The 72,089-nt window shown below is 42.2% G+C and overlaps 4 protein-coding genes and 1 long non-coding RNA gene across 12 annotated transcripts in view; 4 read left to right on the forward strand and 1 right to left on the reverse strand.

The window, feature by feature from the left end:
- The first annotated feature begins 6,109 nt into the window (after positions 1–6,109).
- Positions 6,110–7,199, forward strand: LOC112588637 (uncharacterized). The gene is made up of 3 exons (XR_003112971.1): positions 6,110–6,379; positions 6,851–6,959; positions 7,038–7,199. It is a non-coding gene; the product is annotated as an uncharacterized LOC112588637 (long non-coding RNA).
- A 776-nt stretch (positions 7,200–7,975) lies between these two features.
- On the forward strand, positions 7,976–37,247 carry LOC105182076 (required for meiotic nuclear division protein 1 homolog). Its single transcript, XM_019840868.2, has 5 exons — positions 7,976–8,792; positions 12,736–12,850; positions 36,053–36,272; positions 36,536–36,893; positions 36,958–37,247. Exons 1-5 carry the CDS (start codon positions 8,484–8,486, stop codon positions 37,120–37,122), a joined length of 1,167 nt encoding a protein of 388 aa, XP_019696427.1. The 5' UTR covers positions 7,976–8,483; the 3' UTR covers positions 37,123–37,247.
- LOC105182075 (glutathione synthetase) lies at positions 27,105–35,989 on the forward strand. Its single transcript, XM_019840867.2, has 3 exons — positions 27,105–27,937; positions 28,186–28,592; positions 35,295–35,989. Exons 1-3 carry the CDS (start codon positions 27,288–27,290, stop codon positions 35,717–35,719), a joined length of 1,482 nt encoding a protein of 493 aa, XP_019696426.1. The 5' UTR covers positions 27,105–27,287; the 3' UTR covers positions 35,720–35,989.
- LOC105182074 (Seryl-tRNA synthetase-like insect mitochondrial protein) lies at positions 37,179–39,993 on the reverse strand. The gene is made up of 2 exons (XM_011139222.3): positions 39,578–39,993; positions 37,179–39,174 (listed from the first exon to the last, which is right to left on the reverse strand). Exon 2 carries the CDS (start codon positions 38,854–38,856, stop codon positions 37,396–37,398), a length of 1,461 nt encoding a protein of 486 aa, XP_011137524.1. The 5' UTR covers positions 38,857–39,174; positions 39,578–39,993; the 3' UTR covers positions 37,179–37,395.
- Positions 39,994–42,058: 2,065 nt separating this feature from the next.
- Positions 42,059–72,089, forward strand: part of Bap170 (Brahma associated protein 170kD) — a 79,675-nt gene continuing 49,644 nt past the window's right edge. For 2 of the 8 annotated variants that reach the window (XM_025299274.1, XM_025299277.1), the window contains exons 1-2: positions 42,060–42,544; positions 43,657–43,750. In XM_025299274.1, the coding sequence (XP_025155059.1) occupies positions 42,453–42,544; positions 43,657–43,750 (186 nt within the window). In that variant the 5' untranslated portion in view covers positions 42,060–42,452. Of the gene's footprint in view, positions 42,545–43,656; positions 43,751–72,089 lie in introns of all 8 variants that reach the window. The other 6 variants (XM_025299276.1, XM_025299280.1, XM_025299275.1 and 3 more) reach the window with 4 other exon arrangements.

Consider the following 72,089-nt stretch of genomic DNA (forward strand, 5'->3'; position numbering starts at 1 on the left):
AGTTTTTGAAGGTTTGACTGTTGAAAACACGGACTACCAAGTAAATTAAATATTTTCAATTAGTTAATAATTGTTTTGTAATTTATATTCGTTTTTTGTCTATATATTTATGTATTTTGAAGAAGCTAATATTATGTTAAACGTTCAATTTCTTAATAGATTTTAGAGACATCTCTTGAAAAATTAGATGCTTGGGAGCAACATGTCCTTGGTGGTACTATTAAAGAGGAAAATTTTTTAACGAGACAAACTGCTGAAGGTCTTCGCGTGACGATAAAATCAACATTAAATATAATAAAATATTTAACGACAAATGCTGGTTTTCCCTCTGTTTTAACAGGCCGCTTGAATCAAGATTCACTCGAGGTTTGATAACAAAGCTCATATTTCAGTAAACATAATGTTACATATAACATATATATGTTAGTTAAAATTTCCTACTTAACATGTAAATGTTATATAACACACATGTTACATAATAGCTACATTGTTGAGTAGGAAATTTTAATTAACATGTACGTTGCATGTAACATCGTATTTGCTGGGATGTGTCTCCAGATAACAGAATGACATCTAAAGACGTCTTAATGATGTATTATTGACATTAAAGGCGTCATTAATAAATTATTAATGTCACTTGATGTCATTTTGTTGACTGGATATATATATATATGCCTATATATGCAAACATTTAATTATGAAGGACACACATATATATATATATATATACCCAATCCTAACATTATTTACATACTTAGAACATCTTTGGATCGTCCCTAGGAAAACTTTGCACTGTTAGAACACACATACATAATACATACATAAAAAACATTAGATCATCTTAAAATATTGATTATAAAATCAATCCATCAATTCACTTTTTTGAACATATGTTTCTTGAATGTGTTTTCGTTTCATATGTTTAAAATATTTTCAGATATTAATGTGTGTATGTGTGTATATGTGTATTTGTGTGTATATAGTCTATGATATATTTAAAAATATATACAATACATTTTAGAACTGTGACAAAAAATATTTAATTTTTTGTAATAGCTTTGAACGTTTATTATAGGAAATATTTAAAACATTATTTTTATTACAAGTTAGTATTAATATGTTTCTATATATTGTTACATAGAGATTTTTTGGTTCAATAAGACAAGCAGCAGGATCTAATGACCATCCTAGGATCCCTACCTTTCTCCAACTATATAAAATTTTGAGTACTTCAAGCATCCTTGAGCCCCCGTGTTATGGAAATTGTTCTATTACAGATAGTACATTTTACAGATTACAGATAGACAAAACCTATAATTTCTATATCTGATATAAAACAGTTATATGAAAAACCAGATAAATCCTTAACAAAATTAAAAGACAAGTTGGATCATGCTGTTGAATACAGCGAATGGATTCTTGATGATATAATAATAGATCATGACTATCATCTACCTGAAATAACTGATTGTATCGTTTATTGTACAACGAGATATTTATGTAATTATATTTTAAAATTTACAAAGTGTGATATATGTAAGAACGCTATTGATCCCATAGCATGTAGCCTTTTTCCTGCGGCGCTGTTAACAAATATCAAAACTGATGGTCGTCTAACACATCCAAATTTAAACATGTTTAAATTTATAATTTACTTAGAAAGCTTATTTTCAAAATATTGTCTTCGTGCTGATATATATGAGACCATTATAGATAATATTTACATAGAAAATTTGTCTTTTCCATGTAAAGAACATGGTGATGCTATTTTAGCAAAAATAATCGAATTTTACATCTGTATGCGTATGAGGCAATACTGCCATAAAATTAATAGTGAGAAAAAAATCAAAGTCAAAATATTAAAAAACTGCGAAATATTATAAAAATTAAATAAAAAATATCCTAAAACAACAAAAATACTTTATTATTTACGTACCTACCTTATTTTATACTATCTATTTTATTTTGTGTTATACATTTTGATTATATAATTATAAAGAAATATATATATATATTTTTATTAATTTATATATATATATATATTATTATGGATCAAACATCTACAGTAAGAATTCGTAACATATACATGTAAATTTGTATTATGCTATTGTGAAAAGAGCGAATGGACTTTCAATAAGTTATAAAGTATTATTATCTACCTGAAGTTACAGATTGTATTGTCTATCATATAACAGTATATTTATGTAACTACATATTAAAATTTAGAAAGTGTAACATATGTAGGAACGCATTTACTGGTCCTATATCATATAGCCTTTTTCCTTTAACATTACACATACAGGGTGTTATAAAAGTCCCGGAAGAGCAGAATAACTCGAAAAATATGAGTCCTAGAAAAAATGCGAAGTACTGGGTTTTTATGATTTTTCCTGGCTATCTGACGGTGATCTTGGATTTGACCTTGACAATGACCTTGAAGGTCATTTCAAGGTCAGGTCAATTTTTTTAAATGGACTCCATACTTTTGATCCCAAAAATGAAAAGAGCGGAAAATCTTACGTTCGGATATGATCTTGAACACTGCCAAATTTGACCTCTAAAGGTCACATAAAGGTCTAAGCTTGTTTTAGGCTGAAAATGTGAATATCTTCGAAAATGCACCTGCTAGGGAGCAATGTTACGCATAAGAATAAGAATGTAGAGGTCAACGAGGGACATTCAGCCGTGACCTTATCCTTATTCTCAAGGTCATGAGTTAAGATTATTATTAACACTATGCCGTCCGGCGACACCACAGTGGTGTCGTGCGCGAACTAGCGGTCAACGGCCGGCGACACCACAGTGGTGTCGTGCGCGTCCGATTTCACGATTTTTTATTGAAAGTGTCTGATTCGTGGATAAAAGACCATGTACCTGTTTCTGAGCAAAACTTGGAGGTTGCCACTACATCGCGTACGTCTCATCATGATCCGGTTGACAGACTTTCCGGTCACATAAAGCAACACCAACTGATACTTATTTCCGAAACGAATAAACGAAAACGAAGAAACTGCCATGTATGTTCCAAGAACAAAAAAAGAAGAGCAACAAACTTAATGTGCAAGTCTTGTGGAGTTGCGTTACATCTTGGAGACTGTTTTGCTGCATATCATATGAAAGAGAAATACTAAGTACCAAAGAAAATGCAAATAAACTAATATATAAAACAAACAAATTTTGTATTTATTTACGTATGTATATCTTCGAAATTTCATGAAAGTAGGGGAACAGGGTTGAGAACTTATGAGAACTAACGATGAGATTAGTAAAACTTAACAATTTATAATCTTCCGATAATGTCAAGAACGGCCGGCGACAAGTCAAGTAATCCGAATTAGCGCTGCCGGCGCCAAGCGAATAAATTTTTACGAGACGTGCGGACGGCAAAGTGTTAAGGTCAAACCGGACTTTTTTAGAACTGAAAATCCATACTTTTGACCTAAAAGTGTCAAGATTGAAAAATTTTACGTTCGGATATGACGTTTTCAACCTTGACCTTGTTTTCAAAATTATGCATTTTACTTTATTTCACTGATCGTGAAGTCTACTGAAAGTAAAGCGTCTCGGAACCCGACCACTGAAGGCAAGGTGTCTCAAACTCGGCTACTTAAGGCAAGGTGTCTCAAACCCGACCACTGAAGGCAAGGTGTCTCAAACCCGACCACTGAAGGCAAGGTTCACTTAGTCCCGGCCACCGAAGGCAAAGCATCTTGTAACTCGGCCTGAGATTACAAGAGATGTTCAAAATGTTCCCCATTCACCGTTTGACAGTGTGCTAAACGGACGTACAAATTGTCAGTCGCACTCCTCATCATTTCTGGAGGTATTGCAGCACATTCATCTATGATCCGTTGTTGAAGCTCATCTAGATTACGAGGTTTAGTGAAATAAACTTTATTTTTTATGTAGCCCCAAAGAAAGGAATCAAGTGGTGCAATGTCGTGCGATCTCGGTGGCTATTCTATTGTTCCTCTTCTACCTATTCATCGATTAGAGAAAGTATCGTTTAAATAGTTCCGAACGATGGGTCCATAATGTGGCGGTGCCCCATCTTGCTGGAAACAAATATCATCACAATTATCACCAACAATCTCCTGTATTGATGGAACAATTTGGTCTGTTAGAAGCTGCAGGTAGGTTTCTGAGTTCAAATTGTCATTTATAAAAAAAGGCCCAACCACTTGATTATTATAAAGACCTGCCCAAACATTCAATTTTTGAGGTCGCTGCGTATGTGCTTCAAGCATCCAATGAGGATTTTCGTTGTCCCAATATTTAAAATTATGACGGTTTACCTTACCAGTAATTTCAAAAGACGCTTCGTCTGAAAAAACGATATTATGCAAAAAGTTCGGTTGCTGATCAATTCTTTGCATCATAACTTCTGAAAATTGCACCCTGCGGTAAAAATCATCCTTATTCAACTCATGGTGGAGACCAAGGTGAATTTTGTAGGGGTGGAACTTAATGGTCTTTAGATTTTTGCAAATTGACAATACACTCATTTGAAGCTGTTGAGATGCTTTTCTAATTGACAATCTGGGATTTTCAACAAATGATTGGGCTATTTCAAATTGTCGCTCTTCTGTCGTTTGGGACCTTGGCCTTCCAAATTTTTGGCGGTTTTTATTACTCCCAGTTTCTACAAATTGTCTGATGGTGCAAGATACAGTCGATATTGAAATACCTTCGCCTTCATTACGAAAGTTTTCATTGAACAGCAATTTCACTTCACTGTATGACATTTGTCTATCCCCCCATCCTCTCATCATCAATAACGAAACTCTCTCATGCTCTGTAAGAGAAGCCATTTGAAATTGAAAACAACAAATTTGCAAAAATTTGGTTTCTTTACCTTTAAATAAAAATAATAAGTAATGTAACATTGATCGTTAATAATAATATGATAATAATTCAAAACGGACTAGAATGACATCAAAACTTGTTAAATCGATGAAAACTCAAAAACAATCTACTATCTATTTGACACTGATAGAATCGAGACAAATAAAAACCTTGAAGCATACACTTTATCGATGGCGAATAAATTTTTCGGGTACTGATCCTGGGACTTTCGAGCTCGCTAAAACCGAATCCAACGTCGGATTTTGCAAATTCAAGATGGCCGATTCAAAATAGCGGCCGATGTTTAAGAATAACAAAAATTGGATCTCGTTTAAGGAGTTTTTGAAGTCGTTTCTGAAATCTAATCCGACGTTGGATTTTACAAATTCAAGATGACCGATCCAAAATGGCGCCCGATTTAAGGAATTACCAACAATCGGAGTGTGACCTCGTACGTAACGTAAAATCTCACTCTTCACATTATGGGGGGGTAAAAGTATGTGTTTCCAGCCTAAAAAAATTAATTGACCTTGATGTGACTGGCACATAACCTTAAGAACAAGGTCAAGGTTGAAAACGTCATATCCGAACGTAAAATTTTTCAATCTTGACACTTTTAGGTCAAAAGTATGGATTTTCAGTTCTAAAAAAGTCCGGTTTGACCTTAATAATAATCTTAACTCATGACCTTGAGAATAAGGGCAAGGTCACGGCTGAATGTCCCTCGTTGACCTCTACATTCTTATTCTTATGCGTAACATTGCTCTCTAGCAGGTGCATTTTCGAAGATATTCGTGTTTTCAGCCTAAAACAAGCTTAGACCTTTATGTGACCTTCAGAGGTCAAATTTGGCACTGTTCATGGTAATATCCGAACGTAAGATTTTCCGCTCTTTTCGTTTCTGGGGTCAAAAGTATAGGGTCCCATTTAAAAAAATTGACCTGACCTTGGAATGACCTTCAAGGTCATTGTCAAGGTCAAATCCAAGGTCACCGTCAGATAGCCAGGAAAAAATCATAAAAACCCAGTACTTCGCATTTTTTCTAGGACTCATATTTTTCGAGTTATTCTGCTCTTCCGGAACTTTTATAACACCCTGTATATGCTAACCGTGTTGACTGTTGCCAGCGCCGCGACTTCAATAAGTGAACACTTGAAACTACGAGAAACGGGGACTGACTTACACACGGCACAACCACCAATTAGATTTAGGCACAGTTTACCTCCTCGCACCGTCCCGCAATGGTTATCCCTCCGCAATACTATGCTCTGTCCAGGGCGTGCAAACTCTTATGGAGCGAAAATGATTAGCGTTAGCAGCGCTCTCTGAGATGGGACATGTGAGAAATCGGAACTAATTTGTGGCCGTCATATTGCTACAGTTGCGTTCGCTTTAATGCTTTAGTGCTTTAAGCCTTCAATAAGAAAAAAAAAAGTGTTACGAAGAAGAGGTGTTAGGAGGAAGAAGCATGAGAAGAAGCAGGTGCGAGAAGGAAAAACTTTTAGTATTACTGCCAGTAACGACAACCAAAGTGTAAGTTTTGTTTTTATATATTGTATTATATTTATATATAAATATTATGCATTAGTATAATTGTCCACTTTTTACTAACAGAGACTAACAAGTAAAAAATAAAAGTAAGCTTTGCAATATGCTAACATAATAAGAGCAAGTTTGATAAAGATTGTAGAAATTCTTAGCGATGCATGCCTGCATGAAGTTTGTGCTTAGTTTCTGCTGTTAATCTGCTGCTAAAAATTTTGATACACTTTGTGAACGAGCTATTTCAGCAGATTGATGACTGAAAACAAGAAGAATATGTTATGACTATCCTTGAACGTAATGTCAAATCATGTTATATTAGCTGGTTGCTTTTTGAACATGAGCTGCATGCAGGCATAGATAGCTAAAATTTCTTCATGGAATCTACTCTATATATATATATATATATAATTTATGGAGATATTTATGTACTCTCTCTCTGTCTCTCTCTCTCTCTTGCAGAAGGACTACAAGAAGACTTCAACAAGGGAAGAAAAAACAAGAAGAAACAGTTACTCAAGAACCACCAAAATCTTTTCCCTGTTAGCGACAAACAACTTGTTTTATTTGAGTATGCATGATACTGTAATATTGTATACTGATGATGCAAATATCTGTTTAACTAAATACAGGTTTATTTTTTTTATAGGTCTCATAACAGCGGGATCAAGATGATACGAGTATGTTGTGTACCAGGATGTTCGACAGGGAAGACAGCACCATCGCATAAATTCCCACGAAATGCTGAACGTAGGCTACAATGGTTCAAGAATTTGAAAATGGAGCCAGTGGAGGGACCTGAGGAGAAAAAGTTATGAGTATGCCACAACCATTTTAGGGACAGCGATAATATACAATTTTATTACAAATTTCTTTTAATATTATAAAATTTAGTATTATTAACAAATTATTGTCCTTATATTTATGTTTAAGGTATTAATATTTTCTTTATGTATACATATTTATATTTTTTTCGTCAAATATATACATTTCACAGAATACACATTATTTTCTGCATTTTTACTTCGCACTAATATTCCTCGTATTTCTTATATATCTACACGCGCATACGTGTTAATATGTGTGCATAGCTATACATACACACACATTGACACATGATGCCATATTGAATTTTAGTACCACCGAAAAAATGTCCCATTTCAGAGAGCGCCACAAACGTTGGACGCTAAATATACACGGGAGTTTAACGGCCCTATGGTGCGATTCTGTAACTCGTTATTGGAGTTAACGACACTTTCGTTATCGTTGCGCAGCTTTTGTATACCGTAGAAAAGCTGCGCAACAATAACGAAACTGTCGTTAACTCCAATAACGAGTTACAGAATCGCACCACTGGTCTGCACCATCGTACACTTTGAAGAACTCTGTCTGCACTGCAGTTGCTCGCGAATATTGGCGCCGTATTTCAAAATTCACTGCCAGTACTGAAAATGTATAGTTTGTGTCACAACGCAAACTATGACTGCGTTCCGTTTCAGGCATTATGCGCGCATTTTCTACAGTATACGTAACATGAACTATATATAAATGCGCGCATATGCGTGAAACGGAACGCGGCCTATAACTTTCCAGTGAGAATTCAGAGAGTTTTGGAACACGGCCAGTTAAAATTCATTTTTTCTGCTTCAATTCAGTTCGCTTCCGATGTGATTGATCAGAACGTGATTTGCACATCATAGACACGAGGTATCGGCTGAATACAAGACTCGCTGAAAAGAAGTACTCTCAACAGAGTAGCGTATAACCTATCACTCGTCCGAGTGACATAACCTCTGTGCGTGCAAGGAACTCCAGGTGGAAGGGTGGAACGTGCGTGCGAACAACGTGTTTACAGGTGGAAATAGCTTTCCAGTGACCGCGAATAGAAGTGATTTGAATTCGCCGAACGATGCTAGCGGTTGATCACGTTACGAGATGACAATTAGTTACATGTGTGCCGCGGACATTAAGAACTGCTCCGGTGACGTTTATCTCGCGATTGGACGTTTGTGCGAGTACGTTTGCAAACGTGAAGGGGAATAACACGTAGTCGGCAAGAAGTACACACGTATGATTGACAATAATCCTCGATAAAATGAGTCTCGCGATGATCCAGAGATTCGCTCTGTCGTGCGGGAAGCGCGCGATCGACACCAACGCGTGCCGGAGAATCGCATCGAGCTGGCATCTGACGCGCAGGAAGCCGCCGCCGGAGCACGTGAGGTTACTCGCGCGTCACACGTATACGATTCACACGAGGCTCCATCACAGTACTCTATCGCTTTATGTGAACAAATTGAAGCAGAATGCGGACGTGGACGATATACCCACGTTGCAAATCAAGAAGAGACCACCCAGGAAGAACAAAGCTGTGATAAGTGATGAGAATACGCCGAAGATCAACGTAAGTTCGCGGAGGAAACGCGAGAGAGGAATACTCGAGCGTGTTTGAGTTGAGTAAAAACTCATTGTAACAAACGGAAAATTATGTTTAAAATATTGTTTGAAATGAGGCGAAGCAACTTTCTCCAGTCGTCAACAGCGAGAGCCGCAAGAGCAGCCTGAAACCGAGTAACGACAGCGTTGTAAACAAACATCTTTATTATATATTTACGGCTAGAATCAACCTTGGATCTAGGAAATCCGGAAGACTTGTTTTTGTTGACAAACCTACGAAAAATAGCTCAAGGATCAGCTCTTGCTAGCCGGCTTACGGTGGGTCTGTTCTTTTTTGAAGAATTTTTTAATTAGTGTAATAAATTGGAAAATAAGAGAGAAAAATACTTCGGTCCAACTTACTGCACTAGTTCAGAAGTCCTTCGAAAAGGAACGGACCTAGTAGACTGCTTTTGTCGCGCTTCGTGCACTCGAGGTCAATCTTCGAGGTTCCGCTTGCTCGCATACCGCACACAATTGACATTGCATTTCATCGTAAATGCAAAAACATTTCAAGGCGCTCGTTCCCGTGGCCATGCGCCTCGCCGGTGTTTCGCGGTCGCGCAACAAAGAACAAGGACAATGAGCGATTTTTCACACGTCCGGAATGTCGCGAGCAGACGCGCGCGTTAAGGCTAATTTATACGGTGTTGCTTTTATTCGCTTTGAACAAACTTCTTAATTCGCCAGAAGTTGCTAGTAGAAACTTCCTCTAGACGCTCGATTTTTATTCGCCAGCGTCCAAAATTTAGAATTCGCTGGCAAAGTTTTCACTGTATAGACAGAACTGACATCAGCTCCGATTTCTCTGATCTTCACATATGTTATCAAGGACATGTTTCAGAGTAACCTTCTGCAAGTTTTAGCTGGCGGTTTTATAAAAGAATTACGAACAAAAGAAGTTTGAGGAAATAAGCATACCTGTGTGCGACAGTCCGTGGTATTGTGAGTCTTCAACACTAGAAAGACCGAGGCAGCGAATTTGGCTCCTCGCGAAGTCCAAATTGCTACAACTTTTTTCAACTTTACCTCCACGTGATATCTTTTTGTGACTTTTCTTCATTTTTCATGTTCATAATTTTGATGAAAAAACTTTTCATTTATATAAGATGGTTGAATTTTTATTTAATTATCTACCTAGAAGGACCGTTGAAGCCAATTCGGCTCCCTTATATCTGATATTGCATTCTCATATGTTTCACGGGTTTATTACAAGTTTTATGACTTTAAATAGATAAATAAATATTTTTATGTGTATATCTATTTGTTCGTTTGAAAAACGAGTACATATATACACATAGATATGCATATATAGTATCTCGCCATTGGCCCGTTCATACTTTTTATAATATTTTAGATTTTACGGCTATAAATGCATGGATTATATACAAGGAAGTTATGTGTAAAAAAATATCAAAAAGAATCTTTTTACAAAATCTCGCGGAAGAGTTGAGTACTCCATATATTGCCCAAAGACGAAAGTCTCAAAATTTTGATTCAACCAGAAAAAAACTGAATCCGACGATGCTTGAGGCAAACGACCATTTTGTCAAATAAAAACTGCAAAAAAAAGCCATAAAGCTGGAAAATGTTTGTGTAAAAAATTTGTGTGGTAAATGTACAAAGAAAATTATGTACAAAGAAAATTATGTACAAATGCGTTTCCTATAGTACATAACGGCTTTATCTTTCATGTTTAATCTTTCACCAAAAACTAAAAAAAGACTAAAAAGACTAAAAGAATTCAATATAATATAACTAACAGTTTTTTTTTGTTCAATAAATTAGTGATACTGTTAAAATGTTAAATTTTATAATTACCTACACGTTTCGTGTCTTTCTATTTGTTATTTACAAAAAAATATGTTTAGCTCCTATGGTTCTTCTAGAGGAATCGTCAAATCCGGTCCTTTTAGTGTTAACACCGTGCAATAAATATAATCTTAGGAAGATGAACAAATATTAACAATTGCTCATTGGTTATTTCAAAGTTATTGGAAAAGGAAGTTTTATAAATAGAATATATTTTTCTGACACAATGTACATTAAAAAATATCAAAGTGTAGTGAATATTAAAAATATAAACAGGAGAGGTGAAAAAAGTTCTCTTAAGATCTATTACCTAGCCTAACTTATTATATTTTTGCATATAGTTAGGTGCTATGGATTTTAAGGGGATTTTTTCAATAGCACCCAACAATATACAGGGTGTTCAAAAGTCCCGGATCAGCAAGATATCTCGAAAACCAAACATTATAGAAAAAAATTTTCGAACAAAAGTTGTATGGTTTCAAGGGGGACATAAAACAACTATATCAGTTTGTTTAGAGATTAATTATTTTGACGATTTTGAAATTTTCAAAAGTCAGGACGCTATTGTAACAATATATTCTTGAGACCAAATAAAGTAAAAAAGTCTAGTACCACTTTTTCTTCCGATGCAATAAGTTAGATTAGATTAAGATTTTTGTGAGAACGGGTTGCGGAAGAGGAGCGGACCTCCTCTACCGCTCATATGTATTGTATTTCAGAATAACCTGCAAATTTTAGGTGGCGACCACCCTTTATGAAAGAGTTATAAACAAGGCGAAAGGTTTAAGAAATATACTCTACTTGCTGCTCACAAAGTTGTTTATTTTCTCAAACTTCTTTTGTTCGTAACTCTTTTATAAAAGGTGATCGCCACTTAAAACTTGCAAGAAGTTATTCTGGAATATATCCTTTTTTTTTGTCACGCAGGGGAAATCCATCATGGATACCCCCTCCCCTTGGGGGGGAGGGGGTTATGTCGGACTCTTACCGACTAAAACCCCTGCGGGACTCCTGTCGGACCGTAAGGAGGGGAGTCGGGGGAACTACTCCCGTATTCCCTCCCCAAACTCCCGTATTCCCTCCCCAATCTGGAATATATCCTCGATAACATATATGAAGATCAGAGAAATCGGAGTTGATACCATTTCTGCATATTTACTAAAATTTCTTCTAGACACTGGAATTTTACTCGCTAGTTCGAAAATTTAAAAAATGCAACGTCTACTGATCGCTGTGGCAAAATTGGACGTGCTCAACTTTGACCATTAGACGCCTCGTCTTTTAGATTGTAAACGCTAGCGCAGAGCTCGGCAAACTTTGCAACTTTCGGCCGATTTTCGGAAGCTACGCCTTCTATCTACCCTTACCGCGCGGCGGATCCAGCAACTGACGGTCGCGGCTCGCGACCTCAGGACCGTTGAAATCATAAGGCGCATCTATGTGGTTTAAAAAATAAAACGCAATAACGTCGGCAATAGTACCTCATGGGTGACGAGGAAACCTATCATGTTACCTTCTAATTATAAAAATATAAGAAAAAAAAATATATATATACTTATATAAGTATATATTTGTACATATTTGTACGAAATATTATACATATAGTCGTATTGATACATTTATTTTTCAGCCTTTGAGGTGTGTTAAAGGAGCGCGTTGTCAACGTTAACACGTTATTCTATCTTTATCGCTCATTACATGTACAAGGATTGAATGACGCCTTAGCGTTGATCGATGCGCTCCTCGAACGCATCTTTAGGCACCACATAGATGCGCCTTATGATCTCAACGGTCTTGAGATCGCGAGGCGCGACCGTCAGTTGCTGGATCCGCCGCGCGGTAAGAGGAGATAGAAGGCGTAGCGCTTCCGAAAATTGGCCGAAAGTTGTAAAGTTTGCCAAGCTCTGCGCTAGCGGATAAAAATCGAGCGTCCAGAAGTTTTCATCAACGAATTTGAAATTTCAAATACTAACGAATAAAAACCTATTGTCTAGAAGTTTTTGCCAGCGAATTCGCTGGCAAATTAAGAAGCATGCTCAAGACGAATGAAAGCAGCATCGTGTAAACTACCCTATACAAAGAGAAATTTCTTTCATCAGACATGGGACGTGAAAGCTCTGGCGACCGCGGAGGAATACAATTTGGAAGCTTTAACCAACGGCCTGTTGAGCCAACAATTATATATTCCCAGCAAAATATCCACGTCCAATAACTGTAAGTATTCGTTGATTCGGCGGAAATGCGAGAGGAAAACGTATTCGGCACGTATGCCGCCCCGACGCCGGTGCCTCAAACAGGCTTGGCATGTTTTAAAATTTTTGTTTAAAACATGTTTTAAAATGTTTTGAAAAAATTTTAAACATGTTTTAAAATGTTTTAAAAAAGTTTTAAACATTTTAAACACTCGAGAGATTTAAACATATGTTTTTTTAACATGTGCTTTTTTTCTCTTCATATGTTTAATATAGATTTTGGAAAATTATTGAATTACATTATTGTACGATTAAAGTTTTCTTATTAAACCACTGACTACACTCTAAACCGTATCAAAAGTCAAATATTCAAAATATACTAAAAATTAAAAAATATACGTTCAAAATGTGTTTAAAAGATATTTTCCATATTTTAAACTTTATTTTGAATATATTTTTCACATTTTTCATATTTTAAATAAGACTTTTTGCGCTTATTTGAAAACATATTTAAAACCTAAAAATAGTTTTAAGGAAAAAAACATGATGTTTTGTTTTTTTTTTTTTTATTTTAAACATAATTTTTATCAATCTTGGTGGAGCCACTCGAGCAAGTGACTCGAGTTTCTTCAGCAGATCCGTCGCAGTTCTCGCAGCATAAGCACGAGCGCACTCGAACATCATGGGGATGCGTTCGCTTTGGACGCTTAAAATCCTTGCATAATGATAGGTAACAAACAATAAGAACAGGAAACAAAAATAAGGAATAAGAAAGTATCGCTACCGATGTGTTTCCATGCACAATAATGTGATGACAAAAACCAACCAATCGGAACTTTCAAATCTTTCAAATCTTGTTGACTGCTTCGTAGTGTTCATAGTTGATCTAAGCAAACATAATGCAAAAGTAACATAGTCAAGTTTTAAAACAGACACGTAAGACGATCTTTGTTTGATCTTGAGAGTCTCTTTCAAAATCATGATAAGGTCACTACACAAATTTTTTCGATAAAATTGCAAGATTTTATAATAGTAATTGATTTATGTCATAATTCGGTATGAAAAAAGTAAGTATTACTTACCTACAATAAATACACACACACACACACACACATCTTGAAATATAAGAATATTCTATATCAAAGATAATAAAATACTCAATAGCAAAATCTCTAGGGTAGTGTGGAAAGTTGCTATTGGATATTCTATTATCTACTTATATTTCAAGATGTGTGTGTGGGTATTTACTTATTTTTTCATATAGAATTATGACAGTTACTATTATAAATTACAGTTACTATTATAAAATCTTGCAATTTTATCGAAAAATTTCTATCGTGACTTTATTATGATTTTGAAAGAGACTCTCAAGGTGATACAAAGATCGTCGTCTTACGTGGCTTTTGAAACAATTTTTGTTTCAAAAGTTTCTCCTAAAAATCTTTGTTTGCAAGATATGGCACCATACCTTCTTTATACCTTTTTAACTTGCATTCTCATAAATGTTCTCCACAATATTGAGAAACTTTTTTTTCACATTTTATCTTTTTTTGGGCTTCTATATCAAATTTCAAAAAATAATCGGCTTATAACTTGGTAAAGGTTACTTGTCAGTCATCGTGAAAACGACTGGCAAAGCAAATCTGAGCACGTGCCGGCGCGGCAGCGTGGTGCGAAACGTCACCCCCTACCACAACACACTAGCTGCCTTATCTTGCTCGCAAATCTTCACTCATAGGTAAGGTCATAGGTAAGAAGAGTCGATTTATATTCGATCCACTCATGTATTTTAACCTTTGGAGGACTGGAAACCAATTTATTGGCTTTTAACTGCTTTTGCCTTTGGAGGCCCGAAAACCAATTTATCAGGTTTTAACTTACTATTATAGCATATTCTAATTTATTAATATTCTACTTTTATATTTCATATTCGCTTATACGTTATACTTTGTATTGTACCAGTTTCGATTTGTAAACAGGATCGAGCAAACGCTCTCTGTGTGTGATATGACTGTCGAGCCGATAATACTTATTGTTATATTTGTTGTTATTCATTTGCGGTGAAGGCGATGCACTTATTTGCGTTATACCGTGCTTCAAACTGTACCACACTAAGAAAAATTACTAAATGTATTGTAAAAGCATTAGTCCTCTTATTTTTTCAATTACTTTTTTTTATATTTTCGACAAAGTATACATTTACTGCGAAATAAATTGTTGTATATAAATACATATGATGCATTTTGATTGCCTTCTACTTCATAAATTGCGGTATAAAAATTTTTATACATGTTATTTGTCAAACTTTTTCTCTAAAATGATGTTAAGCAATTATTCTAATAATATCTAATAACATTAAGTTGAAAAACTAAATAAAAAAGAATCCTGATTTTTTTTCCGGACCCGAAGCCAATATATTGACGCGAAAATGACGCCATCTTTTTCGTCATTCAACCCAATGATGTTAATAATAAAGTTCTAATATTTAAAATGAAAAAATCGAAGAAAACAACTGCGGTCCTCTAAAGGTTAAAGCTTTTGTTGAACAAAGTAAGTCACACCACATACATACATAAAGAGTATTTTGAAACAATCATGCTACAAATATAAAACGGATTAAAACAAACGAAAAAGTTCCATACCATTTTGCGATATTCACAATAATTATCAATTAATTATATAAAAGTCAGATAAATGAGCATGTGTCGAAGTGGTAGGAGAGGAGCATTTGAGCCGTTCTCAGATTATACCATGTCCCATTTGTTCGAGCAACTGTTGCCGGCGTGTAGCAAAGGGAAAACGTTGCACATGTGCTTACCTCGCCGCTCTTACGTCTGGCTGCACCATGTGAGCTTAAACTCACATTGATATAGCCGCAATAAATATTCGCAATTGCAATTATGAAACGGCGGAAATAGCTCATATTGAAACTGTAAAAAGTTTTCCATTAAAAAAAAATATCGAAAAATCTTTCGATTTTTTTTTCATTACAGGACTTATCGACCTTTGAAAATTTCAAAATCAACAAATTAACAAAAGTCAGGACACTATTGTAACAATATATTCTTGAGACCAAATAGAGTAAAAAAATTTCATACCACTTTTTTCCGACAAATAGCGAGATATCGTAAGTTAAATATTGAAAAAGCTATCAAGTTTCTTCTCAAATATCTCAAAAAATATTAGGCAAATAAAAAAATGTTACACACAAAAGTTGTTCATATTAATTGATAGAAAAAGATGATATAATAAAAATTAGAATTTCTATTTAAGAAAAATAATGATCGGTGAATATCTCGAAAATGATGCCATGTGTAAACAAAATGATATAGCTATTTTATGTCCTCTTTGAAATCATACAACTTTTGTCTGAAACGTTTCTTAGTCTCTTTCATATTTTTCGAAATTTTTGCTAAGCTCATTTAAAATGGGGCACCCTGTATAACAGTTATATCGTTAAGTGGAAAATTATAATATTGATGGCATGTTACTTGGTGTTTACGTTTTCTGTTTTGCAGATATCTTTAGCTGCAAAACAACAATTACAGCACCTGGTATTCTGCTTGAGTTAACTCTCCACTTATATGTTTCCGAAATAAGATTATTTCGTGGCAAGGAAAAGCTATAATTTCCAAACCCAAATGGGAACTTAGATTAACTTATAGACTTCTGCTTAACGGAAACCTATCGTAAATTTGTGGTTGATTTTTTATGTTCTTTTGTCGTAAGTATTTTATTAAAGAATTAAAGAAATGCGCGAAATATTTAAATATAATTATGATGTTTTACGTTCTTTGTAATTATACGATAGAAAAATATACTCACTCTTTAATAACTTCACAATAAATTACGACACGCCGTAATCATATCTAGTGATCAGTTTTATGTCAAGTACCCTAAGAGCACGATTGACAACGATCTTCTTTTTTACAACGAGTTTCTTTTCATAATTATACGATAGAGAACTTTGAGTTTCTCTTATCGTTAATGTTACACTAGTTACATCAGATTTCTAATAGCTTTCCCAGAATATAAAAGAAAATGATTCAATAAATGTAGATCCCATATAGGATTCTATGCCTTTTTTTCTTTCGATTCTTTTATCATAAAACAATTTTAATATGAGCTATTTTTGCTGTCTTATAAAATGACTTTATAATTGTAATCGCGAACAATGAGGTAATTTTATGAGACAGCAGAAATAGTTCATATTAAAAAATTCTGCGATGAAAAAGATCGAAAGACCTCGATAAAAAAGATCAAAAGATCTTTCGATTTTTTTTTTCACAGAACTTTTTACAGTTTCAGTATGAATTATTTCTACTGTTTCATAAAATGACTTCATAATTGTAATCGTGAATATTTTGCGATTATATCAATGCGAACTTAGATGCGATGCGGCGAGATGTACAGGGTGATCCAACTAGAGATGCAAGATTTGTTTTGTAAATGAAAAAACGAAATTACCTGTAAATTATCATTTTTATTACATCAATGTGTTCGTTAGGAATAGGAATTACGTATGAGAAACAACATCATATAAATGACCGCCTCTACTTTTTTACAAATTACTACTTATTTAATAAAGTTTTCAATAATTTTTTGCAACATAAAAGGTTAAATTTCGTCAATTTTTCATCGAATATTCTCCTTGAAGCACTCCGCAGTTTCAAGATTGTCAGTGTAAATTTGCTTCTTTAAATAATTCCAAAAATCCAAAATTCCAAAAAGAGTCCAAATGCGTCAAGTCGCAAGATCTTGAGCCAGTTGACGTCACCATTCCGCGAGATAACGCGAACCAGGAAAGAACAATAAGTAAAAAGTGCCGATTTTGGCCCATCGTGGGGAACGAACAAAACACATCATTTTTATAAGATTTTGACCTGCTGAACACGATGCCGTTATTAGTTTTTCTGTAAACACCGGGGAACATATCCGAATCCGAGGATTTATCATCCAATAATCGAATGGCCCGGGAAACCTTTGCGCAAACTTTGAAGCTATTGCAAACTCTGTATTAGCTAAATTAGCTGAAGACAGTTTAGATTTTCGATTTAGAAATATTTTAATAATGCCCTACCTTTTGTTAACTTATCGACTTTTGGAAATTTTAAAATTATCAAATCAACAAAAGTTAAGGCGCTATTGTAAGCTAAAAAGTCTAGTACCATTTTTTCTTCCGACAAACAGCGAGATATCGTAAGTTAAATACTGAAAAAGTTATCGAGTTCTTCTCAATATCTCAAAATATCTCAAAAAATATTAAGTAAATAAAAAAATATTTCAGACAAAAGTTATTAAAATTAATTGGTAGAAAAAGATGATATAATAAAAAATTGAGGTTTCCACTTAAAAAAAGTAATGATCAGTGAATATCTCGAAAGTGGCGCCATCTATAAACAAAATAATATAGTTATTATATGTCCCTTTTAAAACCATACAACTTTTGTCTGAAACATTTTTCCCTAAAGTGCGTTCACAAAAAAATCGAGTGGTACGAATGATCTGTGACATCGTGTATATTCTTTGTTAGCAAATTTTATATAAAAAGGGGATACGTTCAACTGTTAAATAGAAAATATTTCTAAATCGAAAATCTAAACTGTTTTCAGCTAATTTAGCTAATACACGAATTTGCAATAGCTTCAAGTTTACGCAAAGGCTTCCCGGGCCATTCGATTATTAGATGATAAATCCTCGGATATGTTCAAATCCTCGGATTTGAACATGTTCCCCGAGGTTTAGAGGAAAACTAACAACGGCATTCAGCAGGTCAAAATCCTATATAGAAATGATGTGTTTTGTTCGTTCCCCAAGATGGGCCAAAATCGCCACTTTTTACTCATTGTTTTTTCTCATGCAACAACTGCATGGTTGCACGAGCTGTGTGATATGGCGCGCCATCTTGTTGAAGTCTTTTGTTAAAATTCTTGGCGTAGTGCTATACGAAAGGTTAGTTTGCTGCGCATGACGTCGGATTGACATTTGCGGAGCATTTTCCACATTTTCATCAGCGACCGCAATATTTTATATCGAACAAGCATCACAGCGTCGTACAAGCTCAGGTTTATCACAAATTAAACCTTCGTTCTCAAATTTCTTAATTAACTTGCGGATTGTGTTGTCAGATGGGAAATACTTTCTTAAAAAAAAAAAATCGCAAAGTTTACATTTTGTTTGAGTTATTGAACGTTGATTTTCATGAAAACATTACGATACGCACGCGCTGCTGTACCATATATCGCTCCGTTTTGATATTTCCTAACCTCTAAAACATAGCAGACGAAGAATCGCGATGCTGCACATAACGAAAACGGCATCAAATTTAAATCATGCACCACTTTTGGATCACCTTGTAAGGGCAGCAGATGTGAGCATAAGTAGTGACGCCGCGTTGTCTGCCCCTTCGTCGGCAACAGTTGCTTGATCAACTGAGCCGCGCTACAGAATGGCTCAAACGCTCCTGCTCTGCCATCTCGGTACGTGCTCATTTATCCGACTTCTATTATTACTAACTTGATAATTATTGCGAATTATTACTAACTTAATAATTATTGCAAAACGGTATGGGATTTTTTTGTTCGCCTTAACCTCTTAATCCTTTGAAGCATGGTGGGGTCCTACGATCCCACCTTTTCTTTCTTCATTTTTAATTATTCAAACTATCTTTTTAATATTTTCGTTCGAATTTTTTTCACTTTTAAGATATGTTAGGTATTGATATACGTGCTAAAAATGTGAAATGTCAATTCTTTTTAATTTAAGTATCCTGTAAATAAAGAAATCACATAAAATTATATATTTTTCAGTAAAAATTCATTTAACGGTGATTTATAAAAACAGTTGTAACGAAACTTGTTCATTTTATGTTTTTAAAGTCGCCGATTACGAATCTGGGATCAGAATATCAAAATTAAAAATGGCGAATCCAATATGGTGGACAAAAATGTTCAAAATCCTTCGATTTTTACAGAAATAGGTACATGAAGATTTTTTGGATCGCTGATCACGAATTTGTTATCAAATTTCCAAAATTAAAGTCCATAATATCATATCAAAGTTAGCCATTTGGAATCGCCATTTTGAATTTTAAAATTTTGACTCCAGATTCGTAATCAGCGATCCAGAAAACCTCTATATACATAATTAGTTTCTTTTATTATTGCATAGAAAAATTCGTGCTAGAAAAAGGTTAACTGGGCATGACAAAATATTTCGTCGCACTAGAAATACAACTTTAATGGACACATAATGACATTCTTCACCATGCAGATTCAAAAACACTAACGTGAGACGTTCTTTTTTGGTGCCAAACCCATCTAGATTAACAGAAAGACATTTTGCCGATTATATTCCCTGCATTCAAGGGCAAATATAATCAGAAGATGCACTTTGTACTATTCAAAAGGTTTGAAGAAAGAATAGAGAGAGTTTAGTATCCCGATTGTAATGTTACTTTTTGTATGCCTCGATGCTTCGAGGAATATCATACAGCAAAATAATTTTATATAATTTAGATCCAAGTGCCAGATTGTATATTTGCTATGATTGTATATTTCCTAAAATATTTTTTCAATTGTTTTTCTTTTTTTTTCTTTAAACGTAATACAATCACATGCCATTGCAAAGAAAAAATTCCTTATTATGAAATGAGTTATTTTTACGTGAAATATTTTACGTGAACATAAATTAATTTCCCTGTTAAAAGGTTAATCTGTTCTGCTCTCCCACGAACTGTGGCACAATTGTTCTGGGACACCCTATATGTGTGTTCTTCTCTCAAACCTTTTGAATAGCACAAAGTGCATCTTCTGATTACATTTGCTCTTGAATAGTTGCTGGGAATATAATCGGCAACATGTCTTTCTATTATCTACAAAAGATCTAATCTAGATGGCTTTAGTATCAAAGAAGAACGTCCCGTGTTATCGTTTTTAAAGCTCCATGAGACGAAAAATGTCGTCATGCCTATTAAAGTTATATTTCTGATATGACGAAATATTTTGTCATGTCTAGTTAAGAAGTTAAGGCGAACAAAACAGTATATTTATTTATTTATATAGGCTGTCCTATTTTAAATGTCCCAGGCAAATATATATCCCAGAAAAATATGGAAGATACGAGAAAATGTTTCAGACAAAAGTTGTATGGTTTCAAGGGGACATAAAACGACTACATCATTTTGTTTACAGATGGCGTCACTTTCGATATATCCACTGATCATTACTTTTCTTAAATGGAAACCCCAATTTTTTATTATATCGTCTTTTACTACCAATTAATTCTAACAACTTTTGCTTGAAACATATCGACCTTTAGAAATTTCAAAATCGTCAAATTAATAAAAGTCAGAGCGCTATTGTAACAATACATTCATGAAACCAAATAGAGTAAAAAGGTCTAGTACCACTTTTTCTTCTGACGAATAACAAGATATCGTGAGTTAAATATCGTGAGAAAAAGCTATCAAGTTTTCCTTAAATATCTCAAAAATATTAGGCAAATAAAAAAACGTCTCAGACAAAAGTTGTTCAAATTAATTGGTAGGAAAAGATATGATAAAAAATTCGGGTTTCCATTTAAGAAGAATAATGATCAATTATAATATCTCGAAAGTGGTGCCATCTGTAAACAAACTAATATAGTTACTTTATATCCCCCTTGAAACCATACAACTTTTGTCAAATACATTTTTCTGTTAAATGCTTAATTTCCAGGAGATATAAGTCTGTAACTCTTTAACTGACTCATCCGGTATATAAATATAACCTAAACAATCTGAACGCGTGTGATTGATTAGCAACAGGCAATAGGCATAGAATTCCCAAAACGTGACAAAAATTCTCTGTCTATTGTCAGTGTTACGATCCATTCTGCATTGGTACAGAGTTTTTTTATATGTGTTGAAATTCCTTGTTCCTATTCCGTATTTCTGCTCCCTGTTCGTATTGTCTACTGCCTAACATTGTGCAAGGATTCCAGCAAGATGGCAGCGAAAGTGTAAGCATTTGCGGCGTGTAATGTTATGACTCACCATCGTTGAGGAGAGAACGTAATATTTATTATTAAGTTGGAATATTGAACGGATTCAAAGTCAAGTGACATAATCGAAAGATTTTATTCTATTACGGGGGACTGAACAAAAACTGTCGACGTTAGGCTCCAGAATTTTTCATGTTACATCGAAGTGATATATAAACTTTATGGGATGGTAAAAAATTCTTATCGTTTAGGTTTTGGTATAAGGTTTATTTAGGGTAAAAATTCCCGGACGGTTATGGGTATCTTCGCCATGGTATATCTTTTATTTATTTGAGTGTATGGTCTATTCTCTGGGGTCGAATTATGATAAGGTAAAAAATAAGGGTTTTGAATGAAAAAAATTTACAATGTCATTAGAGAATTCGATATAGGTCCAAATATTCTAAAAAAGAAAAACGCATTACGTTACGGCACGTAACAAGAATGCTGATTTTACAATAAATGTCGTAAGTCGTAAAAATGACTAATCGCAGTTGATTATTATAAAAATAATCAGCCATGATTGATCACTTCTTACAGCTTATCGTAGGACCGGCATAAGCGTTTAAAACAAAAAGTAATCGCAGTATAAACAGAAAATTGGTATCTCATGTGAAAGAGATGCTTCTGAGAGACGGAAGAATCGTATATTTTATAATTATTACTATAGACGAAGCAAAACGCTCAAAAAATGGTATACTAGTATATACCAGTTTATTATTCTAATAAACAATTATAATTTATACCAATGATGTTTAATTCTGAAATATATTGCGAATGCACAGAAATATTTCCAACTATCGAAAATAATGTTCATACTTGTAAATAATTACATAAAAAAGCAATATACGCCTCTGAAGTTGATCTTCTTTGTATGTATGGGAATGATCTCTCCCGCCATACCAATACCATAGCCATGTAATCATGCTATGGTATTTTTTTTATGGAATGTTTACTTAAAAATAAAATTGTTTTTAATGTTAATACTGATCCATATGACAAAGTAATTAATTTATCACCCGCCATATTGATACGCTTACAGTCACTTACAATTGCTAAAGCGAATGCTTAGGGTGACGTCCCATGACACATCATTTCCGTGTAACCAATCAGAAGCGTTATGCGTTTTCGGATACATGTTCTGAATGCTAAATTTATTGAATCAGATACACCTTTTCACGAATTTCTTCAAAAAAGGAGAGATTCATGATTGAGACTGGCCTTGATCATGGAAGGATTATCTGTAAGTATAATAATTTATTATAATACACAGTCTGTCCCAGATACGATGAGACTGGTTCCATCAAAGTTCTTAGCGCAGCGATATCTATGAGTGAATGATGGTAGGTGAATGTTCTATCCTTCATCTACTTAACCTCAAAATTTGAGCGAATTCGGTTGATATTTCACTGTGGTTTGACATTTTATGTAAAGTCACTTTGTGTACGTCGGTCGAAAAACCAACTTTTAAGTTGGGTAAAAGTGGTCCAGAAACGTACGAAACGCTAAAAAATGTGTACGGAGATGAATGCATGTCCCGTGCACAGGTTTTCCGTTGGTTTGGCCGATTCCATGACGATCGTGAGGACCTTGCAGACGATGACCGAGCAACGCCGCCAAAAACCACTCACAATGAAGAAAACATCGAGAAAGTCAAAGAAATTCTTCGAAGCGACCGCTGTATGTCTGCCCAGATATTATCTGGGAGTTCTACAACGATTGTGGGCCAGAATTCGACGAGTTCGACCGGAATATCGAGAGCCAGGCAGTTGGTTTTTGTTGCACGATAATGCACCATCGCACAAAGCCATCATGGTACGTGAATTCTTGACCAAAAAAGGCATCATTGTTATCGATCATCCACCGTATTCACCTGATTTGGCTCCGTGCGACTTCTGGCTATTTTTCAAACTGAAATTGCCGATGAAAGGAAATCGTTTCGATACCATCCCGGTCATCCAAAAAACTTTGACCACCATACTAAAGGCCATTCCAGCCGATGAATATAAAAAATGTTTCGAAAAATTTGTTGAACGTTTCCAGCGCTGTATTGACTCAGAAGGAGACTATTTTGAATAAACAAGAATAAAAAATCAAAATAATAAACGCTTTGTATTTTTTTTTAGACCAGTCTCATTGGATCTGGGACAGACTGTGTATGTGTGAAGTATTCTATTGATTATAAAATTATGCTTTAAGAAAATATTACAAATTTATAAATTTCTTATCGTTGTAGGAATATAATTCTTTAATAAGGTTATCGCTTGCGCCATGTCGGTTACGATTTACCATCATAAATATTGAGTGAATCCAATACGAGGGTAGTTTGATAAGTCAATGACTTTTTTAATAAAAGATATTTTTTTCGGCAAATAAGCGTTTTATTTCTCAACGTAGTCTCCTTTTAGCTCGATACATTTAGTCCACCGTTTTTCCAATTTTTTTATTCCTTCCAAATAATAGGTTTTCTCAAGGCCCTCAAAATAGGCGTTTGTTTCAGTGATGACCTCTTCATTCGACCCAAATCTCTTACCGCCCAGCCATTTCTTCAGGTTTGGAAACAGGAAATAGTCGCAGGGGGCTAAATCTGGTGAATATGCTGCATGGGGTAGCAGTTCGTAGCCCAATTTATGGATTTTTGCCACGGTGACTACACACGTGTGCACCCGTGCATTGTCCTGATGGAACAGCACTTTTTTCTTCGCCAAATGCGGTCGTTTTTGCTTCAAATCAATATCGAAGTCCAAAAGCTCTGAATAATATTCGCCGGTGATCGTTTTACTCTTTTCAAGGTAATCGATGTGAATGATACCGCGTGCATCCCAAAAAACTGTGGCCATGACCTTGTTGGCCGACAGACCCACCTTGGCTTTCTTTGGTGCACGTTCACCCGAAGAAATCCACTGTCTTGATTGTTCCTTGGTCTCTGGTGTGGTGTGATGGATCCATGTTTCGTCTACGGTAACGAAACGGCGCAAAAACTCGTTCGGATTGCGGCTGAACATCGCCAAACACTCCTTTGAAATGGTCACACGGTTGCGCTTATGGTCGAGTGTGAGCAATCGCAGCACCCATCGCACGGATAGCTTTTTCATGTCCAAATATTCATGTAAAATGTGATGTACCCGCTCAGTTGAGATGCCTACAGCCTCAACCACTTCACGCACTTTCATTCTCCGATCGTCCAATATCATTCCATGGATTTTATCGACGATTTCTGGCGTGACGACCTCTTTTGGGCGACCTGAACGTTCGGCGTCACTTGTGCTGGTACGACCACAACGGAACTCAGTAAACCGCTTCTTAACCATTGAAATTGATGGTGCAGAGTCCCCATAGTATTTATCAAGCTTTGTCTTGGTTTCGGTGATGGTTTTTTTATGCAAAAAATAATGCTTAATCAGCACACGAAATTCACTTTTTTCCATTTTCGTTAAAATTCACGAGGTTGTCTGCTTTCAATGGCTGTCAAACACTAACTAAATGGCGCAGCTTGCCCAAACTTGTACAGTAGTCTATTAATAGATGGCAGTTGACGGGAGCAGTGTTGCATTTAAAGTTATTGCGCGGAAAATTCAAAAAGTCATTGACTTATCAAACTGCCCTCGTATCTTCTTTTATGCACTGGTCGTTTTTCACGATTATGTATTAAAAAGTATGGAGCCACTATTTTTCTTAATTTTATACTTGTAATACTCTGCGATTAATCTCTTTACGAGCAAACATTTTATAACTATGTAACATATATAATAAACATTTATCAGACTACGTTTTCTTAATTTTCAAACAATGTACAATATGTGTTCCAATTCAGCACACCTACACTTTATGTTACGTATTTGTACGTATATTAAGATTGTACGTGTGCTACATTACGCAAAATTTAATTTCCTTGTGTCCCATGATGCGTATTACAAATTAGCATTAACCGATTAACAGCGACATTATCATTTCTGTTGGAATATCTCAATAGAATAAATAGATACAGGTTAAGGTTGGTACGCAGCTTACTTTTTACGCTTCGCGGGACACAATAATTTAAATTCCGCTGTGTAACGCTTCTGATTGGTTACGCGGAAAATATAAGCCATGGGCACCACCCTTACCTTAAGCATTCGCATATCAAAGTGAACGGGTGAAAACAGTCCTTATAAGGAAACATAGGGAACTCGGAAATTCAAAAAATTATGAAACTGTGTGGAAGTAAAATAGTTTATCCATAATGCAAAATTATTTTTTGTTTGTGCGGAATTCCAGTCTGGGGGGGTGAAACCACTCTTCGAAGAAAAAATTATTTTCATTTCTAGCGTATATCTTTTAAAATACGAAGCATATGCAGAAATGGTTTATATGAAAGTTATAGTGCATTTCATATTCTCTACAACTGTGTATTCAGATTTTGCAAAATTGAAAAATTTTTGAAACCCCCCTCCTCCGTCCGGGTTCAATTTTGCAAAATCTGAATACACAGTTGCAAAGAATATGAAATACACTACAACTTTCATATGAACCATTTTTGCATATGTCTCGTATTTCAAAAGATATACGTTAAAAATGAAAATGGTTTCTCTTCGAAGGGCGATTTCACCTTCTCAGACTGGAATTTCGCACGAACAAAACAATAGTTTTGCATTGCGCATGAACTACTTTACTTCCACACAAGAATTTCTTAAATCAGTTTCGGAATTTTTTAAATTTTCGGCTTCCCTATCTTTCCTTGTTAGAAACGTGAGAGTTCAAAGCGAATGCACCCCCGGGTATATGCCGTCTTAAGACGACGCCGATTGGTCGACTCCGCCGGCTCGTCAGCTGATCGCGCGTATAAAGAGCGTCGACACCGCTCGCCGTCGCCACTCGTCCGCCGGTGAAGCTGTGCTTCCGTTTTCTGCGTTTCGTTCGCGTTCGGGGAGCGCACGCACGCGACGAGTCGTTCCTTCGTCGAGCATCGTCGCGGCGAGTCCTCGCTCGGCGAGATCGATCCGAGACGTCACTCTGATAACGATATTATCCCGCGAGGTCAACGTATGCGAGGCTCGCAAGTGCCTCATTCGAGAATAAATTCGCGCGACCGAACGCCACCGCGACTATCCTGATCAGTTATCTCGAGACTCGTGCCGAGTTTAATTTTTATGAATGTTTGTTTACGAAATCGCGTGCGCACGGGATTCTTGTTAACTGATACGACGATAAGTAGTCCCTCGTCTTCTTCGATTATCTCGTGCATACAATAACACGCTTCACTTTGAGCAGTCTGACAGTGCAAGGAGAAGAGCGCGGTCAAAGAGGTGCACACAGGCGATCGTCGCGCGTTTTTGTGCAGCAGGAAGTGTGAACGCGAACTTGCGGAGGAACTTGTGAGCTCCCGAGAAGAAGTGAGCGAAGCTCGACTGACGCGAGAGTCCAACTCGGAGGAAAAAAGAAAGACACTCTAAGGGAGAATGCACGGGGACAATGAAGCAACGATGAAGCTGCCGATCGCGCTGGATTTACCGAGGAAAGAACTGGACGAGTTGATCGATAAAGCGAAGGATTGGGCGCTCATGAACGGCTTGTGCTTCCGCTCCAAGAGCGACTTCAACCGGGACCTCCTGCAGTTCGCGCCGTACGCGCTCATGCCGTCGCCGTTCCCGCGAGAGGAGTTCCAGAACGCCTGCGACATTCAGATCATCCTGAACACTCTCGTACACAGAGTCGCGCACGACTACGACTTCCTGAAAGAGACCTTGCAGGAGACCGTCAAGGTCGACGACTTCACCAGAAACCTGTTCGACATCTACGAGACTGTCCACCGAGAAGGCGCCGCGCAGAAGTTGTCACTCGCCATTCTGCGCTCGGACCTCATGCTGGACACCAGTTGCCCGAAGAAGGACGCCAAGAAGCTCAAGCCCCACTGCTGCTGGAAGCAAGTGGAGATCAATACGATCGCCTCCGGCTTCGGCTGGTTGGGCCCGGCGACCACGCGGCTGCACCGCTTCGTCCTGCAGGAGCTCGGCTACCAGGACGAGCTAAGGAATCTGCCGGAGAACAATGCGTTGGAGACATTGTGCTCGGGCATGATCGAGGCATGGAGCTTGTACGGCGAGTCCAAGTACGTATGTTCACTGGTGTCTTGAGATAAGCGTCACGTGTCCTCACGGTGTCTGGCAAGTTCTTCTCGGAGAGAGGAAGAAGCTCGCCCGACTCACGAGTGAGAAAATCCACTCGATGCGATTACGTCTTGTTGTATTTGCTCGAGGCATTATTACGGTGGTCTCGCGACCACCGTCGCTGTTAGATGAGCCGCGTGCTTTGAGCGCAAGCGGTCTCTTGTAACCGGGAATGCACGATGCTTCGCAGGGCGATCATCTTGTTCGTCATCGAGGACATCACGTATAACATCTGCGACCAGCGTTTCCACGAGTTCGAGATACGCAGGCAAAACCCGCGAGTGAGCGTGATCCGCAGGAATCTGACGGAACTGGCGGCGACTGCGAGACTGGGTGCCAACATGGAGCTCTTAGTGGACGACCACGTTGTGTCCGTGGTCTATTACAGATGCGGCTACGAGCCTGGTCAGTACCACAGCCAAAAAGAATGGGACGCGAGACTGTTGATCGAGAGATCGCTGGCGATCAAGTGCCCAAGCATTCAGTACCACTTAGCCGGCACGAAGAAGGTCCAGCAAACTCTGGCGAAGCCCGGCATGGTCGCGCGCTTCTTGAAGGATGAGAAGACGGCGGCGAAGGTCAAGGAGATATTCACCGGTGCGCAGCTAATTTATATTCCTCTGTGCATTCATGTACACACACAAACGCAACAAATATTTCTGGCAAATATTACAACAAATATTAACGAACGTCGTATAATTTTACAAGTTGTAATCATAAGGATGTATAATTATCAATTATATATGATTTTAAATGAGCCCATTTTAAATGAGTCAGGCAAAAATCTTGAAAAATATGAAAGATACTAAGAAACGTTTCAGATCAAATAGTTTCAAAGGGGATATAAAACAACTATGTCTATTTTGTTTGCAGGTGGTGCCACTTTCGAGATATTCACTGATCATTACTTTTCTCAAATGGAAATCCCAATTTTCTATTATATCATTTTTTTCTACCAATTAATTTGAACAATTTTTATCTGAAACATTTTTTACTTGCCTAATATTTTTTGAGATATTTAAGGAAAATTTGATAATATTTTCTTACGATTTCTCTTATTTAACTTACGATATCTCGCTAACTGTTTGTCGGAAGAAAAAGTGGTATTAGACTTTTTTACTGTTTTACTTAGTCTCAAGAATATATTATTACAATAGCGCCCTGACTTTTGTTAATTTGATTTTGAAATTTCCAAAGGTCGATAAATTAACAAAAGTTAGGGCACTTATTGCAACGATATATTCTTGAAACTAAATAGAGTAAAAAAGTCTAGTACTATTTTCTTTCGATAAATACTTAACGAGATATCATAAGTTAAATATTGAAAAAGTTAGCAAATTTTTCTTCAATATCTCAAAAAATATTAAATGAATAAGAAAAAATTGTTTGAGATGAAAGTTCAAGTTAATTAGTAAAAAAAAAGATATTTATAATCAAAAAATTGGAATGTCCATTTAAGAAAAGTCATGATCAGTGAGTACTTCGAAACTAGCGCCATCTGTAAACAAAATAATATAGTTGTTTTATATCCCCTTTGAAACCATACAATTTTTGTCCCAACGTTTGAAACGTTAAAACGTTTCTTAATATCTTTTATATTTTTCGAGATTTTTGCCTGGCTTATTTAAAATGGGACACCCTGTATATTATGAATGAACGTTTTTATTATTATAATTTGTAAAATTACACGGTTACTTATAATTGTTAATATTTGACGCGCTTGTGTGTATATGTGCAATTATAACATAACTTATTATAACATACGTGCAATTATACATATGTGCAATTATAACATACCAAATTATAACATACATTCAGGATGGCCCACGTAAAGTATGACAACCCGAAAATTCTAAAAATATTTATCGTATCAAAAAAATTGTTCACGACAAAGTTTCATGTATTCGAGAGGTCCTTTAACAATATAAAGAAAAGTCCGCCCTCGCTATCTCTTGAAAGGGGTGGGGGTAACTTTGTAATTCCAAATGGGACCTATAAAATATTAGATATTTGGATTCTACAGGAAGAAACAAGTAAACCTTATCTGGAACATTTCTTTAAGAAATACTTCTATCAGAAGTTATAAATATTTAAACTTTACAGTGAAATATATTCAAACGAAAGTGATAAAACCGTAAATTAAATAATAAACTTCACATTTTTTACTTAAATATCTGTTGACTGTTGACCACTTACATTTAAACACTTATTAATTCTTTTTACAAAATTTTGTCTAACCCTAAACAATATTTCTGGGATCACGCTAGCGCAAGATTCACATATTCTTCATTTCAAATCTTCTTTTTATCATAAGTGATTGAAACATAATTTCTTTTTTCATATATCCCCATGAAAAATAGTACTGACTAAATATAAATAAACTTGTATTTATTTTCCGATGAATATATATGAAAGAAATTGTTCTCTACTACTCTTCCAATAAAACGAAGACTTTGATATTAATAGGAAAAACATAAACATATACGACTTCACACGTAGTATACGTACACGCATCAGCGTTGCCATCCATTTTCATCCATGGAGTGTCGAATGTTCCAGATAAAGTTTACTTGTTACTTCCCGTAGAATCCAAGTATACATTTTATAGGAGGTCCCATTTGAAATTATGAAGTTACCTTGCATCCCCTTCAAAGGCGGATAATTTTATTTATATAGTTATGTCATGAATAATTTTTTAATACGACAAATATTTTTAGAATTTTTGGGTTATCACACTTTACATGAGCCACCCTGTATATACATACATACATGTATTTGTAATCATGATAGCGTTCTAACTTAGGGGGCATCCATTAATCACGTGAGGTTTAAGGGGGTAGAGGAGAGTCATTGAAAACACGAATGATCACGACGGGGAAGGGGAGGCGATACGAAATATTACATGTATTTTTTCGCAAAAGCTAATTCTTCGATACCATCTAACGTTTACGACGCGACTATTTATTGATTAGCTGCACGAGATGTCTGATTGGTCGGCTGGAGTGCATATACAGGGTGTTTCAGACTACCCGGGTCACCCGATTTTTTCGTAAACGCGACATTTTAGAGAAAAATGTTTCAGACAAAAGTTGTAGAGCTTCAGAGGATCTATTTACTGATGCTATAAATTTGACCTTGGGATGACCTTGAAGAGCCCAGTCAAGATCAACATAAAAATCTTAAATGGAAATTCCAATTTTTTATTACACCGTCTTCTTCCACCAATTAATTTGAACAACTTTTGTCTGAAACATTTTTTTATTTGCCTAATATTTTTTGAGATATTTAAGAATAACTCGGTAACTTTTTCAATATTTAACTTATGATATCTCGCTAACTGTTTGTCGGGATAAAAAAATGGTACTAGACTTTTCTATTCTACTTGATCTCAAGAATATATTGGTACAATAATGCTCTATTTTTTGTTAATTTATTGATCTTTCGAAATTTCAAAATCATCAAATTAACAAAAGTCAGAGCGCTATTGTAACAATATATTCTTGAGACCAAATAGAATAGAAAAGTCTAGTATCATTTTTTTATCCCGACAAACAGTTAGCGAGATATCGTAAGTTAAATATTGAAAAAGTTACTAAGCTATCTTTAAATATCTCAAAAAATATTAGGCAAATAAAAAAATATTTCAGACAAAAGTTGTTCAAATTAATTGGTGGAAGAAGACGGTGTAATAAAAAATTGGAGTTTCCATTTAAGATTTTTATCGTTGATCTTGACTGGGCTTTTCAAGGTCATCCCGAGGTCAAATTTATAGCATCAGTAAATGGATTCTTTGAAGCCCTACAACTTTTGTCTGAAACATTTTTCTCTAGAATGTCGCGTTTACGAAAAAATTGGGTGACCCGGGTGGTCTGAAATTGTATACAGTCGTGGACTAAATTAAGTGGACAGGTATCATAAATAACAAAAGGTTAAATTAATTTAACTAATAATGTCAAAAAATCAAACTTGTATTGCTTATTTAAATTAACGAAATATAATTTGACAAAATATAAAGAAAAACCACTTGTAACAAATAATATATTAGAATTTTGATTGATTAATGACAATAACATAAAACTACACATGGTCAAAATTAAATGGATACTTTATACAAAGTAAGTATTAATACTTTGTATTGTAGTCTTTTGCTTTTATTATTGCTTGTAAACGTCGTGGCATACTTTCAACAAGTTTTTCCAGATAATGTTTGTCTCTGAAATTTTAGTTGCAATTCATTTAAAAACTTTTATTATTGCTCTTTTATTATTGCGTTTTTCTAATGGAATCTCTGCATCCAGTAAACTCCATAAATTTTCGATTGGGTTTAAGTTCCGGACTTTGTGAAGGCCATTCAAGAACTTCTATTTTACAATTCCGGAGAAATTGTTTCGTTTTCTTTGCTGTGTGCTTCGGATCATTGTCTTGCTGAAACATCCATTCCCTATCGAGATCCATTTTTAGAATTGATTCTTCTATGTTTTCATTTAAAATGTCAATATATTTATCAGCATTCATGATTCCAATCTATAACTACTAAATTTCCAATACCACGAAAAATAAGCCCATATCATTATTGATATATTACACCTCCTCCATACTTGACTGTTAGTACAACATATTACTTCTTTAAAGCTTCATTCGGTTTTCTCCACACGTGTGCTCTCTTTTCTTTTATTCAATAATTCAAATTTACTTTCATCGTACCATATTATTAATTTCCAAAATGATAATGGCTCATTTACATATTTTTTGCATTTTTTTGCAAAAGCTAAATGTTTCTTTTTATGCACTTTATTAATGTATGGTTTACGTCTACTTACACAACTCTGTAAACTCACCTCTTTTAATCTTCGTCTCAGTTTTTGAAGATATGTTTAATTGTAGTTATACAACAATGTTTCGTGACGTTGTCGATTACGGGTTACGTTGAGCTTCTCTCATAATTCTTCTGTCATCATATGCACTTGTGTTACGTCTCCGTCCCCGATTATGTACATTTTTGACAGTATTATGTTGTAAATATTTTGTATAAATTTTATGAACTGCGCTTTTCGAAACTTTATATTTTTCGACTATTTTACGATAACTTAGCTTATTTTTGCAGTTTGAAATAATTAGATTTCGCAGATGAACGGAAAACTCTTTTCTTTGCTTAGACATGTCTGTTTATTAACTTTGATTGTACTGGTACAAGGACCAGTGTACACTCAGGACGCAATAATATCATATATTAAGTAAAGCTCAATGTTTGTTTATATTGTTCCACTTTGAATACAAAATGTCCTGTTTGTCCACTTAATTTTGTCCAAGGTCTAAATGACTTTTGTTAATTTGATGATTTTGAAATTTCCAAAGCTCGATAAGTTAACAAAAGGTAAAGCATTATTGTAACAATATATTTTTGAGAGGAAATAGAGTAAAAAAATTTAGTATTATTTTTTCTTCCAACAAATAGTTGGCGAGATATCGTAAATTAAATATTGAAAAGGTTGCCGAGTTTTCCTTAAATATCTCACAAATATTAGACAAATAAAAAAATGTTTCAGACAAAAGTTGTCAAAATTAATTGGTAGGAAAAGATGATATAATAAAAAATAAATTTCCATTTAAAAAAAATTAAGTTGACCTTGACCGGACCTTGGCAACGCCACTCAAGGTCAAACTAATAAGACTAATAAATAGGCCTCTTAAAACCTTACAACATTCATTTTTTTCTAAAATGTAACCCCCCTGAGATATTTAGGGGTGACGGGGCTTTTTATACACCCTGTATATACAGAATGGGGGGTTATAAGTTCACAACCCGAAGTGTGAAGGTAGATTGGGTTAAGACAAACATAAAAGTCTTATACCGTTTTGCGAAATACGCAATAATTATCGAGTTATTAATAACAGAGAAATCTGAGGAGTAGGAGCGCGCCGACATAGATGATTGGAGAAGCGTTGCAGCTGCTCAGGCCACAGCGCGGTCTGATCGACCCAGCAACTGTTAGCGGCGTGCGACGAGACGCAAGTCCGGCGAGATAAAACAACGAATAGCGGCGCGTTGTCCTTCTCGTCGGACGAAAACGCGCATTTACAAAGTGGCCGGTTATAAGCTGCCAACCCGGACTGCCGTGAAGGTAGATCGGGTTAAGACAAACATAAAAGTCCCATAGCGTTTTGCAAGATTCGCAATAATTATCGATGCAATAATTATTAATGACAGAAATCTAAGGAGTGGAAGTGCGCCGACATAGAGGGAGGACGCTTCTCCAATCATCTATGTCGGCGCACTCCCACTCCTCAGATTTCTATCATCACACGTTAAGCGCGGCGTCGGTCCCTACGAACTGACAATGAACTTTTTTCATTTGGGCGGCGTCGGTCCCTGGGACCGGCAGTATCAAGGTTAAAAATAACCCACTCGATGAATCGCTATCTCCTTCTCCTCTCAACATTTTCGATATTATGGGCAATAAATTTTTTTGAAAATAATGACTGAAAATTACTTTATAAAACACAACGAACAAAAATTCTCTCTGCTCAAAGAACATTTACACTTCCGTGGGCTTTTTCCAACTGATCGTCTTTTGGAGATCGGTTTCTTACCATTCTCCATCTGATTATCTTTTGTTTATACTTTGTATACTTCTGTATTGGCGGCGCCATTACCATAGCCCAAACAGAAAGTGAAGTAAAATCGTCACCACGATATGTGTGTATCTTCTGTTTATACTATGTAACTCAACACTCGCCGAGTGGTCGCCGCCCGCGCCGGCACGCCGCCTGAACGGAAAGCTTCAGCAAAATCGGCTCCATGCTTAACGTGTTAATAACTCGACAATTATTGCGAATCTCGCAAAACGCTATGGGACTTTTATGTTTGTCTTAACCCAATCTAACTTCACACTTCGGATTGTAAACTTATAACCACCCACCCTGTATATATATATAATTTCATTTATGTTAAATTTATACAAAATTATAATATATAAAATAAATATGTATTTATATACATGAATTTCTTATCGATAAGACGATATTAATAAATCACGTGATAGGAGGGAGGGGTTAGCTGTGATATCATTTAAAATCACGCAGAGGGTGGGGGATGAGGCGTAAAAAGCGCCAAAAAATGTATCACGTGATTAATGGACGATCCCTTATATATATATATATTACCATAATTACGTGTACATACATATATATATATATATATATATATATATATATACACATGTAATTATGATAACGTTCATTATAATTGTCAAAGATCCAATTACATGCGGGAGGCATGTAAACTGTCCCTCGTTGCAGGCCTGTACCCGTTGGACTTTGACGAACACGGTAACGCCGCCGTGGAAATGGGCATCTCGAATCCACAACGGTTCGTGCTGAAACCGCAGAGGGAAGGCGGTTGTAACAACAAGTACGGCCTGGACATTCGCAATTTTCTGCAGTCGGTGAAATCCGAGCAGGCTCGAGTGGCTTGGATTCTCATGGATCGGCTTTATCCGCCAGTGCACAAAAACTACATAGTGAAACCCGGAAGTAACGCGCAATTGGAGATGAAGGAGCTGATTTCAGAGCTGGGGATATTTGGCGTAGTTATCGGGAGCGATAAAGATATCATTGTCAACAGGCAGGGCGGTCATATGCTGAGAACGAAATTGGCCACAGATAATGAAGGCGGCGTAGCGGCTGGCCTGGGCGCCTGCGACAGTCCGTTCCTAATTGATTGAATCGCACCGAACGAAAGAGCAAGAGAGATAGCGAGAGTCATCGGTCAATTTAATCGCGAACGTTGTATCGATGCGCATCTACATGTAGTATTATTTCTTGCCGAAAGCAATATTCACCCATCAGAGCGAATGTTCCTACGAATGTTTCGATGAATTTATTATATTTTGTACATACATTTATACAGATTTTGGAGTTGCAAATGCATTTGTCTGCAAACCTTTGCTACCCGCCTTGTCAATTGACCTTTCACCTTACTACCCCACTGCGAAAGTCGTGGAGTCGAATTGGTTATATAACGTGTTTCGAATGATCCTTTCTTTTGTTGTTCGCAGCTTTGCCCGACGTCATACACGCGACGGCCAAGTACGAAGTAGGCCACGAATCCCGAGAGATCTTTTTCTTCCGAGAAGGTAGCATTGTTATGTGGAATATATCCGATCTCGAATGCGGGAACCTAATGAAATTTTTGAGGTCTTACGAGTATAATCGTTACCCAGAAGAGCTGGTTCATACCGAGAGCGAGTTAATGGCTTATATGTATACGGACTCCAGGTACCTCTACTATTCTTTTTTTTATCAGTTCCTGTCACACATATACGTTCCATGATAGCCTAATGTTATCGAGAACAAGTGGTCTGTTCGTTTTACCTGCACTGCTCAACTAGTGCAATAAATTAAAGCGAAACAACTACATTTTTCCTCAACCAGTTCAGCAGTGCAGTTAAAAAGAACAGACCCGAAAACTTGATGAGTACACCGATGTTTCGCGCAAGTGAATTCGATAACCAACATGATGCGATTATCGACACACGCAGGAGGAAGAGCCACCTAAAAAACGGCAATATCATCCTGACGCGGGAGGCTGATAACTTGGACAAGTACACGTTCTCCAACGCTATGGCGCAATCCGTCAAGCTGGGCGCATGGGAGGTGTCGTTGAATCGCTACATCGACTCGATCGAGTTCGTGACGGAAGACCTAAAAGCCGGCCGGAAGCTGCGGATGACGCAGCAGGAGGTGTTGAGGAAGCAAGGCGAGCTGTTTAACCTGCGCCACCGTATCAACCTAAGCTCGGATCTTCTGGACACGCCTGATTTCTACTGGGAACGCGACGACCTGGAGAGTCTGTATCAGCAGATTTGCGGCTACTTCAGTATCGCGAAGCGTACGAGGGTGAGTAGAGTTTGAAACGTACCCGCACGTCTGTGCCTTCATCATGTGTTCTGCTTCGACACAGGTGATGAACGAGCGGCTGAACCATTGCGTGGAACTGGTGAGTATCTTGTCATCACATCTGAGCGATCGCCATCACGTTCGTCTGGAGTGGATGATCATTATACTCATCATGGTGGAAGTCGCTTTCGAAGTTTTGCACTACGTCGAACGATACCTCGTGAAGTAGCGGCCAAGATAGATTGCATTTGTATGAAATGATGAAAAGGATGAATTATACACAGATTGTTGCACAAGTAGGATGTTGTACCACATGTATTATATTTTACAAATATACGTCGGTGTATGTGTGTATATTTCAATCCAAAGATATCAATAGACTGACTCGATAAGTCGCGTACACGAGGATGTAGAACTTTCCGCTCGTATGGAAAGTTGGCACAAACGCTCGACGTGAGATACAACGAAGCAAGATCCCGAAAACTCGAGACAATCGCTCGATTTACACAGCGACACAGTCGCCTGAGGGTGCCAGCTCGGCCACCTTGGGCGGTATCACAAACTTGTGCGGGTTCTGTTCGAGCAGGCAACCGAGCAGACGCGGAACCGAGAGAACGGTGCCGGTTATCGCCGCGGGGAAGCTTCTGCCGGTCGATGTTTGATAGGTGATGAGCAATCGCTTGCTGAAGTAGTCGCCGCACGCGGACAAGTGGCCTACCTCGATGTACCGCTTCGCGGACGGCGACCACAGCTCGAACGACACGCGCAGACTTTCCCACGGCTCCAGCTGCGGCGCGGACTTCATCACGACTCGATAATGATCGCACAGGTCGTCGTACAGCCGGCACACATTGTCCACGAGTTGGTCGAAGAGCGTCCTGTACTCCTCGCTCTTTCCATCCTTCACCATGGTGAATACATGAGCCACGGAGGCTTGACACGCTGTGAACAGGCCGCAGAGCGCCGAATCGGCCGGCGAAGGCGTGTACTGCCTACCTGTGGCAAGGTACTTGAGCGGGAAGTCGTTGGGATTGATCAGCTGCTTCGCGTGCAACGTCAGGAAGGAGGGCAAACAGGCGCCGCCGATCAGATGCATGCGATTCGACGAGTCCCTTTCGACTTCCTCGTGATTTTCTATGAGGAAAGCAGACATCGGGTCTTCGTGGTCCAAGCCTAAGCCCTCTACCACGAGACTCCGGCCGAAATCGGTGCCAATCACTTTCAGCATATTATCACCGTCGATCAAGACACGATCAGCATGTGCCAGCACACCGAGCTCGAACAAGGCTGCTTTATTGCACAGATAGTAGGACATGGGGTTCTGGTACTTGAGCAGACCGAGCCTCGTGCCAATCTCGACATGTGTCCTGCTTTCCGGCACAGACGAATCAGGCGCGTTACCGACGCTCCTCAGCACCATCGATTCCACGATAGGCGTTCGCGGGTCCAAGTTGTTCGGCAACTTGAGAACCCTCCGCACAACATTGTCGTCCATGTCCCAGATCGCCTGCTTCATCGTCTTGATGTCCTCCTGGATGACTTTCTGCTGCAGACCTAGCTTGTGCAGTTCCTGCTGAATCTCGGAAGTCTGCTCACTTCTTTTAAGCTGCTTCTTGCTATTTTTGAGCTCCGCCAAGCGGTCTTCCAACGCGCGCTTGTCCATGTTCATTTGCCGGTAGAACTCCCACGAATTCTTCAGCTGGACCACGTCGATGTCCATACCGCGCAACGCTATTTCCTCCTGTAGCTTCTCCATGTTGGCGAACCGTTCTTCCACGTCCAAGTAGGGCGTGAGGAACGCAAAGGTTTTATGGGCTACCTTGCCAGAAATGAACAGAGCTGAACCGTAGTGCCTACTGAAGCACGACGCGATGATGGCTTTTCGACGAACACGGCTCGTCGACGATCCTGCGAGAATGTTACGCCCCCAACCGCGCATGAATTTCACCAGAGTGCACATCATCAGAGTGTTCTTGCCGTGGGGCAATCTTGTAATGTACTACCAACAGGGAAGTAGCGATATTTACAAACGACAAGTACACCTTATTCGTCTAGGTTTACTGCTTCAGGATCAGACTCGGTATCTACGTCAATTTTGTTAAAACTGGCCCTCGTCACGGTCTCGATCTTACGCTTTTGCGAGGCGACGTAATTTCCTTTACTCGCGGCTCTTTCCGACTCTTCGATACTGTACGGCTCCAGCTCGAGGGCCTTCAATCGTCGCTTGTGCACCTTGGTTTTGAAGTGGGTTTGAAGCGCAGTTTCGTTTATGAAGTACCTCCTGAAATTGGTTATTCTACATGTAGCTTATATTGTATATTACGGTTAGATTTTAAAATGCAACACCGAGAATGTGATATTAGCTCGTCTAAGGGTTTGTTCTTTCCAGCTGAACTTTCTGTACTAGTTCAAGAAGTATACTGAAGCGTTCTCTCTAGCAGAAACATGATGTTAGATATTACTGTTCTTTCCACCCAGTGTGACAGAACTTGCAATAGTTCACTGTACTGCTTGCACTAAGTCTGGAGTTAGTACAAGCAGTTCAGTAAATCGCGAAGACCAAATTTACATCAGTTCAGGCAGTGTATTTAAAAAGGACAGACCTATAGTTATTAGAAAGTTTTGTGCAATTTTTACTTGATTAATATTAATCAATTATGCCACATGAAATAACAGTATATTACTATCATGTTCCTCATCCCAGGTCGGTTCTGGATATAATGTGGAGGTACATAAAGATAGAAGATCTTCATCTGAAGAATCATTAACAGCAACGTATACTGCTGTGTTATTTCCTGCACTGTGGCATTCTTTTCTATCCTATCTGGCATTTCTGCGTGTATGAACTTTTGCTATAACCTAACTCAGTTCTAGTTCTGAAATGCAGTTTCAGTGCAGCACTAGTTCAGTTGAAAAGAACAGTCCCTAAATTCGACCGATTGATCGGCCATTTCAGGTTTCTCGACGTGAACGAGCTTCGAAAATTCGAGGGCAGATTGTAATCTTTCGGCAACGGCTCGAGTCGCACGCTGTAACATTGTGCACATTTAAATATTCGCTTTCAACGTGACATCTTGATATTTAGAACACCAAGCGGTAGATGTTATATAACCAACTTGGTAACAGGTTAGGTCACGTCGGTTAGGTTAGGTCTTTCGTAATTCGTTAATCGCACTTACGCGCAATGCACGCAGTAATGCTGCGCCGATCCCGGTTTGTCGAAGTCCACTTCCTGATTCAACAACTGCTCAATGTTCTGCTCCTTCAGATCCTCGTCGATCTAAAACCCGGAGACACGTTAGAACCGACAATGGTCGGTCGACGAACGTCGACGAACGCCGCGCCAAGCAGGTTAGGTTAGGTTAGTCATCAGACAGTATACGTTCGCACGCACCTCGTCGAGATCCTTCTTCCTCCGTTTCGTCCGCCAGCCTTTCTTCAAGTGCGTGTCGCCTCTGTGTTGCTTCTTACGTTTGTACACCATAGCAAAGCCCGCGCGTCGTGAAACGAAGCGCTCGCGCTTACGAAGCGGACAAAGGTGAAGACACTAGCCGCGCGCGCAGGTTAAGTCGCGTCGAACACGTGGACGCGACAATTTGGCCTCGATTCAGTCGTACGTACCTTTCACTCGAGTAACGTCCAACAGCACGAGACGAGACGAACAGTCGTCGACGGCACGACAAAGCGTGAAAGCGCGTGTCCCTTCCGCGTCCGGCAAGGCCGCGGACGGACGCCGACAGATGGCGGCAGCGTGCCGCGTCGTTGGCGGCCTCTGCAGACGTGCCAGGGAAGCGGCGGCAGACCACGGGGCGAGGGGGTGCTCAACCATTTTGAAAGTAAAAATACTGTGCGCGATCCGGGATTTTCGTCGGTACGGTGCCGAGGCAGGCCGAGGGGTAAAAAAGCCGTGAGAGACACGCCGTGCGGTCGGGCCTCTGTACGCGGAGTGCCGCGCGTAAAATGACGTAGAGCGTTCACGTCGTCGGGCGTCGGGCGTCGCGCGCGCGCTGCCGACGTGTGGTGAGCGGAAACGGTGTGCCGTCGCGGCGCGTCCGTAGCGATCGGCGGTAGCGTACGGGAAATTGGCCGCGGTGGCTTCGCCAATGGATGCCAGGCAGCCAGCAGCAGGGACGCCATTTTGATATACGGCCGCACGTCAAGCGCTTCGCCTCGCAGTGAAACGCGCTCGTGAGTCGCTCTCCGCCGGCTGCGTAGGACCCGCGCGGCCGAATTCGGACGTTCGCGAGCTAGCCGGGCGTCGCGACGCGGCTGGTGCGTGGTGCGTGGCGCAGCGTATCCCGCGAGTTTCGTTGACAAGTGACAGGTGAATCGATCGGGGGCCTATACGAGAGAGCGCGAGAGAAGGAAGGAAGGCAAGCAAGCAGGCAGGCAGACAGGCAAGCAAGCAAGCAAGCAAGGAAGCAAGCGAGCGAGTGAGCAAGCAAGGAAGGAAGCGAGCGAGCGAGCGAGCGAGCGAGCGAGCGAGCGAGCGAGCGAGCGAGCGAGCAAGCAAGCAAGCAAGCAAGCAAGCTCTCTCTCACCGTCTGTCGCCGTCGTCGTGTCGTTCGCCAAGTTTTGCGGCTCAGCGCGCGCGAGAGAGAGCCGAGAGCGGAGCGGAGCGGAATCGCGCAAGTCGACGCGAGTCGAATCGAGTCGAGACGAAACGGAACGAGACGAAACGAGACGAGTTCGAGCGTTATCGTTTACTGCGGTCGTGTCGTGCTGTGCCTCGGTACTGTGCCGTACTTGTGCCGTGATATCGTAACGCGCCCCCGCGCGTGAAACGCGAGTCGCGCTCTCGCTCGCCCGCTGCTGACTATCTCGGCGCATTCGAATTTTTCGTGCACGCGGGGCGCGCGCGAGAGAGCGAGCGAGCGAGCGAGAGAAAGAGAGAGAGAGAGAGAGAGAGAGAGAGAGTGAGTCCCGGGGAGAGCGCGCTCAGGCCACCGAGAGAGCGAGTGTACGTCGTAACGCGGCGAGAGCGGGCGATTCGGGGGCGGCAGGGAAAAGCTGCCGTTGCCGTTGCCGTCGTCGTCGTCGTCGTCGTCGTCGTCGTCGTCGTCGTCGTCGTCGTCTCGTTTCGCGCGCGTGAGAGAGCGAGTGAACGCGCGAGAGCTCGTGCAAGAGAAAGAGAGAGAAAGAAAGAAAGAAAGAGAGTGAGAAGAGAGAGAGAGAGAGACGTGCGGAGAGAAAGAACGTGTGTTGGTCGGAGAAAGAGAGAGAGAGAGAGAGAGGAGCGAGCGAGCTAGAGCAAGCAAGAGGCCACCGGCCGACTTGGAGACAGGACAAGGCGACCCGATGTTGGGAGCGGGTCGTGACCCCGTGCCGACCCGCGGTCGTCCTCGTCCTCGCGCGTCGTCGTCATCCTGCATCGTACGAACAGCAGCAACAGTAGCCGCAGTAGCCACAACGGCAGGACGCTCCTCGCGTAAATGTGCCCCCGTTCGCGCCCATGTGCACCTCCTTCTGCTTCTCTGCCCGCTGCCCCTGCGTGCCCTGTAAACCCAGAGCACACCCCGACTAGCACGCCCGCCGCGCGCGCACTTGTTACCCGCGAACATGGCCAAGATCCTCAACAAGGACCCCGTCACCTACGAGAGGGAGAGGGAGAACTTCCTGAAGGACCTCCGACATTTCCACGAGACCCGAGGGTAAGCCGAGTCTGCTGACGCTCTTTCTTCATCATCAGCTTCTCTGCCTTTTCCGGTTAGCAGTTAACGTGTGTACGCGCGAAGCGTCGTCGTCGTCGTCGTCTCGCTGTCGTCGCGCCTGCGACGACCCCTCCCCCCTCCCCGCTCCCATCCTCCTTTCTTCTTCCCGCCGCGTATATGCTTATCTTGGACTTAAATCGCGCACTTTTCCCCTCTTCGCCCCTCCGACGATCGCGATCGCTCCGCGGATCGGCGGTCAGACGGCTCGGTGACACGCGAGCGGATCGGATCGTCGCTCGGCATCGAGCGAGCGAACGCGAATTGAGGTTATGTTGGCCAACCAATCTTCGCGTTCGTCGCGTCGGCCTGGTGATCGACGCTCGTTTCTTATATCTCGGTTTATCGCGCGTTTCTGTGATACGCGCGGCGATATCGTGTGATTACGAGAAAGGTATTTCCCACGATTTTTGTGTACGTGTGTGTGCGCGCGCGATGCGCGGGTAATAAGTCGTGTGTGTGTGTGTGTGTGTGTGTGTGTGTGTCGAACACCCGAAACGCGCACAGACCACGTAACGTAAATACGTTACTTGCCAATCGCGTCCTCGTTGTTCGCTCGTCGTCGTCGCACCTTACGACGCGATCCGAATGAGCGGCAATATTTACGCGACTTGCGCGCGAGAAAACGACACGGGAGTGCGAGACGTGTTTCGCGCACGAGAGACGCGCGTGATGAAAATTGCGATCCTCGGGCGAAAATTCGGGCGCGCGGGCGCCATTTTTTCCTTTCGAACGTGACCTATCGACGAGAGACGGCATTATTGGGCTTTTCTTACCGACGAGCAGCACACAAGACGATTCGGAGAACGGCCGTTTGTTTGTGTCCGCGCCAACACGACCGCTCGTCGCCGAAGAACGCGGTTGCTTCTACGAAATTTTTGCGCAGCTAAATCGGTGAAGAGAGGGAGGGGGGAGAATATACAATGAACATTCGTGCGTATCCTGTGAGAGATGAATCGTCGGACAGATATGTTTCCACGTAGACGTATTTTGACAAGCTAATCTCCCGTCTGCTTCCGCGCGCACTCCGGTAACATCCTTTTCCTCGATTCCAGGACTCTCTTCAAGAAGTCTCCGAGGATCAACGGGAAGGATATAGATCTGTACCTGCTGTACGTGGTCGTCACCGCTCACGGAGGATGGATCAAGGTCAGTGAGTCAGTGATCGAACTGAAATATCTTGGATCCTTAAAGGCTACTGTGACTGAAATTTCACCCCACGCGGATTTTTGATCCTGTGAACGCGTTAAGCTTCGAGCACTTTTTGATCTTTACGCGATTACGCCGCGCCTACATATATACAGGGTGTCCGGGATCTTTTGGAAACGAAAAGTATCATTTGGCAAAAATCGCTTTAGTTAATGATTGAAAATGACTACTAAAATGTCTAGTGGCTCTTTTAATTGATAACTTGAAAATTTACAAAATTGTGGAGGACTTTTTTATTTAGAATGACCTAACCTACAATTACATGACGGGTATTGTGCCTAGCGACAGATTCGAGATTCAGGGCTCATAATTCAATATATTCATATCTATCGCTAGACACAATAGTGTGTAATTGTCGTCATGTAATTGTAGGTTAGGTCACTCTGAACGAAAAAGTCCTTTATCATTTTGCAAAAATCGCAATAGTTATCAAGTTAATGATTAAACATGACCACATCTAAAGACCTTTTCAATTGATAACTCTTTTAATTGATAACTTGAAAATTTGTTTATTTATTTGCAAAATAATAGACTTTTTTGTTCAGAATGACCCAATCTACAATTATATGATACGGCTATTCTGCCTAGCGACAGGTTCAGGATTCAGGGTTCAAAGTTTAATTTCCTCATATCTATCGCTCGACACAAGAGCCGCCATGTAATTGTAGGTTAGATCATTCTGAACGTAAAAGTCCTTTACCATTTTGCAAATAAGTACGCAAATTTCCGAGTTATCAATTAAAAGAGCCTCTAAATGTGTCATTTTTAATCATTGATTACTACCACAATTTTTTTGCAAAATGGTGCTTAACTTTTTTTCTCAGTTTGATCTGATTAATCTTCACAATTTCCGTTTCTAAAAATCCTGGACACCCTGTACATATTAATATTAATATTAGGTTAGTGTACAAGTAATTGCGGTTTTTACGTACCGAGTATAAAGACGCATCAGTTAAAAATTATAAAATTTGTTAATCAAAATAAAGGCCCGCGCACGGTTTCTTCCAACCGGAAACAAGTTTGTTTATTCCTGCAAGGTAGAATTCTGGAAAAGATGGCGGTAACTAGAAAAATCGGCGCCGAACTTAAAGCGATAAAAACCACAATTCTTCCCTTATCAGATCGGTGCACAATTATTTGTACACCGATCTGATAAGGGTGATTTATAGATTTCTCTTCTTTCATAACCTTAAAATTTTTAATTTTTGATATGAGGACATTATTTATTAAAATTTATCGGTATTTTGTCGGTCACCGAGATGACCGAGGCACGGCGTTGGACGTGTCAAAGAACGCAGCCGCACGCTGACAACGCTAATTTGATCGGTATTTCTTCGCACTGTCAGAGTAGCGACAACATTATGATACAACAGACCAATTCTCACGTGTACTTTGCCGCAAACAATAGCAAGAAAAGTTAGCCTGGGGTGATACCTGATGGTAGCTTTCAGGGGTTAATGAGAAAACATTGCTGCCCGCAAACACACACACACATACACATACAACCACACACTCGCGACTTGCCCCTTCGCGACGAACGGTTGACGCTGTGCGGAAGAAAGAAAGCTGCCGTGTATGTATTGCGGGGCTGTAATATCAATAACATTTGTCATATTCAGCCGCGGAATATCGTCCGACCAGGTGAACAACAAAGAGTCGCGGCATTGTCGGGGCGACAAAAAGAGTTCCGTTGTGTACGCGGCGGCGGCGGCGGCGTATAACATCGCTGGTGATTAACAATTACGGAGCGCGACATCGGCGGATCCCGCCGATGAATAATTGCAGGCGAGCGCGCGAAAATCGTGCGGCTGCCATTTCGTTTTGTTTAACGTCGCCGGCGCGAGCTCGCGCGCGCGCGGAGAAAATGAATTTTCGCGAACCTCGCGCTTTTAATTAGCATCCGGTTGCGATCGATTTCACTGGGGAGAGCCGGCCGACGTTACGTAAAAACGCCAGCGCGCACCGCCCGGAGATAAATTCGAGAATACACCGCGCGAAAGATAGAAATGCGGTTTCGATTGTTTAGCGCGTGCGAGCGCTGTCGCTCGTTTCTCTCTTTTTGCAGCTTCCTCTCGCGAACGGCTCTCTGCTCCATTCGGCGGTTCCGTCGCGTCCGCGAATCGCGTAGCTCGCACGATTATAACGAGCATTTGCACTCGCGAGTGCCCATTGCGTGCGGCGGATCCATCACGTTTCGCGAAGCGCACGCACGCGTGCGCGCGCGCGCGCTCGGCCATCTTGACTCAAGATTAGGCGCGATTTTCCAATCGTCCGCTTAGTCTCGGCTCGGTTGCCGCGCTCGGTGGAAGCGTTTAAAAATACGCGCGACGCGTGCGGATCGTGCTCGCGGATCGACGACGAGCGGCGCCGATTCGCTCTTCCCGCTCGGACGCAACAAGTATTTTTACGCAAGGGGATTACGCAAGCTGAGGCAAGTTTGGCGCCGCGGCCGTAGGTCGATAGGCGCGATTTCCGAAACGCCGATTCCCGCTCGCGCTCGCGGCCCAATAGAGAGAGATGGCCGAGTGTAACCTGTTATTAGTGCGACTAACTATAACTCACGCGAATTTGGCATCGGCGGATGTGCAGATAGCGCGGCGACTCGATGGCCCAGATTCCGCGGAAGAACTCGGGCTCTCTCTCTCTCTCTCTCTCTCTCTCTCTCTCTCTCGACTTATCTTTCTATTTTTGTAAAATTTTTGTTTTTCTCTTTAAATCTTTAGTATGTCTTTAAATCTTTAACCTTGTAGTATGTAGTAGAAAATATGCGAAAGTAATAAAGCATAGCGCAAGTGAAGAGAAATAACGCAACGTTACGTACAGTACCTACCTGCTCGCACAACACGGTGCCTATAACGCGAAGTTATGAATCATGTAGTTTTACCAAAAATTGAATCGAGGAACCATATTATTATATATATATATATATACATATATATGAGTGGATTCGGCATTAAATATTCTTTAATTTTTGTCCTTACAAAAATTTAAAAATTTGCGAAGGTAACGGAGGAGGGGGAGAGGGAGGGAGTACAATATTACATTTTGGAAAATTTTACTAGACCGATAGAAAGAGTACAAAATATTGTAAAACTTTTGTCTGAAATACTTTCTCACATACCTCATATTTTATGAGATATTAAATAACAACGAAAAAGTCCGTTTCCTTCAAGGGGTAGTTTCGACCCTTAAACCTCGAGATAAGCACATAAAAAAAAAACGTATCTAATGTTTTCTGATGCTCTACAAAATATCCAATGCCCATCAAAATCGGTGAGGGACGGTTGAGTATGTTTCCTTGTAAGCGCTCTCCTTGGCGCGCAGCGCGCCGATAATCGCCGCGTCCTCGCGCTCCCGCTCGCGACGGGATTCAAGCGCTCGCTTTCACCTATCGCGCGTTTAACGCGCGACAAATCGATACCCGGAACTGGAGCACAGGCAGTGTCGTTGCGTTCCCTCGCTCGTTTCTTGCCGAGGCGAACGAGAGCGAGGCAGAGAGTGGGGGGAGGGGGGGACACTTACGAAAGAAAATCTCTTACGTTACATCGCTGCAACCTTGCGTCTGTCGAAGGTCCAGATGCTCTGGGCCTTCTCTAGTTGACTGAATAGAGCGGGGACGAGAGATCCCGCCGTCTCAGGAGCGTCGTCGCGAGAGCTCCGGCTCTTTCCTCGCCGTGTTTCCCCCCCCCCCCCCCCGTCGGAAGAAATGTAATAAAGGCTGCGCTTCTCTCCCGGGTATTTAAGCAATGTATCTCTCCCCCCCCCCGCTCTTCTTCGTCCGGGGCTCCGCAGGCCGACTCGCGATGAATAAAAAGACATTTCCTCGGTCCTCGGCAGTTTCGCGCGACGGATCTCACGTGCGTTAGGACGTCGTTGCAAAACTTGAAGAGTGGAGGAGGAAATCGTTGACGTATCCGGAGGTTTTCACGTCGCGATGATTCCTCCCACGCGACGCTCCCTCGCTGCCACGCGGGCATTGTTCTTTCCCCCCCCCCCTTCCCCGTCGCATCGCATGCGCGATGTTTATGAGCGATTGATTGTTTATCGACGCGTTCCTCTTTCAGTCGCGCATTGACGATTCGCCTCTGGCGGCCGCGTGCGATTTTCGAGGTGAACGGAATAGACGTCGCCTTCTCTCGGCTCGACCGAGCTAATTATGCGCGCGACGATCGGAAACATTGTTGTTCAAAGCCGCCCAAGGCGTTAGCCCGTCGCCATTAATTGTGCTTTTAAAGGCGGAATTTCATGCAGAAAGCCGTTTTCAAAGCTATTTTTACGAATTTTTTTTAACAGAATCGGTAAAATCAATGGAATTGAAATTTTCACAGTGTATTTATTAATGTTCAAAGTATAAAATAAATGTTATTGAATCACAAGAACTGATCCAATTTGTAGTTATAGATAAAAATACAGTCATTCGTTTGCGAGCTCTATATTTGCTGTCGACATAATTCCGGGCCTCCCATTATTCTGAAATAAAAAAATGAGAAAGATTTTTAAAATATATGGTTGCCATTATAGCCTGTATCAAAATGAAGGCAGTGAAGCCAAATTTGTAAAAATAATGACTGTACAGGGAAATGAAACTTTTTTCAACTTGTGATCATATTTAAAAAAAAATGAATAAAATAAAATATAACTGTGGTCGAGATAGGGGCGAAAACTACATGTCGACTATATATTGTGTAAAAATTGTAAATTATTCGGTTCAGTAATTTTTGCGTAATCCTGTCGACAATTTAAGAAAATGATGTTTCCAGATAAACGCGTTTAAAGTTTTATATGTACTTTCCATATAGATAGTAACAAATTTATTTTATATCTTGAACATTAATGAATATACGGTGAAAATTTCAAGTCCACTGATCCTACCATTTCTGTTAAAAAAAATTCGTAAAAATAGCCTTGAAAACGGCCTGCTCCGCATGTAATTCCCCCCCCCCCTTAATCTTTGAACATTAGGATGTTTCTGTTACTCTCTGTTACTAGGACGGGTGAATTTCTGCCCATAATTCTTTTTTCGAGTGTACATGAATTACACCCAAGGAAAAATTCGAATAAAGTGATTTTTCTTATAGTCTCATATTCCTTTCATAGAAAAAGGATTCCTCTTTTGATAAAACGATTAAGGCGGACCATTCATTTGAAATTTATTATTGGGTGAGTGCAAAAGTTCGTGCGGAGTTTCAATAGATGGAGTTATAAGCGTCGTAAAGTGTTGTCATTAATACTTCCATCTACATATTATATAACGTTGGAAAGGTGACGTCTTCAGCTGTTATTAAAAACAAAATCATTTGTTTTCATACAAACTGCTTCGAGAAACATCACTTTAAAAATGAATATCGATAAGGTGCATTTACGGCATGTTATGCTTTACGAGTTTCGGAAGGGAATAAACGTTGCCGCAGCCGTAAAAAACATTCAGGATGTTTATCAGGATGAAGCACCAGCTAAACGAAGTGTGGAAAAATGGTTTGCTAAATTTCGGCGCGGAGAATTTAACCTTGAAGATGAGCCACGCTCTGGTCGATCTTCTGACATTGACGACGATGTTTTGCGTACTTTAGTGCTCAATAATCCGCGAATTTCAACAGAAGAAGTTGCTACAGCACTAAACGTTGACCGATCAACCGCTTTTCGGCGTTTAAAAAAGATGGGATTCGATTTGAAGCTCGATATATGGATGCCCCATTTGCTGACCGAGAAGAACAAAATCAAGCGAATTTCTGCAGCCGTTTCTTTACTCGGGCGGCTCAATAACGAGTCGTTTTTGGATCGACTAGTGACGGGCGATGAGAAATGGGTCCTCTACAACAATGTTCAGCGCAAACGGACATGGAAACAATCAGGTGAGCATGGTGACGCAATGCCAAAGGCCAGTTTGCACCCGATGAAGGTGATGCTCTCTGTTTGGTGGGATTGCAAGGGCATAATCTATTTCGAGCTTCTCCCCGCTGACGAAACGATTGATTCGGACAAGTACTGTCGCCAATTAACCAATCTGAATCGAGAAATAAAAGAGAAACGTCCGATTTTGTCAAATCGCAAAGGAGTCGTCTTTCATCACGACAACGCCAGACCACACGTTTCGAAAAAGACGCTGCGCAAACTGAAGAGCCTGAAATGGGATGTCTTAACGCATCCACCGTATTCTCCTGATATCGCACTATCTGACTATCACTTGTTCCGGTCATTGCAAAATTATTTAAATGGAAAAAACTTTGACTCTTTGGAGACCTTAAAAAACGGCGTCTCTTCGTTCTTCGAATCTAAACCGCGCAGTTTTTATGATCGAGGCATCCGTATGCTGCCAGAACGTTGGGAAAAGATTATAGAAAACGATGGAGAATATATCATTGATTGAATAAAGATTTTTGTTTGCCTAATCACTGTGTGACTTTTACTCACAAACTCCGCACGAACTTTTGCACTCACCCAATAGATATTATTCTATTTTCCTCTTATTTCAAGAGGATTTCCTCTTATATCAATCAATTTTCCTCTTATAAGAAGAGGAATATGTTGATGTAAATGTCGGCTTCTGTTGTTCAGTTATGCTCTACCTCCAGACATGAACGAAAAAATAACCAATACGCTCAGAATGGGTTAGAATATTTGGAACGCTTTTTAAAAAAGGTATGTTACTGCGTTACTGTAACATGTAACGATAATTTACCCATACTTGGTCAAATACAGTTTATAATCTATTGCAAGAAGTTGAATAATATATTCTTTCTTTTAACCATTCATTTCATACAATTTCATACAATTAGTTATGAGGAACATCTTTGTAACTAGAAGTCCATAACAAAGCTGATTGGAAATTTATTTGTTATGATGATTTTATTTAATTCGTACCTATTTATTGTAGAACTGGAGCCAGAAGTACATCTATATATATATATATACATACAGGGTCCTCAAAAAGTCCGGGAACGCTAAGATATTTCAAGAAATATGAAAGATACGAAAAAATGTTTGATACAAAAGTTGTAAGGCTTAAAAAGATCTATTTAGTAATCATATCAGTTTGACCATAGGTGACGCTGCTAAGGTCATATGAAGGTCAACTTAGTTTTTTTAAATGGAGCCCCCTACTTTTTATTGCAAATTCTAGTAGCTGAAAATAACCTGAGAGATTGTGAGAAACTTCGCACAACTTGAGCACAAATAGTCCAAGATACTCGTGAATATTCTAAATCCTAGCAGGACCCCGCTGTGCAATGTGCTGCTATCTAGTGGCAACAGTTGAAAAATATCGGGTGACTTTTCACCCGTCCTGGTATTTAAGGGTTAATTAGTGGTCGCGCCGCGACGCTTTTCTCGTAACTCGCGCGGACGCGTTATCAGTCACAAGAGCGCGTCTTCCCCGCTCGCGATGACATAACTCGATCGCGGGAGCCTCCGCACCTGTCGCTCTCTCCTTCCCTCTCTCCTCAGGCCTCGGCCCACGAGTCTCTCGGTGCAAAGGACGCCGATGATGAAGGAGCAACGTTACGACGCGGACTGTGGGCGGCAAGGGTTGACGGCGTGGAAAGGCGGGGGACGGTCCCGGACGAGTCACCGGCACATGCTCGTGTCGGGGGTTAGTAACCCCTCCGGTTGCCAACCGGTACGATAATTATAGCACTCCTGCTGTAACGCGCTCGCTCCTCCAGTTGTCGCGCTCTCGCGCTCGCGTCGTAATAATCTCGCAATCTCGAGTGCAGTCGATGGACACGACGTTCGATGATCGAATCCCCGACGGTGCCGCGAGGGTGCCAACCCCGCCAACCGGGAGGCGTCATTAGGTCGCGCGAGTCGCCGATCGGCGCTGTGATCGACGCGCGGCATGAACGCCTAGATGAAAACATTATGACGACGCGGACGCGGCGTGAGGTCAAGGTCGGCCGCGGAGGTGCTCACTAGGTGCACACTAGGTGGGAGAGATAGATCATGAGAAGCAAAGGTGGAGGAGAGAAAGAGCAAAAGAGGGAAGCCGGAGGAGGGGAGGAGGGGCGCGGAAGACAAGGAGAAGGGAGAGGCGGGCAAAGTAGAGAAAGAGAGAATGAAGGGGAAAGAGAATGCCGTGAGAGGCGGAGGACAAGCAGCAGCAAGCGGAGGAGTCGGGAGGAGGAGATGACGGCGGCTGGCGGAGGATGGTGGAGGAGGTGGTGCAAAGGCTTCCCCTCAACAAGTGTGATCGAGTCCGAAGCTCTCGCTAAACTATAGAACCTGCGAGCGACCCGCCGCCGCGGTCAGTTTGCTGTGCTTGCGGAGCGCGTGGATCGTTGTTCTTCATCCCTTGACTCACGTGACGGCTTGATGGCGGGACTACGGTGGCTTTCGGAAAATGGCGTGCGACGAAGAGAGAGGGGGGGGGCTGTCGCGTAGACATTCCGCGAAGACCCGCGGAGGTGATCATTCCGCGGACGAGCGAGTAAGAAGAACCTGAGGGACGAGTCGTGGATGCTCGGAGAGAAGCAAAAGCGACGATCGGTAGTAGTCGTGACGTGGTCGAGCGATCGACGGGCGATTGTTGACACGCTGGCCGGGCGCGGATGAGAGAGAGAGAGAGAGAGAGAGAGAGAGAGAGAGAGAGAGAGAGAGAGAGGGACGAGCGAGCGAGCGACACATTCAGCCGGTGGCGGCTCTTCGCGCTCGCATTGTCATTGTGTCGTGCGCGCGCGCGTGGCGGCGGCGGCTGACGAAAGTTCTCTTTGTGCATGAAGCCGGTCTTACGCCCGGGACATCAGCCTCGTCGCGAGAGCGACGTGTATTGCGTTACCGGTGGAATTATTGTCCGCGGCACGACCCGAGCGACAAAATCTCTGCGATTCCGTCAGCCGTCTTCCGCAGGGGCACTCGCACTTTGCGGAAAGTTCAGTAAGCTTTAGACAGAGGGAAAGAGAGAGAGGTGGGGGGGGGGGCGGTGGAGGAAGAGAAAGAGAGCTTTGCGGACTCTCTAAAGCTGCTTTGTCTACGTCGCCTCGCCTGCGGAAGCAACCGCGCCGAGCCGTAATTAGCGTTTTACTCTTACAAACGGCGGGCGGGTCTCCCGCGGGAGAGAGCGGCGAGGTATTAGCAGTATAAAAATCGTCGGCTGATTCTCACGTGAAAAGCCCTCGACGGAGGGCGGCCGAGGCCGACCGACCGGCGCGGCGGCCGCGCCCGAGAAAAAGAGGAAGAGGGAGAGAAGGATCTTCCGGCTCGACCGAATTAATTGTCAACCGGCGACGAGTTTGCAACGCGCACGAAAATTGCCCCTCTTCCCCCGTTTCGCTCTCTCTCTCTCTCTCTCTCTCTCTCTCTCTCTCTCTCTCTCTCTCTCTCTCTCTCTCTCTCTCTCGCTCTCTTTTTCGCTCTCTTTTTTTCCATGCGGTGGCGTCGGTTCTCAGCGAGGTGCGCGCGGGCGCGCCGCGCGTTTAATGGCAAGAATATTCCTCTCGGAGCGCTAACGCAAATTACACACGCTGAGAGGCGTGTCTTCCTCTCGCGAAACTCGCGCGCAAGTTCCAGAATAATTCGTAAAGTTCCCGCTGTGCTGTAACTGCTGCTCCGCGAAGATTTTCAGACAAGCTCCGTAGTTCGCACCGTATTGCTTGAGCGCTGCCTGGACCGCTTCTCCGTTTCTCTTTCTCCTCGACAATGTACGAGTATCTCCTTCCCCCCCCTCTCCCCGATACGTAATGCTGCGGTACGGTAAACACCCAAAAAGAAAGTAATTTCAGAATAAGCGGAATTATCTAAATTTTAGAGAATTTTATTATTATGTATGGCCTCAAGAGGATCCCTCTAAAATTAAGAGGAAAATATTATAAATACATTATTCTTAAAGTTAGAGGAATTATATATTATATGTATGATGCAAATCTTATTGATTTTAATATAAATTTGCTCTTATATACAGATTATTTAATCTTTTTTTAAGAGGATTATCATTTATTCTTACTTTATTCTTGCTGGTTATACTAGTTAATCTGAACAAAATTATAATACACAGCAAAAAGTAATTTATACATAGATGTATTTCTGGCTCCAATTCTACAATAAATAAGCACGAATGAAATAAGATCATAACAAACAAATTTTCAATTAGTTTTGTTACGGGCTTTATAACTACAAAGATGTTCATCATAACCAGTTGTATGGAACATGGTTAAAAAAAAGAATGTATTATTCAACCTCTTGCAATAGATTATAAACTGTATTTGACCAAGTATGGGTAAATTATCTTCGTTACATGTTATAACAACACACATATCTTTTACTTAAAAATTCCAAATATTCTAACCCATGAGCGTATTGGTTATTTTTTCGTTTATGTCTGGAGATAGAGCATGACTGAAAAAAAGCAGCCCACATTCAAATCAACATACTCCTCTTCTTATAAGAGGAAAGTTAATTGATATAAGAGGAAATCCTCTTGAAATAAGAAGAAAACAGAATATCTAATAAATTTGAAATGAATGCTTCACCTTAATCGCTTGATCGAAAGAGGAATCCTTCTCCTGTAAAAGGTTTCGGTTAGAATATGAGACTAGGGAAGAAATCACTTTACAAGTAGAATACTTTTTTTAGATAAATACGAGAGAGAGAGAGAGAGAGAGAGAGAGGGAGAGAGAGAGAGAGAGGGAGAGAGAGAGTAAGTGAGTGAGGGACTAGAAACCGCGTGTACGCGTGGCGGTACGTTGTGCATTTATCCAGCTCGGCGGCGGCGGGTGAGTCGCGTCGTGGGAGCCACTTTTTTCCGTCGTACGTGTGAAGTTCGGAAACGGTCTCGAGCTGCCAGCGTATAAACGCCTCTTTCTTCGCTCTCTCTCTCTCTCTTTCTCTCTCTCTCTCTCTCTCTCTCTCTCTCCCGACGGGAACAGCCTTGACGGTATTAGAAACCCGCGGCTGAGCCGCGAGTTATATCAGACGCCGTTTTCTCTCTCTCTCTCTCTCCCTCTCTCTCTCTCTCTCCATCTCTCTCTCTCTCTCCATCTCTCTCTCTCTCTCTCTCTCTCTCTCTCTCTCTCTCTCTCTCTCTCGTCCGTCCGTCCGTCCGTCCGCGCTCGCAAGTCGGACAGGAAGAAAAAGGACTCTGTCGGCTGTTATCTCGTTACTCTCCGCGCGGCGACGGCTCGCTCGCGTATCGCGACTTGGCGAACGCGATACGTCGAATTCCGCGTCGCACGCGCTGTTACGTCACGCGTATTTAAATCGATCTTACGTTTCTCGTTCTTTCTGTCTATTCTGTCTTGCGAACGATATTCTGTTCCTCGGAAGGAAACAATACAGGGGGGGGGGATGCCTGTCGCTGTTAGAGGCGTGAAGGAACGGACGAGCGAGCGACATCGACGCCGCGTCGTCGTCGTCGTCGTCATGTCGAGCGTGTCACCCGCGCTTGTCGCGCATCAGTCGATGTAAGCATTTTATCTCGGTCTCCGGTTTCAACGGCGCTCGTTAGTTAGCGAGGAAGTGAATCCACGTATTCGCATCGCCATCCTCGTCTCCGTATCTAAGAGCGCTCGTTATGAATTATTCACTCTGTCGTCGTTATGTAAGATGTTCGAAATGTGCGCGGCGGATCGCATCGTATTAATAAACGCGCGCGCGCTCGCGACATTACCGAAAAGAGATTGGCGATAATCGCGCGCTGCGTCCTCTCTCTCTCTCTCTTTCTCTTTCTCTCGCTCGCTCGCTCGCGTTTTCGTCCTCGTTCGTGTTGCGTTCGAGCAATAAATTCTACTCCGCGTTGGCCGCGATCGCCGGAATCTTCTAACGCGTTACCACATATGAAACATCGAGAACACGAGGCGCGCGCGAGTAATACGAGCGGTTCTACCGAGAAACGCTCCGCGTCGAGAAACTATCCGCTACCACGGCCATTATGCCGAACGTTGTATAACGCGCGCGCGGATTGCTCAACGCGTGGTAGCGCGCGCGCGCGAATCGGCGGAAGTGATTTGCATAAATTACAGGAGCTTTTGAGCGTGCTCTTTCGCGCCCGCCCGCCGCTCCCTGCGCACGTGAGAGATACCGAAGATTCGAAATTTCTGATACACGCCGTCCGCCGAAACACCTAAAAATATCCGTTTCTCCTCTCGAGCGGGCGAAACGCGCGCGGCGGCATTAAAAGCACGGCTCGCGCCCGCGCGCGCGCGCCTCGTCATAAAATTCGATCCTCTCAAACTGTAAAAGGGAGGCGGTTGCTGCGCTCTCCCGCGACTAACGAGGCGGGTGCATTCCTAAATCCCGAGTGTTCGGGAAGCCTCCTCCTCCTCCTCCTCCTCCTCGTCCTCCTCCTCCTCTCCGCGAAGCGAAGCGATGATGCCGGGGCATTAAAAGCGCCGCATCGCCTCGCGCGTCTCGCATCGTAATTACATTCTCTCGGAATTCTAGATATGAACGGAAGAGTGAGAAGAGAGGGAGAGAAGGGGGGAGATAAGTCAAACGTGTGTCGTTGTCGCGCGACTAACGAACGAATTAATCTCGCCGGCTCCCGGCGAGGAGTCGCTCCCGAAAAACTGACACGTTCCACCAATTCCCGGTGACACATTTTTTTTCTTCCTATTATTCATACAGTAAATCATTCTCGCGGTGAATACGTTATGAGAGACTTTTTTCCTTCTTCATATAATTCTTCGCCCTTGTTTTTTTTGCGAAAACTCCAACGCATTCCTCCGGCGGCGGCGGCGGAAAACAGAGTCGTGTCTCGCAGCGGCACTGCCAAGTTTAGGGTTAAAAGCGCATCTGGCCGAGTTCTCTCTCTCTCTCTCTCTCTCTCTTCTCATTCTGTCTTCGTCAGCCTCATCGGCGCTATCTGCCGTCGTCGTCGATTAGGAATATCGGCTGCGGCGACGACACGAAGCAGTTCCGGACGAGCGAGTCGCACGCGTGCGTGCGAGCTCTCTCCATGGATAGAGAAAGAGAGAGAGAGAGAGAGAGAGAGAGAAGGCGCGCGCGGGAGAGAATCAAGAGAAAGCGCGTGTTCGCTGGTCCTCTCAGGCGGTCCAGCCTCCTCAAGGGCGGGCGAGACTGCCGATGGCCGAGTACGCGCTCCTCGCTCGCCATCGGGCGCGCGCGGATCGGCGCGGTCTGGCATTGGTCTGGTCGCGTTGTGCGCGCGTTACGAGCGAACGCAATCCGGAATCTGTGATGTTATCCGCGCGGTAACAGGGAGCCGATCAGGTGCGCGCCGCCGCTTCCTGTCGTTGCGCCCGCACTGGAAGGTAGAATAGTTAGTTTTTCTCATATTGTAGAAACAGAGAGCGAGGGGGGGGGAGTGAGGGGAGATAGAGAAAAGGACCGGAGGAGTGAAAACGCGCACGACAGGGAAAGATGCGGGACCACGCAAGGGACAAAGAGGAAGAGCGATACGCCGAGCAGCAGAGCGGAGGGAAACGGTCGGTCGGTCGGTCGTTTGTTCGCTCGCTCGCTCGCTCGCTCGTTCGCTCGTTCGTTCTCCGGTGACGAGGGCACGGTCGATATGGCAACGCCGCGCCCCGCCACACGCATACCGGCGCCGACATCGCATCGCATCGCCTCGCGCGCCGCGCCGCCCGAGCGACGTGCAGCCGGCAACGTCGCCGCTTCGATGCCACCACCGCGGGGGAGGGGACGCGCCAGAGGCTCACGCGCACGCCGACAGGCGAGGAGAGCGACCTCATGCCCTGCACACATGTGAGCACACAGAGCCGAGGACACCGATGAGAACGAGGGAGACGAGGAGAAGGAGGAGGAGCGCGAAAGAGAGGTAGAAAGACACGGTGTGCGGCCGGTCGGTTGTCCGCGCTCGCTCTCCTCGTCTGTCCCACGCACGCGCCCCGCACCGAAATTGGCAATGCACTTGCCCTCGGCTCGCGCTCGGGGGATTCCTACCCTTCCTGCGGAAAAAATAGTCCCGTCCGCCTCCATCACGATATATACTCCGGGCGGACGGCGTCGACAGGCCGCGTCTCCGCGCGCGCGGCGAACGTGCGGTTGGTACGACGATGTTCCTCTTTTCGTTTGAATTATTCCGAGCGGACGTGCGCGCGCGCGGAATGTTATTTGGCATTCGTCGAATATTTAGGAATTTCCGTCAGCGTTCTTTTGTTTTATGTATCGACGAACGGTGCACGGACCTTTCGCGCTTGGACGACTACTCCAACTCGAACCGCTCGACACACACACACACGCACGTGGCTTTTCGGGGCGTTTTATAACGGAGAATTTTCCATTCGTTTCCATTCACTCTCTGCCCCAATAAAGATAAGCCCGTCGCCTCGGGGACAGGCTTCCTTTGTCCGACGACCGGGAGAGCTGCCTCGTTGCCTAACCTCATCTTCTTTCGCCCCTGTGTCTATCCTACGGCGCGTCTGCCGTGCGCGGCGGATCGCGCGATTCGTCGTCGGCTTGGCAACCGTATTTCTTTTCGCTCGCTTGTTAATCGTAGGTAACGACACCACCTACTACTACCACCTTGACAGGCGCGTCGTGCGTGAGGAGGCCGTGCGGTCGAGGCACCGTGGTAGCTCTCGCCGGAGAACATGAGAGAGAGAGAGAGAGAGAGAGAGAGAGAGAGAGAGAGAGAGAGAGAGGGTGGGAGGGAGGGAGGGGGAACTCTAAGGAGAGACGCTCTGGCGCGGCGTTGCCGGTGCTCGCGTCTCGGCCCGACTCGGCTCCGTTCGGGCCGTTTCCGAGAGCGTGCGTTCGCGCGCGGAGGCGCCAGCGCTGGCAACGTCGCGCGCACCGCCGCCGCCACTGCCGCCGAGATAAATAGAGATGGCCTGCTGCGGTGCGCCTTGGTGTATAAGACGCGCGCTCACCGTTAGTCAAGGAGGAGCGAGACGGACAAAAGGCCTGGCCAAGGAAATCGTGCCGCCCGGAATGGAGCCGGCGATCGTTGTTCTTGCTCCTCTCGTCGCCGCGAAAACCCGACTGCTCGTCGTCGCACGGATACACACAGGTGGTCAGCCGACACATGTCTCTCCGTTTGACGCGTTGCGCTTCGGAACGAGAGAGAGAGAGAGAGAGAGAGAGATTCTCTGGCGTTCCGACAGGAATTCTCACATATTCACGGGACGAAGAAAGAAAGGGACGGGCGACGTAAAGTTATTCGTACTTTGCCACACCGTTGAGCGTCGTCCTGTCATTTAGCTCGTTTTACATTCGGCACGTATTCGAGTCTTTACTCAGCGAGAGCGGCAGGGAAAGGGAGGAGCCGTCGTCCCTCGCCGAAAATCGTCGGGACTGGCGCGTTTTTAAGTGCTTTGTGTCCGCGCGCGCGCGCTTCTGTAGAGTTTCCGCGCATTGACAGAGTCGTGTGCAGACAGACAGACACGCACACACGCGCGCACGTAAATGTCTGTGCGATTTTACCGTCGTATCCCTTCGACAAGCCGCGCACTCTGCTGCGCGATGCGCCTCGCCTCGCCGCATGACCGTGTTTGGCGCGTTTTTATTTCGCGCGCGGAGCCGCGGGGGAAGAACTCGACGGTCCGCTTTGTGCTGCCGGCTAATGCGCTCTCGCCGATGAGAGCGCGCCGCCGCGCTCATGCTCGCGGCAGCAACCTGGTGCAGTACACAGGCGGCGGCGGCGCAACCGCAGGTAACCGATTCCGGATCGACCGTCTCTTTTTCTAACGCTCGCGCGTGCACCATCTCTGTCTCGCCGCGGCGTAGCGCGGCCGACAGAGCTGCTCCTACCGTTTGCCCTCGCATTTTTGTTTACCTTTAATTATTGCACGAATTTTATTCCCGACGATACGTCGACGCGGCGGCGGCTGGAAAAAGAGGAAAAGGAGAAAACACGAGAGAGAGAGAGAGAGAGAGAGAGAGAGAGAGAGAGCACCGGCTGCGCGAGCTGCCCGTTCCGCGCGAGAGCTCGATAATAATTTATAGTGCAGCCGGTGGTGCGTCGGCGTGCGCGTTCGTTAACAACGCCGGTATAACGATAATACGCGGACGGCTGTTTGGTTGAGGTCGACAAGGTACATCCTTAATGAGCACATCGTCGCTTCGACCAATTAGCTGCTCATCACGCGATCCTGCAATCACGAGTAAGTCGGGGACACGCGGCTGTCAAATTATCAAACGCCGCATTTGCGCACGCGAGAGAGAGAGAGAGAGAGAGAGAGAGAGAGAGAGAGAGAGAGAGAGAGAGAGAGAGAGAGAACGACATGTTGTTTTCTTCTGCTCACGTTTCCACGTGAACACGTCGTCCGTTTTCCTCGTCTCTCTCTCTCTCTCTCTCTCTCTCTCTCACACATGCGCGCGCGCGTCACACCCCGACTTGATAGATTCTTATTCATCCGACGGACCGGTCGTGAATCAACTCCCGAATTTCGACGATTCCCATCGACAAGGCTGTTAACCGCCGCACCGCGACCCTCTCGCCTCTTCGTTCTCTTTCGCGCGCGCGCGCGCGCGCCGCCTTCGTCGCGCTAAAGACATTGGTATTAATGGCCTTGGCCGACGGTACCAGTTGGTAAGCCATCACTCGAGCACGAGCCGCGGCACTTGGAGGTCACTGCACCTTTCCTCTTTGCTCTCCGTGCGACGTCGGGCCATCTCTCGCCCTGGTCGCTGCGGCAGGCTCGCGCGCGCGCATTTCGCGGAACTCTCTCTTGCTCTTTCCCTCCCTCTCTCTTTCTCTCTCTCTCTCTCTTTCTCTTTCTCGCTCGCTCGCTTTCGCTCTTTCGAAACTCCGTCCGGTGTCGTCACCGGGCGGGCCGATTGAATCTGCCGAATCCTCAATTGCTGGTCCTCGGATGGGCGCGACGATGCGGTGCCTTCTGTCGTCGCTTCCTCCCTGCTTTCCCCCCCCCCCTCCTCCCCCAAATACAATCTTTCTTTCGCTCTCTAGTTTCATAATTGCAATCTCACGCAGCGCATTCTACCGCGTCCGTTGTACCTTGCGCGTCAAAAGCGGTTTCGGCGGGCGAGTGGACTCGAGCTGCTCGAGTAAAATTCCAGTCGATCCGCCGCTGACGGACAGCTCGCTGATGCGCGCCCGCGACTCTCTCTCTCTCTCTCGTGGATTAGTTTACGTTATGCAACTGGCCGACGCTGGGAAAGAAGAGCGCGTGCTGTGTTTGCGGCACATTGTGCTCTCGCCGTCGCGACACTCGGCGCAACGTGGCGCCCGCATGTTCTCTCGCAGATGTTCTAAACGCGCACGGCGACGCGAGGCGCGTACTTAGGCATCCCAGAGATAGAGTCAGAGAGAAAGAGAGAGAGAGGGGGGGGGACGAGATTCTCTTTCGGCTGTCCCGCTCGCGAGTGTCAAAGTTTCTCCGACATCACAAATACCTGCTCGGAACTGGCGCAGAGTGTGCTCGGTCGATCTTCCGCAATTATCGCGTATTGTAGTGTGTAATCAATTTCAACGCGTGTCCCCCCTCCCTCCTCTCAGTGGAATTATCGGGAAGGAGGCGCGCGTCGATGTCTGGTATCGCGTTGTTTTATTTACCGAACGCGTTTACGCGGCGCTCGCAGCGCTCGAGAATTATGCATCGGTGACACGCATTATCGACAGCTCTCTCCTCCTCCCTCCCCCCTCTTTCTTTCCCTCTCTCTCTCTCTCTCTCTCTCTTTCTCTCTGTATGACAACCCTCCGCGATTTCTCCTCGGCAAACCTCGATACCTTTCGAGTTGCCGCCGCCGCCGCCGCCTGCCCGCAGGAAGAGAGCGGTCTTTATTTGCCGAAGGAGGATGCGCGCGCGTCGGAAGGGTTAAACGCGCGCCGCGGGAGCCGACGGCGACTCGTAAGTAAGTAAGTAGCCTCGGGCCGATGTCAACTAGGAGTCGCGCTAATGCGTGTTGAGTCTAACGTCCGGTTACATTATGTAGCGCCGGCGGAGAGAACACGCGAGAGAGAGGGGAGGTGGCGAGGAATGAGGGAGAGGGACGCGCGTAGCATAAAGTCGAGGACTTTATTGGCCGACGCTGAAGTGGGCACTTTTACGACGGGCACGGCGATAATTATGTGACGAAGATAAAAAAGCCGCTCGTGCGACTCCTCTCCGCTTCGCGCCGCGATCGCGCGAGGACATCGAACGCGAACGAGTCATCCGGGTTTGTTCTTTCCAGCTGAGCTTTTCGTACTAGTTCAAGAAGCGTACGCTGAAGCGTTCTCTCTAGCAGGAGCACGACGTCGGATGTTACTGTTCTTTCCACCCAGTGCGGCAGAACTTGGTGCAACAATGCACTGTACTTAGCTTGCACCAGGTCTGGAGTTAGTACAAGCGTGGGTTCAGTACATCGCGAGGGCAAATTTTACATCAGTTCGGGCAGTGTGTTTAACCCTTTAACGCCTACTGATAACTACCCAGTTATCAGAAATTTAAGAAATTTTTGAACTGAGACTATAAGTAGTGATAACCAAAAGAAATATCAGAATTTTATATTGGTTTTTTTTATCGTTCGTTTTTTGTTTATTGGTAAATATGACTTGGATCCTAAAAGCATATACGAAATAAGCAACCTATACAGAGAAAAATGAAGATAATCTCTACGACATAACAGAAATTTAATTACACATTTAAGAATCCATAACTTAGTCAAAAAAGAAAATATTTTCGTTTTCTTTGCACCACTGTGGTGCAAAGGTGAATTCTTCTTCTAAAAAATGGTATATAGATTGTACGTAGATTCGGTTTAATCTGTTTTTAACTCAGTTTTAATGATAACATGTTTTGTCAAATTCCAAGTAGGTATAGTTAGCATTGTTACTGACGTCTAGAAGTGCACTATAAATAAGTAGATTGGTATCTGTTATAATTTTATACATTTGGAAGCTTTCTCAGATGCAAAATTAAAAGAATACAGAAATTCAAAATGGCGAATCCAATATGGTGGATATGAAAATCAAGAAATCAAGCTATTTTCGTGAGACCTGGTGACCTACAGTTTTTTATGAGGCGAAAAATGAAGGGACGATTGACTATCTAAATGGTGATCTGTATAAAATATTCTTCTGAAATAGTAAGCTTGACGTTCTGAATGATAAACTTCACTCACAAATATAGTAGTTTCAGCTGAAGAATGTCAAGCTGACTATCAGAGTTATGTCGTATAGATTACCCTAATATGCTTTTAGGATCCAAGTCATATTTACCAATAAACAAAAAACTTACAAAAAAGTCGGGCGTTAAAGGGTTAAAAAGGACAGACTTACAGTTATTAGATTATTAGATACTTCTGCAATTTCCACTTTATTAATATTAATCAATTATGCCTCATGAAATAACAGTATATACCATGTTCCTCATCCCAGACAGGTTCTGGATGTAGTATGAAGGTACATAAAGGTAAAGTGAAATCTTCATCTGAAGAATCAACAGCTGCAATAACGTGTTGCGCCATGTTGTTTCCTGCATTGTGGAATTCTTTTCTATCCCACTTGGCATTTCTGCACCTGAAAACTTTTGCTGTACACATCAGTTCTAGCTCTGAACCGGTGCAGTTCCAGTGCAGCATTAGTTCACTGAAAAGAACAGATTCTAGGTCTGGAGTTAGGACAAGCAATTTGATACATTACAAGGGCAAATTTTACACCAGTTCAGGCAGTGTGTTTGAAGAGAACAGACCTACAGTTATTAGGTTATTAGATACTTTTGCAATTTCCACGTTATTAATACTAATCAATCATGCCACATTATGAAATAACAGTATATACCATCATGTTCCTCATCCTAGACAGATTCTGGGTGTAATGTGGAGGTACATAAAGGTAAAATGAAATCTTCGTTTGAAGAATCAACAGCTGTAATAACGTGTTGCGCCATGTTGTTTCCTGCATTATGGCGTTTTTTTTTTCTATCCTATCTGGCAATATCTGCACCTATGAACTTTTGCTGTATCTGTCAGTTTTAGTTCCGAACCGATGTACTGCAGCATTAGTTCACTGAAAGGAACAGACCCTAGGTCTGAAGTTAATACAGGCAGTTCAGTTCATTGCAACACTTACACCGGTTCAGGCAGTGTATTTAGAAAGAACAGTTATTAGGTTATCAGATACTTTTGCAGTTGCTTACTTTCTTGATATCAATCAATTATGCCACACGAAATAACAGTATATTACAATCATGTTTCTCATCCCAGATAGGTTCTGGGTATAATGTGGAGATACATAAAGGTAAAGTAATATCTTCATCTGAAGAATCATCAATAGCTGCAATAACGTGTTGCGCTGTGTTGTCTTCTGTGCTATGGTATTCTTCTCTGTCCTACCTAACATTTCTACACCTAAAAGCTTTTGCTGTACTCATCAGTTCTAGTTCTGAACCGGTGTTCCACAGTGCGGCATTAGTTTAGCTGAAAAGAGCCGACCCAGGTTTTGCGTGTAATGGAAGTACATAAAGGTGAAAGAAAATCTTCATCCAAAGAATCAACAGCTGCTATAACATGTTGCGCCATGTTGTCTCTTGCACTGTGGCGTTCTTTTGTATCCTATCTGGCATTTCTACTCTGTCACCTGTGAACTTTTGTTGTACCCGTCAGTTCTAGATCTGAACCGGTGCAGTTCCAGTGCAGCATTAGTTCAGCTGAAAAGAACAAACCTATCGTCGTCGTCGTCGTCGTCGTCGTCGTCGTTAGCCCGCGGCCCGAGTGTGTTACTCCGCGCGCAGTCCTCATCGTGAGATATCGAATACCACTTTCTACCCACGCGCGCGCGCGATTACCGCGAAATGTCGTCCCGTAACTCGGACCTTTCGCATCTAATTCTCCCGCGACGAGGCAGAGGCCGCCGTCCTTTCGACGTAATTGCGATTGACAACGAATTCGCCTTTCGCCAATCTTTCGGTCTTATCGACCGCTCTGTGATGGCGCGTCGTCGTGATTCGCCTTTGACATTTTTTGTCATAGACATCGCGGCTGGTGCTTCGCGTTCGAGACGACGACGTCGTAGCGTCGCTATCTGCGCGACGGAATTTCTTTATCCGTCCTTTTACCTTTTACGTCTTCTCCTTCCCCCGTGAACGAGCGAACGTGCGAGAGTCCTTCCAGTTAACGACGCTGCGGCGTTTTTCCATCCGCCGCGTCGGCGGGCTTTTTACGCGCGCGTTTTACGTATGCGTTTCACGCCGCTTAACGACTTACAGTGCGAGGACGCGTCATGTAGGCGCACACTCAAGACTCAAGACGCGTATTTCGCGACCGCGGCATTGCAGCCGACACTTGGCTCTTGGAAGCTGTCGGGGCGATTAACGAACAAGAACGAATCGCCGGCAATCGCGGCGGGCATGTTCGGCTCGCTCAGACGGATTCCTCTTCTAGCATCGCGGAGGTCACGTGACCGCGCTGGCTCGCGATGACACGCAGGCAAGCGTCGGAAAATCTGCACGTAGGGAGAGGCGAAAGAGAGAGAGGGGGGGCAGGGGGGGAGCTAAATTTGATTATTCTGATATGCATTTATTTATAAGTCTTTGTGTATTAGCCCGGTACAACTTGAATAAGAAATACATTTATGTCCAATAATTTATACCAGTAATTTACACGCAAGAAAATATCAAATGCTTGATCTTTATTCCTAATAGTCATTTTTAATCCTTTTGATACTAACGGTGACTATAGCCATCCGTAGAAATTTTTCCATAAAATTGTATCATTAAACAATTTTTTTTCTTAACTTAATTATCCCCACATGCATTTATTTATAAGTTCTTGTGTATTAAATTAATTTTTCTTCATTTGTTTCTCAGTTTGTTAAAATTTTTTCAACCAATTTGAAACACCAATAATCATTGCTAGAGCCCATGCCAGAAACCCAATAGTTACTTTTTTCATATCTTTACTGGTCTAGAGCGAGTATGCATCCATATAGAGATTGTTTGTAATTTTTTAACAACAAATGGCGCGGAAAATCGAAGATATAACACATGTTTCTTTAGTGAATTTTCCGTAGAATCGATTGGCGTGGTTAGTTTTTCGGAAAAATTAATTTTTCTTAATTTGTTTATAATTTGTTTAAAAAATGTTTTCTTCGACCAACTTGAAGCAACAGTCATTGCTAAGACTCATGCCAGAAATTCAATAATTACTTTTTTCATATCTCCACTGATCTAAGGATGAGCTTTAAGGCCGGGTCTACAATACATGTAATAAGCTTTTAGCTTTTTGGTCTAAGCTTTACCAATCGCTTCTCATTTCATTTCCTTTATGTTGTGATTTTTATAATATCTATTATCTTTTGCATACAAACAGGGATTTGCTTGCACAATTGTTATTTATTAAAACTTGGGTTATTAAAAATCGGATCTGCCCAACTTTTGAAGTTAGGAATTAAAGCTTAAGGTTCGATTTCTCTCAGCCAATAAGAAAAGTTATTTTGGCACATATACATGTTTTCAAGCACGTTTGGACCTAATTTGGCAAAATGTCCGACAACGAAGGAAGAACATATTGCTGCCATTGACGACGAAGTTTCAATAACAATTGTACAAGCAAATCCCTGTTTGTATGCAAAAGATAATAAATATTATAAAGATCACAACATAAGAGAAATTAAATGGGAAGCGATTGGTAAAACTTAGACCAAAAAGCTACAAGCTTACTACACCTATTGTAAACCCGGCCTTGATGTATTAATCCAATACAACTTGAATAAGAAAGCAATAATTTATATCTAAGAAAGTATGTAATGTTATACTCCGGCTGCAGTGAAGTGCGTTATACGTCACGTCTTGATTACTCCATACGGTAGCAGCGTATTCGCGATCTGCCATATCGAAAGGGTTAAAGTCCATGGCACACAAACGAACTTAAGAAGACATAAGCAGTAAGCAGCAAATCGACCAAAATCACAATCGAAACTTAAGGACGCTATTTTTAAACTTACGGGAATACTTGATTGCAATTGGCCAGTTTCTCTACTGCTTACGTCCTACTGCTTAAGTTTTTTTATGTGCCATCCACTTAACAGTTCAGTGTAAAAACAATGAGAGACAGGGGGTGGGAGGAAGGGGGGAGAGAGAGAGAGAGAGAGAGAGAGAGAGAGAGCGAGCGCGCGCCGCTACCTACGTTCGCTTTTACGTGCTCGCGATCGCTTTCTCCACCGTTCGGGCGACCGTTAATCCAAGAACGAACGTATCGCGACTGAATCATTGCGCGCGCGCGCGCGTATATTGCGAAAACGGCGCGGCGCGACACGTGGAGCAGCGCGCGGAAAAAGCGTCGACAAAAAGCGTGTTCCGAGCGGGGCGCGCTCGCGCATTAATCGTATGAATTGAGCGTTCTCTCGCGCGCGAGTGCCCGCGCACCGACGGTATTTGCATTCGCGCAAATAACATGGCGGTTTTCCTCGCGCGGGCGCGCGCGCGCGAGGACCTCCGCTCTCACCGTCTTGCACGCGCGTCGTGCCGACGGCGGAATAATTAGCGACGCGTTTCCGCCAAGGTTGTGCGGTTTAGGCGCCGCTCTCGCGGGGAACGCGAGAGCGTCATCGCGCGCGCGAGGTCAGTCGCGGAAACGCGCCTCCGAGGAGGCTCGATCGGCGTCCACGTGCGCCGCGTCGCGCTCCGTCCGGCGTCGAATAAACATGCGAGATCGCGTTTAACGATCGCGGCGGAATCGAAGCAGGCGTCCCGCTCGATCGCGCCATGAATTCGTATGCCGACGCACGGCCGCCCGCCGCCGTCCCCCTCGTCCCGCTGCCCCGGCCCCGGCTGAAAGCAGCCAAGGTGTGCCGACGATTTTCGGCATCCGGCAGAAGTGTCGCCTCTCATTGACCCTTTGCGGTTAAATGTCTTCCTCCTTCTCAAATGAGGATTGCCGGGTTTGTAAGAAGTTTGGTAGGAATGGGGACGGACGAAAATTTTGATGAGCGGAGAGAATGTCCTCGGTCGGCGCATTTTTCCGAACGTCAATTTTCAACCGCATGTATCAGGTAACTAAGAAAGATTGTGCCGTTTTAATCGATATAGATAAATAATAAATTTCCGTAAATGTTATACGCTGGTAAATTCTCCGTTAGGACGGATTCACATCTGGGCAGGAAAGCAGAAAGGCAGTATCCAGTCAAAAGTCGCGTTCATAGTCTGTCTCTCTCTTACGAGGGGTTTTCTTTCCGTCACTCTCTTGGCTCTTCTGCTGTTTTGCTTTTTCACCAGGGTGCGAATCCCCCCTTAAATAAATTTTGTTTAAGTGTACGTAATCACACTTTTAATTGATAGTGTGCGCATGCGCAGTTTGACAATGACAAAACCTAGAAACTTCCTTGGTTGTCTAATATTATACATTTCGTACATGTACTTAACATATCTATACTATTGATAATTGTATATATTGTAAAAGTATTACAGTTGTTAACGATGACAAAAATGTTATTAGCTAGTGACAGACGAGTCATCACGGCAGCATCACATCCGGCAAACCGAAAAACTCCTTCGATGCGGTAGGAAGGACAAATTAGCGTCCTTGGCAAGACAAGTTTGATCCTATTCTTAATAGTCATCCTTAATCTTTTTTATACTAACGGTAACTATAGCCACCCGTTGAAACTTTGCCATAAGATTATATTGTTAAACAATTTTTTAAACTTGATTATCCTGACACACACATTACTTACAAGTCTTTATATTAGCCTAATATAACTTGAATAAGAAATCAATAATTTACACGTAAAAAAGTATCAAATATTTGATCCTATTCGTAATAGTCATCCTTAATCTTTTTGATTCTAACGGTGAATGTAGCCACCCGTTAAAGTTTTGCCACAAATCACATTATTAAATAATAAAAATTATATTTATTAAACAATTCTTTAAATTTGATTATCCTGACACGTATTTACTTACAAGTCCTTGGTGTGTATTAGCCCAATGCAACTTGAGTAAGAAATCGCTAATTTACATGTAAGAAAGTTTCAAATATTATACTATGTCCGCGATGGAGTGCATTATAAGTCCTATACAATAGCAGCGTGCGTTCGCGATCAAGCCAGTCATATCGAAAGGGTCAATAGTTCAGAGTAAAAACAGTGTCGGGTCGCATTCGCGAGAATATTGGGCCACGAAGGATCAAGAAGCGACGCTTGCTTTTGCGCCGGCAGATCGCACGGAGCTCTTCGTAAGAATCCAAGCTCGGAATTGCCACGAAATCGCACGATCTTCTCAGCCGTCCCACGTTTTCTCACACATCGCTTGCGTCTGGCGCGTGTCACGTTGTCACTGTAAGACAGAAGACTAAGGCGCTCCTCCTCTCTCTCTCTCTCTCTCTCTCTCTCTCTCTCTCTCTCTCTCTCTCTCTCTCTCTCTCTCTCTCTCCACTTTCCTCTTCCGCTATATTCGCACGACATGCAGTTACACGCAGTTCACGCGCGCTCGCGAAGTCGGCGGCACATAAAAATGCGCGACCGACCGCCCGTGACGCGTATTTTCGCTCGAGGTCGCCGGATGACTCAAAGCAAATTCAAGTACGCGCCGCGCCACGACGATAGTGGTGGATACCTCGGGGATAAGATGGGCTCGCGAGAGAGCTTCTAATCGCGCCGCGCGGAGATACCGCTCCCCCCTCCTCCGCCGCCGCCGCCGCGCGCCGCGACATAGCTCGCTCGCTCGCGTTCGTTCGTTTGTACTCGCTTACGTAATTCATCGTCTCGTCGTCGAAACGAGATCGAATCGCGCTTTGATATCGCGTGCCTCGCCGATAATGGAGTGAGCCTCGCGCGAACGTCGCGCACGCGCGACCGGAGGTCGGCGGTGATCGGAGCTCGAGAAAAAGTTTGTGTGTGTGTGCGACACCGCGGGAGAGTCGCCGGGTTGTTGTCTCAAGTTGTAAACTGCTGGAAAGCAAAACGGTTTCGAGTTTTTTTTTTTTTTTTTTCTTTTTTGTGACATGGGTAATCCGTGTAGTTGTGAATTTGAGAACCACTGCTTAACCAAATTGCGCAAAACAAAATATCGCGAGTCTTCCTTCCTCGTATAAGTAGGGTTGCCAGATGACCAGGATTTCCGCAGGATTGTCCCGAAACTTTTTTAAATTTGTCCTGTGTCCCGGAATTTAAGTCTTTTGTCCCGGAAAATCAGAATTTCAACAAAATTATAATCGTAATATTCATGTTTTTAACCGATACTAGAAAGAAATGTAAAAGCAATTATCGGGATTTTTACAAGGTCAAAAGACTTGACGTGCCACCCGAGAAAATTGATGTCAAGTAAGCCATTTGTGTAAAAGATAAGAAAAGATAAAAAAGGTAAAAAATTAAGTCGTACGGTTTATGTTCAAACTTTTCTCTGCTGGTACCTAATTCACCTTTATTTCTTGCAAGTACACGACGCGACATCTCTCCATACCGTCTTACCCCTCTATCTCTCATATTTAAATGAAATTCTCTAACAACCTATTTTTCAACCGTCGCCCGAAAATGTCCCGGAAATAGTCATTTGCATCTGGCAAATACGCTACGTGTAAGTGATTCTCAAATTCACAGCTTCACGGATCACTCATGTCACTAGAAAAAAAAACTGTCGAAACCATTTTGCTTTCTAGTGTATACAATAACGCCCGAGAGTACGCTGCTGGCTCAATTGCTGAAGTCGACCGATAAAATATCGCTCGCGCTGTTTTTACGGTCTCTCATCGATCCCCCCCCCCCCTCCGCGATCCGTCATGTTGTGCATGCTGTTACGTCCGGCTCATGAACATAATAAAATCTGGGATCCTCGCAAGAAACTTTTCGACACAGTTTGGTTAACCCTTTGAAGCATGAAATTTTCTATGCAATAATAAAAGAAACTGATTATGTATATAAAGGTTTCTTGGATCGCTGATTACGAATCTGGGGTCAACATTTTTAAATTCAATATGGCGACTTCAAATGGCTAACTTTAATATGATATTATGGATATGTATCAAACTCTCGGTATATATGTTTTTCGATCAGAGATGATAAATACAGAGTCAAAATTAAAAAATTCAAAATGACGGATCCAATATGGTGATTTCAAATGGTTAACTTTGATATATGGATTTTAATTTCGGAAATCTGATAACAAATTCGTGATCAGCGACTCAAAAAACCTGCACATACCTATTTCTATCGAAATCGAAGAATTTTTAACATTTTTGTCCACTACATTGGGTCCATTTTGAATTTCGGAAATCTGATAAATTCGTAATGAGCGACCCAAAAAACCTCCATGTACCTATTTCTATCGAAATCGAAGGATTTTTAACATTTTTATCCGCCATTTCTTATTTCGAAATTCTGATCTCGGATTCGTAATCGGCGACGTCAAAAACGTAAACGTAAACAAGTTTCGTTACGACTGTTTTTATAGATCACCATTAAATGAATTTTTACTGAAAAATATATAATTTTATGTAATTTGTTTATATTTACAGGATGCTTAAATTTAAAAAAAATTGACATTTTACATTTTTTAGCACGTATATCAATACCTAACATATCTTAGAAGTGAAAAGAATTCGGACGAGAATATCAAACGGTTTATTTAACATTAAGACCCAGAGACTACGCAAGAACTTGACTTAGGCCAAAAACGGACTGAGACTAGATACGAACTAATCGAGAGCAGGCTGGGAACTAAAGAACAGGAATGGTTTTTCATAAGGCGTAGGAACATGCAGACGCAACATAAATTGTTATATTAGAGATGGGGAAGGGGGGGGAAGAATAAGATTCCTGAGACAATAGCCATAGCTGAAGGGAAATAAACTATTAGATGGGTTAATGTGTGTATAGAACTGGTCGGATATTTCAGATACGATAGCTACGGAGGAATTCGGGAACATATGTTGCGACGGTCTATATAAAAAAATAATAGTGGAATACAAATCGCGGTAAGGGCGCATTCACACCTGGGCAGAAAAGCAGAAAGGGGCAACAGCCAATCATAAATGGCGCTGATAGTCTGTCTCTCTCTCTCTCTCTCTCTCGCCAGAGAGAGAGACAGTTTTTCTCTCTGTCGCTCTTGGCTTCTGCTATTCTGCTTTCTGCTTTTCTGTCCAGGTGTGAATGCGCTCTAACAATGCGACGACAGACAGACAGACTGACAGACAGCACCGCCCAGAGAGAGACGCCGCCGCCGCCGCCGATGCGTTTCCCCGCGCCGAGAAATGTAATTGCGGGAACTTTCACGCGTGATTACGGCGGCGCGACGCGCCGCCGATGGCTAACTTCAGCCAGCCGAGTTTCATAAGCGGCTATTGCAAGTATCTCGGACGTGCGAAACGCCGAAGAGCGTTCGAAGAGATTGGGCGACAGGGTGACAGCCGCGCGTGACTAATTTTCAGTATGACGCGCGAGATCACGAGAACTCACAGCCTTCTTTCGCGGAACGAGAGTGCATGATGCCATCAGCCT

Source organism: Harpegnathos saltator, unplaced genomic scaffold (genome assembly GCF_003227715.2).
Source record: "Harpegnathos saltator strain DR-91 unplaced genomic scaffold, Hsal_v8.6 scaffold259, whole genome shotgun sequence".
In the NCBI taxonomy this organism is placed as follows: domain Eukaryota; kingdom Metazoa; phylum Arthropoda; class Insecta; order Hymenoptera; family Formicidae; genus Harpegnathos; species Harpegnathos saltator.

Bases quoted from the DNA above. Each gene is read 5' to 3' on its own strand.
- LOC105182076 (XM_019840868.2), top strand. From the start codon at position 8,484: ATGAGTCTCGCGATGATCCAGAGATTCGCTCTGTCGTGCGGGAAGCGC. The intron at 8,793-12,735 runs GTAAGTTCGCGG...TTCTTTCATCAG, and splicing joins AGAATACGCCGAAGATCAAC to ACATGGGACGTGAAAGCTCT. The intron at 36,273-36,535 runs GTACCTCTACTA...CGACACACGCAG, and splicing joins TATATGTATACGGACTCCAG to GAGGAAGAGCCACCTAAAAA.
- LOC105182075 (XM_019840867.2), top strand. From the start codon at position 27,288: ATGCACGGGGACAATGAAGCAACGATGAAGCTGCCGATCGCGCTGGAT. The intron at 27,938-28,185 runs GTACGTATGTTC...GATGCTTCGCAG, and splicing joins AGCTTGTACGGCGAGTCCAA to GGCGATCATCTTGTTCGTCA. The intron at 28,593-35,294 runs GTGCGCAGCTAA...CCCTCGTTGCAG, and splicing joins GGTCAAGGAGATATTCACCG to GCCTGTACCCGTTGGACTTT.
- LOC105182074 (XM_011139222.3), bottom strand. From the start codon at position 38,856: ATGATGTGCACTCTGGTGAAATTCATGCGCGGTTGGGGGCGTAACATT.